Consider the following 72089-nt stretch of genomic DNA (forward strand, 5'->3'; position numbering starts at 1 on the left):
CCAACCTTTTAGCTGTAACAACAACAACAACAATAAATTATTATTTATTTATTGACCCCCCTTTCTGAGGATTACTGTAGTTTTTATTAAAATAATTTGGCTGACAAATCAACTCTTCAACATACAGCTAGGCATCGCCTTCCATTGTCAATTGCGATCGTTATCATGTGTCCTCAATCTGGCAACCTGCCTGAGCATGAATCTGAGAAGGAGGGGGTGGGAGAAACAAATCTCTTTCAAATTTTGACTGCAGCACACATTTTAACTGTTAATATTACTGCACCTTTCAGTTATAATTCTGAGAGGCTGCAGAAGCCCCTGACCCTCCCTTGACATTCTTTGACAAAGCCACCACAGTTAAAGCTGTCCGTTAGCCTCATTGTCGCCATCTCTGTTTGAAACCTGCAATTGCTGTTATTTGCAGAATTATCTTGCAGAGCCACTCCTTTGTTGCCTTGGCCGTGTGTTTTGGGTCATTGTCATGCTGGAATACCCATCCATGACCCTTTTTCAATGCGCTGGCTGGCTTCAATGCCCTGGCCCTGACGGTACATGACCCCGTCCATCATCTCTTTGATGCGGTGTGCTGTCCCCTTAGCAGAAAAACACCCCCAAAGCATCATTTTTCCACCTCCATGTTTGATGGTGGGGATGGTGTTGTTTGGGTCATAGGCAGCATTCCTCATCCTCCAAACACGGCGAGTTGAGTTGATTCCAAAGAGCTTGATTTTGGTCTCATCTGACCACAACACTTTCACCCAGTTCTCCTCTGAATCATTCAGATGCTCATTGGCAAACTTCAGACGGGCCTGTACTAGGGGATGTCTACCAAATTGGCATTGGACTATGTCTACAGTGAAACGCTGTGATGGACGATGACATCGGGGGGCGGGGTTAGGGGTGTGCTCGAAGCGTGAATCCGTATGCAGAAAGGCACGGAAAACAAATAACGCATTCTACGGAGCCACTAATGGGACGTTAGCCGCTAGCTAGCGGTTGCCCCTTACATTACAGCACATGAAAGTTACTTACCACATACACAGAGTAAGGAGAGATGACTGATAGGACAATGGCGAATGATTTACAGATACTGAGCCTCACTGACAAATATCTAATCTTGTAAAATGTGTTGGTAAGTGGGTGATTCTTAGACTATGAGCACTTTTATGTTCTTTGGTCATATTTTTTAAAATGCATATAATTTTAGACAAATTCCTCTTTCTTTGTCAAACTAACAATAAAACCACCTTAAAAACTTTTTACTACCTTTCTATTATGATTTTTTCATACTTTTCAACCTCCTTATAGGTGTCAAAACCACTGTTTTCTCCTTTAAACTTCAACAATGAACTGAATTAAGCACTAGTAAAATAATTAAAATACATTATAGTATTTAATGTGAGACTACTATCAATATTACTTTTTATACAAAATATAGCTGTCGCACAGAATTGAGTTTAATGAGTGTGATGATTTTTTCTAATAAATATCTCTGCTGTTTCTCTATATTCACGTTAATTCATTGTCATTTCCACAACACCCTGTCATTTCCATCACCACAAATTTTTATAAAATATTTAAAAAGTTCTCATCACACATTAAAAATGTATCCACATTTATGAGATCATGCTCTACTTAATATAAAAATTCAAGTTATTTATTTTCTAATAAGCTCTTACCCAAACCAATATTAAATTTCAGAGTGTGACAGGTGTACAGTTTAGCATTTGGTCCTTAGGGCAGTTAATTTATCTCATTGACAAATGTACAATTATTGTACATTGTGGAAAAACTGGTAAAACTAGTTACAAAAATAGACAATTCTTGAGTGGCATAAGTTATTCTATATTTAAATAACAGCTGTATATTGAGATGTGGTGGAAATTACATTTGTTCATTGCAGGTTGGAAAAATGTAAAATATTAACACTTTCTCTTGTAATCTAAGTTTGTCCTCTTACAGACCTTAAAACTAGACAAATTATTTAAACTTATGAGACTGTGTTACGTGACTTTTGAACAAGTTTTTTTTAATTCAACTTCTCAAGGCTAAAAGTGCCCCTAGTTGAAGAATCTCGAAAGTGAAAGTGAAATGAGAGCACGCATTCGAAAGCGGTTTCAATGCCCTGCATATTAGTAGCGGCTCCCTGATGCCCGCAATTTATATACAGTATAATTACCTAACGATTTAATTGCGAGAGATTTATATGTATTTTTTTTTATCCTCCCATTTCGTAGGCTATTTATTCCCTTCAGGGGTTCCGTAGTACACTTAATTTCCTTTCTGAACACAGTATTGGGATGCAGCGGATTGCGGAAGTGGGGGTGAGGCATTGTCTATCGGCACAACCCTAGCCTGTACATGTGCTTTCTTGAGCAGGGTGACCTTGCGGGCGCTGCAGGATTTCAGTCCTTCATGGCGTAGTGTGTTACCAATTGTTTTCTTGGTGACTATGGTCCCAGCTGCCTTGAGATCATTGACAAGATCCCCCCCGTAGTTCTGGGCTGATTCCTCACTGTTCTCATGACCATTGAAACTTCACGAGGTGAGATCTTGCATGGAGCCCCAGTCTGAGGGAGATTGACAGTTATTTTGTGTTTCTTCCATTTGCGAATAATCGCACCAGCTGTTGTCACCCTCTCACCAAGCTGCTTGGCGATGGTCTTGTAGCCCATTCCAGCCTTGTGTAGGTCTACAATCTTGTCCCTGACATCCTTGACAGCTCTTTGGTCTTGACCATGGTGGAGAGTTTGGAATCTGATTGATTGATTGCTTCTGTGGACAGGTGTCTTTTATAAAGGTAACAAGCTGAGATTAGGAGCACTCCCTTTAAGAGAGTGGTCCTAATCTCAGCTCCTCGTACAAAATCAGCAGGGGATGGAATAATTTTTTCCCCCACTGCATGTGTGTACAGAATGCGACTAAGGAGTAAAAGGTGAACTGACAGCCAAATTTAGCTGCAGTGTGTACGTGGCCAATATGTCTTTAGCACTGTGATCTAATGTCCAACGTTGAAGCTTTGCGAGGAACGCCATTAAATTAACATGAAAACCACGTGTTTGACTGTAGTATTTAGATCATTCCTCCTGATCCACCTGGGAGAAAAAAAGGTTTCTCTTTTGGAAAACCAAAACTGTCTGTAAATCTTTTCATGCACTAGAAATACAGTGACTTGAGCTGTTGGCTCATTCTGTGCATGGAGTGAGAGGTCTGTAATGAGAGCAGGGAGAATCCAGCATATCACATCTGTAGCCTCCTTGTTTGACTCCCACCTGGTAGAGTTTCTTCCCTACAAAATTCACCAATGAGCTTAATAAACAACAAACAAAACAAATCTGTGAATAATACATCACTGAACACATGCTAACCTGCAGTTTGATTTGGGGAATTTCAAAAAGCCTCTCCATTTCCTTTAGACTGGTGGTCCTGTTGCTGGAGGTCCGGTAAAAGCAGAAAATGGTTCCAACAGTCCTGGTATATTTCATGAGAAATGGTATACCCTTCTGCCCCTTAATGTAGTCTGACATGGCCAGTTTAAGGCGATGCCACAGTGCACCGTTATCAGGCCAGGGAATGACTCCTGGAGTCTCTTTCCAAATCCATTTTTCTCCCTAAAAAAATTCAGAATGAACCCTATGATTAATCAAACACCGAAATTAAAGTTGAAAGAGAAAGGACAACTCACCAATCATTACTGAGGCTCCATCACTGGCAAAGGAAGCCAGCTTGTTGGTTGGTAGTGCCTTGTCATCTCTGATGCCACTCAGTATGGTGTCTTACAAAACTGCAGCATCCCCAGCAGACACTTCACCCAAATGCAGAACTTTGCTTTTCACTACAGTTCTTCCCACTTTGTCAGATCCCAAAAAACTAATAAAACTACCTATATTCAATCTAAGTTTAATCAGAATCTACAATTATATTTAATTTGAAGTAATTTCACCTCACTACAAAACCCAGTTGTTTGGAGACTGATGTGGTCTCATCAACCAATAATCCCCACACTGAGTATTTGGACAACTCTGTCACTAACTGCTCATCCAAAAGCTCTCCACCCAGATAGCAAAATTCCTGATGCCCAGATCAGGCCCACACCCGACAATTTTCATCTGGGTGGTCCGCTCCTGTTTGTCAAATTTGGGCCACAAGCAAGCCAAAGGAAGGCCGCATGTCAGCCATGAGAATAAATAATATTAACCAAAACTGGTCTAAATCTGGGCCACATTTATTTTAATTCTGGCCCAGATCCAACACCTTGCCCCGGCCCACATACTGTGTAGAATGATGGCATTTGGGTGTATCAATGAATCATATATGGGGACAAAACCTCCCTTTATAAATAACATGAATGCATATGTGCTCACCAAAACCATGGCAAAGTAGGCGGTACCGACTGAGAAGCCATTCTGGGCTCTCACTAAACAGATCAGCGCAGTCTTTGAAAATGTGTTTTCTGCACAGCACATGGTTTGCTGAATCTTCCAGCAAAGCGAGTTCAGCCATGACACTATATAGCTACATTTGAAATGATTTCCCTGCTGTCTTTTATAGCTTTTCACACTAATTATGCAAATGTATAGCTTGAATTATGAAATTATTAATTGAGAATTTGCAATTAAAGGAAAACACGCAGCGCCACTTTCTTTTTGTAGTATCACCATTCTACCACTAGATTCTCTGCGTAAGCATGCTCAGAGTTGTGCTTATATTTACACATATTCCTGTGTATAAGCTGGTAGATCCCACACTTTGTGTGAAACTGTTCTTACCACTCATTATCCACACATCTATGTGTTGATAAATGAGAGCCTTGGAGTAAAATTTGAAATTCAATCCACTGACAGAGAATTTAGTGAAGACAGGCTTCTCCACACATCCAAATGAGTAAGATGACCCAGCCTTGAACTAACTTAGAATACAGAAATATTAGTACTTTAAAGTCATCACTTTTAGATGCCAGGTATTAATGTTAGTGCAGAGGTCTTCAACCCTGCTTCTGGAGACCCACTGTCCAGCAGAGTTTAGCTCTAGTCCTATTCAAACACACTGGAACCAGCTAATCAAGGTATTCATGGTCGCTTAATAGATCACAGGCATGTGTGTTGAAGCAGGTGGGAAATAAACTGGATAGTAGGTCTCTAGGAAGCCAGGTTAAATAAATATATATTGTTACTGCATTCATGACATGGGTCAGACCCAGGTCAGGCCCTCAGTCATTAGAGAGTTCTTCCTATCCGATGTAGGCATTCCCACTGGTGGTACACTTTTTTCTTTTAGTTTATGGTGTCCTGTAAATTGAAACATATACTCATGGATAAAAATAAAACATAGAAATACAATTAAAAGTAGTTTGTAGAAACAGTATATTAGAAAAGTGCCAGTTGGAAATTCTATTAAATCACAAAGGCGCGCGCACACACACTCTCACACACACACACACACACACACACACACACACACACACACACACACACACACACACAACAACAACAACAACAAAATACCCCAATCTAAATGTATAAAAATAAAATATAGTTTTTTGAAGTTAGAAAATTAAATAAAGTTTGGAATTAAGAAACCTGCATCACAATATGAATATGTTCAGCATTACCACTTCACTTCTCTTATGTCACAGTTAATTACAACTAAGAAACTTGTGTGCCATCTAGTGGTAAATTAATGCAATGTCATCACTCTTAGTTAAATGAATTCTTTCTTTAGTCAATAACATTGCGTGAAAAATAAAGTGCATCACAATTTGCTATAAATCAATAGTTTCACTATTATGTGAATAATACACAATTCTGAATATTTAATGAATGAGAAAACACTTAATAATGACAATATAAACATTATAACAGAATGTTTGTGTGTTATCCCTGTCAATTCGAGAGTCGAATGTACTTACTCCTTTGGCCAAATGGGCTCATGTCTCAAGTTTCTCATGCTGAAATACATTTATGCATAGGCTTGTGACCAGAAGGTGGGGTGCAAAGAAAATTGAGCCGGGGGTGCACTTTCCAACCATGAAGATATTCAAATGAGGAAACGTTTCTCATAGCATGTAGAATAGCGTTGTAGATATGGGAGTCAGTCACTGTTGCTTTCCATGGTGCTGATTGTAGAATGGCTGACTTAATGACCTTTGATGTCTTTTTCTTTAAGGAATGCATCAATCTCAGGTGAAGTGAACTGAGGCCCATTGTAACTTACTGTTAATGCGTTCTCCGGTTGCAGTGTCATATCACCAATTTTCCCCAAGGTGCCGGTTTCCAAATTTTTCTTATATTATATTAGGGCATCAATTCTTTTTTTTTTTTTTTTTGTTCTTACAACTCCTTTGTTCTTGCAACTCCTTGATAGTATTCAGAACAGTGGACAGCAGCAAACACAGGCTACAGGACTTAATGCATGTAAACAATAAACAAATTCAGGCTCTGTACGGGATTCAGTAGAAGTAAAAGGCAGGGCCAGATGGGTCAATCAATCCACAGTGGAGTTTTCAGATCCAGCACTGTATTGAACTATGCAGTCAGAAAACAAACAAGCAGCTTACTGTTCTATGCACATGCAACAGTCCCTTTTGTTGTCATCAGTAGTTCATGCTTGATGGTTAGTCTGCAACATAAATCTGCAATCTCATAAGTAGCCTCCACATGTCCTCCACCTTTTGACTGCTGAAAGGCATGCCAGTGTCTCTTTTTCAACAGTGGAGTATTTTTATGGCTGGAGTAAGCGTTATGGATGCCAAACCGACTGTACATTCTTGACCATCAGCATGTATTTTTGAGAAGACGACACCGAATTTGTAATCAGATGCATCAGTAGACATGACTACTGACAGCTTTGAGAACATGTAAACAGCTGTTCTTCTGTTTTCGCCTCTACTGCGTCACTTGTGGACGAGCGTTCACGACAGTACCATGACTCAAGTGTGTGGTGGCACCGATGCTGACCCAGATCCGGCGTGATGACATTGAACACAAGGCACAAGGCATGCCGCATGTGTTCAACGTCATCACGCCTGATCTGGGTCAGCTCCGATGCCGCCACAAGCTTGAGACAATATCAGGAAGATCAGGCCCTTCTTTTTATGCTGCATAACTTCTTGGTCAGGCCTTTGTCATTTCTAGCCTGGACTACTGCAATGCTCTTCTGGCTGGACTTCCATCATGTGCAATCAAACCTCTACAAATTATTCAGAACGCAGCAGCATGACCAGTCTTCAATGAGCCCAAGAAAGACCACTTCACACCTCTCTTTATCTCTGTGCTCTGGTTACCAGTTGCAGCTTGCATCAAATTCAATACATTGATGCTTACACACAGAACACTTTTTTTCAATCACTTTCAAGAATGTTCTCATTCACTCTTCCTTGCTGTGAAAATGATCTTCTTAAGCCCATCCGGAATCCCTGACAACATTCAAGTGAAGGCTGAAAACTATTCTGTGAGCACTTGTCGCATCCTACTGAGAAAAAAAATCCTCTGTGCTTTCACTTTAATTCCTCCCTGTTCTAGTGTGTACCTTTCTAAATCTCTGAAACTTTGCATTATGAGCACTTTTCATGTGTATTTGTTCTTTATGATGAATCACTTGTTGTACTGCTCATTTGCATGTCGCTTTGGATTACATAATTTGCTAAACAAATAAATGTAAATGTAAGTTTTACTTTTCTAACATAAATGTCAGTGTATACCTTAAGACAAAAGCACAACAAAGAGGGTTGAATGACTTTCATAATGTTTTTTTAGTCCGTTCCTGCAATAAATTACTGTGCCTACTTCACCAATATAGTAAAACCAAGGGGTACCTTTAGTGACTTAATAGCGACTGTGCTTTAGTTTTTGATGCCTGGGAAGTTATAGAGGGTTATGTATTTAAATACAAATAATTTTTTTTTACAAATACTGTAGTACAAAAATTATTTTGTATTTTAAATACAAATATCTGAAATACTGCCCATAGGTTCTTTCTGCATCTAGGTCATTAAGCTCTTGAAAAAAATCACAATGATATTTTTTAGAGAAATGATAAACCAATTGGAAAAGTTGAGTATGCTTTTAAAGTGTTTTTTATTTTTTTATTTATTGTGCATCAACCTACTCGGAGAACCAGGGTTATATATGTAACCAAACATTTCCTTTCATTTGTCCACATGCCTCATAGTGCTGTTGCATTTTAACGTTGCTGAAATGTCTGTTAAATCAGGGGTGTATTCCAGAAAGCAGGTTATGTGACATACCCGGGTATGTTTGAGGATAAGTGAGCGGATAACCGCAGCTTTCGGTTCCAAAATCAGAGGTTACTTTCAGGCCATGTAAGTAACCATAGCAACTTGCTCTCTGAAGATAACCTGCTCCGGAGCAGGTTATGTTCCAGGGTTAGTTCACTTCAGCGCTATCAAAGCATGTATGATCTACTGACGAGCCTTCAGTGGGCGTGACAGATAGCGCACGATATTATATATTATAACAATACAGTTATGTATATAGCCTACTAATATATATATATATATATAGGTGTATGCTATTTTAATGATAAAGCACTAATATAAGTAATAAATAAGGTTAGCCTATATATTGCTCTAATATGGTTATTATATTTTATTGGCATATATAACAGTTATCTGTATAAATTATAAAACACTATTATGACAAGGTAATGTTTAATGTATTATATTAGCCTATATATATATATATATATATATATATATATTTATTTATTACATTTTATATTATCATCTCACACATGGATCGGCATTTTCTATAATGTATTTCTATAATAAAAATACATATCTGATATGACTTAATATATAATTAGCATCCAACAAAAAATAAAATTCTTATTCTCAAGGATTAAAGATTAAACGAAAAAAAAAAAAAAAGATTGCAAAACCATCAGTTAGGTGGCGATATGCTCTAAGCATAAGGCCTACATGACCTTTGAACAGAAGAAGAAGAAAGAAGCAGTATGGCGCGCTTATTCTTAGCGTCCGTTTCCATAGTGACTCGTCGATTCGTCGCTCTGTTGAGAATGTCTTGAGTCTTAACCAGGAACAATACTCTGAGTTGAATGAACTTACTCCCGGATGCGATTTTGTTTTTTGTTTTTGCATGAGCCAGAGTGTCTATCCCCATGCAGTCATTGGAAACACACTAAAACATTGTAGAAGATGATCCAAGTGAAGCTTTTAATAATAATAATAATAATAATAATAATAATAATAATAATAATAAACACAAGGCAAAAGGCTAGAAACACCAGCACAAGATAATCCAGAGAACAGGACCCAGCAAAAACATAGAGTAGCAAGGCAATACTTCAGCAACAAAAGCTAAGTAAACATTGAATATACAGGTATAAGGGTTGCTAATCTGGCTGGAGTCCAGAACAGACAGATAATGATCTGGGAAGAGAGCCCTCTGGTGGCTGACATGGGCACTGACACAACTCCCCCTTTAAGGAGCAGATTGCAGATGCTCCAACAAATGTCAAAGAAGTCCAGGAGGGAGGTGGCATGGAGTGGGATCAGGGGGAGGGATGGTGGGCCAGGCCAGTGTAGAGTAGACGGGACTGAAGATCCCCACGGTGGAGCAGACGACCACCAAGGTGGAGCTGATGGAGCTGAGGACCACTTCAGTGGAGCTGAAGGTGCAGGAGACCACAAAGATGGCTCAGACTGGGGTGTAATAGAGAGCACAGAGGTTAACAGCGGCCTCTGCGGCCATAACAGGACAGGCAGAGAGTTCAGGAGTGGGTGCCATCGCCCAGAGAGGAGCTGAAGTGGATGCCATCCCTCAGGAGGTTCTGCAGCAGAAGCTCTGAGTCTGGACTTGGGTGGACTCTGGAGTGGTCTCTTGGACTGGAGTTGCCACTGGAGTGAACTCATAGACTTGAGTGGGCTCTGGAGCAGACTCATGAATGGGAATGAACTCTGTAATGAACTTGTAAACTTGTCTTTGGAAAGCCTGAATATCTTCAAGTGTGCATCGTTCATGATGACCGGAAACACGGGAGTGGCGTCCGTGTCGTGACTGTGTAGTGACATCCATTGTTGGAGAGGAAAGGATACTGCTAGGCTCTGGCTCTAACTATGTAGCAGTATACACTCCTGAAGTGTCGGTCAGGACACAAAGAATGAGGAGACTGGAACTTCTTTCCAAAGTGTATTGAATATTAGTCTAAAAATAACACAAAAACATAACATTAGTATAAAAACAAATGGGTACATATTCACAAAAGAATCAGTTACTTAATCAAGAATACTAACATATTCGTTATCTCTAAATAACAGTCAAAGCTCTAAACATGCAGGAGATGTGCAATTGAAGATGATATAACTATTGGTTTGGTCACATGAAATGACTTTGGTGGTAAAAGATATTACTAAATGCAATTTGCCAAATAACATCAAAGGCGCAATAATACTGGATAATCTGTATACAGCATCAAAAGTTAACATATAACAGATCAATTACAATGTAAACCACTCTGTATTTAGCATAAATTATGTCGCCCATCTTGCTTATCTATCAAGCGATCACACGTGAATCGTTACATGTCCATGCATGCCCATACACATGTACCGGAATTTTAAGTCCCTCCATCTCCCATAGAGGCAAGATGTTCATAAGCTCGACACAGCCATATCACCCTGCAGCCCAAGACTGGTTGCCCATGAAGCCGAGCAGGGCTGAGCCTGGTCAGTACCTGGATGGGAGACCTCCTGGGAAAACTAGGTTGCTGTTGGAAGAGGTGTTAGTGAGGCCAGCAGTGCGTGCTCACCCTGTGGTCTGTGTGGGTCCTAACGCCCCAGTATAGTGATGGGTTATACTGTCAAAAAAAAGCACCGTCTTTTGGATGAGACGTTAAACCGAGGTCTTAACTCTCTTTGGTCATTAAAAAAAATCCCATGACGCTCATTTTAAAGAGTAGGGGTGTAACCCCAGTGTCCTGGCCAAAATTGCCTCCACTGGCCCTTGTCTATCATGGCCTCCTAATAATCCCCATCCACTTGATTGGCTCTATCTCTCTCTCCTCTCCACCTGTAGCTGGTGTGTGGTGAGCGCACTGGCGCCGTTGTGCTGTGGCTGCCGTAGCATCATCCAAGTGGATGCTGCACACCAGTGGTGGTTGAGAAGAGACCCCCCCCCCCCATATGATTGTAAAGCGCTTTAGGTGTACAGCAATACACAATAAAGCACTATATAAATGCTTCTTTCATTCATTCATTCATTCATTGTGCTAAGTTCCAGCCCCACTGCCATATTCCAAAACATTTGAGTCAAGCCTCCTACTCCCAACCCCTGTTGGCGCAGTGCAGCTAATGCCTGAACTCATGCCATCCGCTGCTTCTTTGTAGCTGTGGGAAGAATCCAAATGCCCATGGTGTTAAAGCTGATTAACACTGACTTGATGCTGGATCTGTGATGGCTGAAGTATCCTGTCACGGAAGCACACTGAAAACTTTGTAGAAGATGATCCAAGTACAATTTTTAATAAAAAACAATAATCAACACAAGGCAAAAGACAAGAAATACTGGCACAAGACAATCCAGAGAACAAGACCCAGCAAAAACACAGAGCGGAAAGGCAATACTTCAGCAACAATAGCTAAGTGAACATGGAATATATAGGGGTGGCTAATCACCCAAAGCTGAAAGCAATGAGGTCTGATTGTCTGTGCAAAGAATGATGGGAACTGGAGTCCAGAACAGACAGATAATGATCTGGGCAGAGAGCCCTCTGGTGGCTGACATGAGCACACCAGCAGATGGCTGTGACATAGGCTAAGTGACTTTTGTTAAACTGTGCACAAACTTATTGACAAGGTATCTATCATACCACAACTAAAGCTGCTTCTGTGAGACCAGTGCAACCAATAAGCCCGCAAACAAGCCTACAGGAATGTCTCGTCCTGATCTGAATTGAATCAGACAAAGGCAACATGACTGGACATGAGCAGTAGATAATTACATTTGCTTTGTGCATGAGATTAATTCCATAAGGTCTATGGCCTTGGCAACAAAATAATCTTCTGAAGGACTTCTTTATTCTCAGACATAAGGTGCTTTAGCACCGGAGGAACTTTTCATATAGCTCCTATAACTATTGGCCGAAGTACCCACTTTTGGCATATTTGCACCACAGGAACTGGCAACGATTTTAGTTATACAAATCACTTTTGGGGTACTAAATTAGCTCCTTATTCATAGGGTCTAACCTAGCACAGTAGGAATTACCAGTGACATAAGTTCATGTTGATTGGCCTAACGCATGCCATATGAAACTCCACAAACATGGAAAACCGTGATAGATGGATTGACGCCAAAGTCCAGGCACTTCACCATTCTCCAGTTGTTGATGTTGCTGAATGCGGTCACTGCTGGTCACCTTACTTAACATCATAATTCTTACTAGCGGTGCAAATGCAATGCCAAGCATGTGTCAAATGCAATGACAAGGATGTGTCATTCTTTGTTACCACAGCAATCACTTGGGCAGAATTGCAGAAAGCTGTTTACTCATACCATGTAAAAAGATTGCTATATACCAGTTAAGAGCTCATCCTCTTGGTGGCATTCTGTAAGTCAAAAAATTTAAATCAAATGTTGGCCATGAATCACTGCTCATTGTACACTATACACACCAGTGGAAACTTGACACTGGCACTTAATTGGTTTTGTTGCTATACTTTGCCTCAGTCCTCATAAAGGTATAGTTCACCTTCATTTGCTGGTCCCCACTGACTTCCATAGTTTGGTTAAAGAAAATAAAACACTATTCAAGTCAACGGGGACCAGCATGAAGGTGAACTATCCCTTTAAGTCTGATGTCACGCGTCACCAGTTCCAGGTCCAAGTGCTCAATCATATCTAAAAAAGCAAACAACAGACGTTACTAATATACACTAAAAGTGTGCTGTAGTACTACCAAGAAATTATGACTTGGGTCAAATGTCAAATTTCAGAAACTTCTGTGGCTCAAATTTTTGAATTTGTCAAGAAAAATTCTGAAGAAAGATAAACGTATTTTCATCACCCTGTTTTGAATTTGTTTGTCTGTCTTGTTCTTTGATCTAGTTTCTGTCTCCCCTTTGATTACTTGAGTTAGTTCACATGTGTCTTGTCAATTATTCTCATTTGCTTGTGTACCTAAGTTCCTGTCTGTTCAGTGTGTTTGTTGGGTCTTAAACATCCATACCTCATGTGCCTCTAACCTGCCCTGTCTGGATTATACCTGTGTGGATTATTAAAGCCTTCTCGTTATCTGAATCCTTCGGCACAGTCGTGTGACCGAAGACCCGACCACAAAAATAAAAATATCCATCTTATTTACCTCATATATTTTCCCTTTTTTGCCAGTTTTGTTTGCTTTCATGAATCACTTTGATGATGTCAACCTGCTCTGCTTGGAGTAGGGGAAGAAGCCCTCTAGAAGCACTTGGAAGTATTCCTGGGTCTTGCACATTGGACCACCTTCCCGGCTGACTGCTTATGCAGGTTCCTACGCACTGGCCTTAACACCACCACACGTCAGAGGTGGACAGTAACGAGTATTGTACTTAAGTACACTTTTTGAGTATCTGTACTTTACTCGAGTATTATTTTTTCTGGAAACTTGCGACTTTAACTTCACTACATTTGAAAGACAAATATCGTACTTTTTACTCAACTACATTTATATCAAGGTCCCCAAGTAGAAAGTCGTTATATTTAGCAGTTTTTACAGTATGTGCATTTTCAGATTCACTGAACCCTTTTTTCTGCGAAAATCCGGCCTGCGATCTGCCAGGACCTTCCTGTGTTGCCAAGTGTTACAGTATTTCTAAGCCTGAAGTTTTCCGCCTGGCTTTGAATGGACATTTGGCTGATTTTTTTTTTTTGCGCAAATCTGGCAACCTCGGGATCTTCCCCGCTAAACTAATGTAAACGTCCGCGCTACTGCACAGCTAAAAGCACTCTAAAAGGGCATGTGTTAACTCTTTAAAGCCCTTTGGAAAACTAACCATGTTTTTACTATAGTAACCATAACTATGGTATTTGCAGTAAAATCACAGTATCCACAAATTTACTATTATCTCACTATAGTAACCATATGCTATTTGTAGTAAAACTTCAGTAACCACAAATTTACCATAGTTTCATTATATTAACTATAGTTTGATTTTTGTAGTTAAACTATGGCAATACAAATGGTAGGCTAATATATCTGTCAAAAATTGCTGCCCTCACTTTTCTAATATATATATATATATATATATATATATATATATATATATATATATATATATATATAAACTTTGGCCTACTGGTAAATTGCTGCTAAAAACTGGTCAGGAAGTATACGAATCTGAACATTATTTTATTGTCAAAACACTGCACATAAATGCTTTTTTTCTTTTTCTGTGCAAACAAATGATCAAAAAGTACGTTAAATGAAAACTTTGGAATCTAAACTGGGAATCAATAAGAATTAAAATCAATAAGCAGAATCAGAATCGGAATGGATAAAATTCAAACAATACCCAACACTAGCCACATGTTGTGAAGTTCACTGATTTCTGAGTATTTTATGAACACTGATCAGTTGATGGCAAAATTCAAAAAGATGGTTATTTGGTGCAAGCTTCACACCCGTGGCCATACTGAGAGAGTACGATCCAGTTTTCTGAAGAGACTAAAGGTTTGTTTTCTTTTCAATGTTTGCTTTGTTTGCCTAAAATGAACCATATCATAGACTTCAATATCTCTTTGAAAAAGAACTTTGTAACTTTTAAAAAAGTATTAAAATGAGTTCAATGTAGTTAACACTCCTGGTGTTAAATACAAAAATAAAGATGATTATCTTCATTCAGTTGTTCCATTTCTATAGGTTTGGTAACATAAAAGCTCTTAATTCCAAAGATAATACAAGCTAATCAGTGTATTCAGTAGGTTGCATTAGTGGCATAAGGTATTGTAAGTATACAACAATGTGACAATAAAAAAAATGCATTTAATTTTTACTTTTGATACTTAAGTACTTTTAAAAACATGTACTTCCGTACTTTTACTTAAGTAAAAATTTGTCTTTACAACTTTCACTTGTAGTGGAGTAGTATTTGACCAGTGGTATCTGTACTTTCACTCAAGTAAGGAAGTTGTGTACTTTGTCCGCCTCTGCCACACGTGCACAGTTGTCTGGGGAGGGCCTTCGAGGGAGTTTTGCGGACTACGTGGAGTGGGTGCTGGTTTCATGCGGTTCATCCCTGACTGTCGGACCAGCGGAAGATGACATCCAGAGCCCAGCCAACCATCAACCACCTCAGACGGGTTTGGTTCTGCCAGATCAGTTTGGGTGAATGCAAACAACTTATTGATCTTGAGCCCAACATCCAGCAAGGCAGGAAAACATTCAGTCTACCTGAGGGAAGACGTCTTTCACTATTGTAAGTTAATGCTGTTTAATAGAGAGAAAGAAAAAAAAAATCATTTAAAAAAATGTACTTCTAGCGTATTCTTAAACTTGGACCTCATTATTGAAGTTGGCCAAATTCAAGCAGCAGAAACAGCCCACACTCTCTAAGTTTTCTTTAATTGAAAAATATGCATTTTCATTCATTCATAGGCCATGGTTACAATACAATCTTAGTTAAAAAAATGTAAGTGCCATCATAGATGTTCAGTTGATATGCTTTCAAATTTCATGCCATTTGTATGTAATTTCACAGTATTTTCACCTCCTGAATTAGCCTTCTACACTACTTGTGCACTCACAATTCTATTATGGTACAATTTACTCAGGCCGATTACATTTTTTGTATGACAATAAAATTCGTTTTTGAATAATTGTACATGAATAGGTTAAGCAAAACTAATGTGATTATTTCTGGGAACTTTTTAACTGCAGGCAGACATACATTATGGTACTGTACAAATATTTTGAGTGTCCCTTATGTCTTTAAAAAAAAATTACAATTGTCCCTTATTTTCCATTTCTTAAAGGGGTCCTATTATGCTTTTTTACAAAGTCTTGATTTTGTTTTGGGGGTGTACTAGAACATGCTCTCATGCTTGGTGGTTCGAAAATCACATTATTTTCCACATAATTTACATTATTACAATACCTTTCTCCCCAGCCTGACACAAACGACTCGATTAGTTCCGGGTTTGATCAAGGCCCGCCTTCCGAAAAACGAAATGTGTTAGCTGCCCCGCCCCTTGCCAAAACAGCAAGTTCGTCAATACTGCATATCAATTCAGACCCGGAGAATATTGAACAAGAGGATCGCGCAGAACCTTTGCACGCACGGATATTGCAAGACATATTAAAGTGGTAAGTTTATTGTTGTTGTTGTTTTTTCGGCTAAATCAAGTTTTAGACAGGATGTCAACAACAGCTTAAAAATAACTGCATTTACTATGTACAGATAAGTGCAACGGTAATATGTATTATGTTTATTGTACTTTAATTCTAACATTATAACATGAATTGCAGTGAAACTGTTATACAGCTGAATTTATTTATACCATAGTCCCACAGATTTGTGGCCGCATATATATGCAAATTAATTATCTGCCAGCGGGAGGCGCTGTAGGAGCGGGAGAGCTCGAAGTTTCCTCGGTAACGCTGTACACAAAACAGAGCTCTGCTCACAAATGCTGCTTTACCAGACATTATATGCAAGATGAAATGAAAATGACATCCAAAATTTTCTGAAAACAGTTGGTTTCCATCAGAAATACAGTGATATAAAAACACCCGCACTGGGTTTCGATTTTGAAACGTGCAGAGCTCAACCAAGCGTTCTCCCGCCAACCATTCGAATCTCCATAGGCGGGCTTTACAATTTGTGATGTCACAAATACAGGAAAATAACTTTGTAGTCCAAACGAGCCGTTCCTTGTAGTTCTTGAAAAGGGATTTTTTTTAAAAACGACATATCTCCCTTTGGAGTGGACTTTGAGATTTGTAACTCTGTAGATCGTTTTATGCCCAAACATGCACACTACACACTGACTAAAATTAAAAAAGTGAAAAAGCATAATAGGACCCCTTTAAGTTAAGATTTTTACATCAAAATTAAATCTACAGAAAAATACAATGAATTATAAAGCTGTGGAGAACAGTGCACTATTGCAGACTTATATACTGAGGTTTTAATGAATTATTTTAATATAGTCAGGCATGAACTAAAGTGGGCCGGTCATCGGAAAATGAGTCCCACTCCGGCCCTGGTTGGGGTCCTCCCTCCCTCCCTTCCTCGCTCCAGCTCCACCTTGGTCCTCTGTTGCTCCGACTCCACCGCACCTTCCGGATTTCTGCCTTTGCCTTGGTCGCCAAAGCCATCTGCTCCGCCTTGGCCTTCTGGATCCTCCCCGTTTCCCTAGCTCTGCGGCTCTCCGTCTCCTCCCTGGGCTTCTTTCCCACCTGCTCCGCCTCTGTCAGTCAGCCCCCTGGTGTTGTCAGCCTTTTCTCCACCATGGCTCCTCCCTCCATCGGCTCCACCGTGGGTTGTCTTCCTGGGTGGGCTCTGGAGCATCTCCCATCTCCTCCTGCTCCAGGCTCTTCCTTGGTTCCTTCCTCCATCTGTTCCACCCTGGCTCCTCCCTCTGTCTCCTGACCCTTTTCTTCTCTGTGGCACGAGGTCACGCCTTCCGGGAGGGGGCGATCTGTCATATCATCACCCTGTTTTGACTTTGTTTGCCTGTCTTGTTTTTTGTCCTAGTTTCTGTCTCCCCTTTGATTACTTTAGTTCACCTGTGTCTTGTCAGTTGTCCTCATTTGTCTGTGTACTTAAGTTCCTGTCTGTTCAGTGTGTGTTTGTCGGGTCTTAAACATCCACACCTTGTGTGCCTCTAACCTGCCTTGTCTGGATTATACCTGCGTGGATTATTAAAGCCTTCTCGTTATCCGAATCTTCGTCTTCGACATCTTCATTTTTAAGTCCCTGTATGGTTCAGTTCCAGAGGTATTGAAATCTCAGTATGGCATCAGGAGTAGGCTACATTGTACATAGTTTCAGTGGTCAAATATGGGTCACTTTGCAAAAAGATGGTACTTATTTTCTTTTAAAGAGGAATGTCTGAAGAACAAATAATGTTTAAACTAGAAATGTATCTTGTTTCCTTCTATCAAAACAACTACATTGAATATACCTGTCTGAGTGCCATAAATATTATTTTTCCAAAGTTTGTGTGCCAGTAACTTAAGAGGTTTTAAAGATATCTTTTGGAAAAGCACTCTCAAGCAATACAAAGTTTCAAACATTGTCTAAAATTTTACAAGCTGTTCTGACTTGTAGGGTAAGATGAGGTCAGATGCCTTCGGGGGATAATTTACTATGATTTCACAGTGTTGCTCTGTGTTACCTGTGTATGAGCATCTTTTGCCTTTGAATACATTTGCAGTTTGTGCAATGACTAAGCCACCAAATGTTTTTATTTATTTCCCTTAATACCACACTGGCTGATGCATCATCAACCTGCACATGAAAAACTTTTAGCTAAATGTTACAATTTCAAAGTAAATGTATATTGTTCTATAGGGGACATCCTCGGTACTACTTGAAACATTGTATTTTAAGATATAGCCTAGTGAAAGCATAGATGAATATTTTTAAATATTTAGCAGGATGCAGTAATGTCATCAGACTTAAGCTCACGGAAGTTTGTCAGGGATTCGGCTGTTTGTGCCTCTATGATACCACGAGGCGCCGCTCAATCACCGATCGCAGGCTCTTGGAGGAGATGTAGACACATAAGAAAGAGTGGAGGTAGGAGGGTGCTGAGCACGTGGCTGTTTAACAAGGGCAATGATGCAGGACGTAATTTTTAAGGGGCACCAGTGCCAGTTCTGGTAAAAAAAAGTAAAAAAATAAAATTAAATAAAATATTGTGCATTTTCCGAGTTCAATAGTTTAATACTTGAACTTAAGTACAAATTATGGACATAAGGACTTCATACTAGGTAGTTCTCTTTCGAAATAGGCTACAATTCATTGTTCATAAATAGCCTATTTCGTTAGGTCCTACTTTTAATGAACCCTCTATGGCGGTCGAGAAACGAGGCATCGAAAAGGGCTCAATTTCCAACGTGTGTTATCCCACATGAAGCGTATCACAAAAAACAAAACAAAAAAAACAACACATAGAGCGATATATAAAATCAAATCTCAACTGTTTGATCGTTTATGTCGTTGCCAAATGTAAACTGACAGGTCGCCTTCTTCTAAACTTCTAAATGGGTGTTATGTAATATTAACAAAACATTATCATTGTGTATGTCTGAAACCTTGAAGCAGTGTGTATATCGTAAAAAGCGCTACACAAATAAACGTGTAGCCTAAATGAAAAATGTATAGGAAAAACTTATCCAGCTTATTAAGGGAAAATGAGTGCATGATGTTTAGCCCTTTGAAGAGGTTTAGTCTAAGAAAATGTGCGTGTAAATGAGCATTCTTCTTTTAAAAGATAAAATTCCCCATTATTGCTAATGAAAAAAAAAAAAAAAAAAAATTGACAATCAATGTCTTAAAAATGTAAAGGTACAGAGCTGTACCTGTTTTGAAACATAAGATAATTTGCTAAATGTTTAGATATATGTTTGGCTAACTTAGGTCATTGGAATAAAAATAATTAAACTCTTTAAAATTATGCATGCAGTGCCTGGCCTCATGAATTAAGAAAAACATTTCTGAATGGGTGGATAATACAACTCTTAGCTTTGCTGCCTGTTTCCTCCTATTATATAGGCTACTTTATTATTATTATTATTATTATTATTATTAAATAGCCTAATTCGCTCTCTTCGTTGCTCTCTTTAAGACATGACATTTGCTAACAAATCGCACCACCTCAGCTTAACTGCACAAAAATTATCTTAGGAAATTACCAGGAAATTTGACAGCCTCTTTGGGTAGCCTATTTACGTGCTTGGAAGACATAAACATACAAAACATTAATATATTGGTACATTATTATACTCCACAACAGAGACACTTTCAAATGTTATTTTAATTGATCTCACTAAGATTTGCTTGTGCTCCATTCCCCTTTTAGTAGGACAGAGGCATGGGCTGAACGTTTCTCGTTTATTTGTCAAAAAATGACGCCACATCACGATGACCTATCAGTTATTGTACTTATTATTCTTAAAACAAGTTTCAGTTAAATAATACATGTAATAGACCCAGCTACACGGAGCTCTACAAATGGTGTTCTTGCATGTATATAACTTTCAACACCTGCTGGCAAAACATTATAATGTATCTGAATATAGAAACAGGTATATATATAAATTGATATACCAACTTTATAATGATAAAGTAATAAGCAGCTAATAATAAATTATTATAAGGTGGAAAATTGTTCAAGTCACGTCTTTTAAAGCTTGGAAGCAAATATAGATCGCCTAAAATGCTCTCTTCGTAGGCTAGTGTGCTTTAATGTAGGCCAAGTAAAATGAACGGAGTTTGAGAAATATTGACAATTGTATGGTGAACTGATGCGCGTAAAACAGTTCGTCTGCTTCCAGTTGCTTTTCCTTTGCTTGCCCCACGAGGTAGGTTTGGGGTGCGTTTATGGATGGAGCCTCAGCAAATCGTAATCGTAGGCTACAATTTTATACAAATCAGAATGTGTACGAAATTGCACACTCGTAAAATAGCTAGGCCTACGTTTTCTAGTGAGATCAGGTTAATCACATTAACGGGTAAAACATCAGCTCTCCGGTGCGGCGCCAGCTTTTCGAAAAATCAAAGTTAAGAAATATTTATTATCGATTACGAAACTTTTTTTTTTTTCTTCATATGAAATAGGCTTCAAATGTAGTAGTGGTGTGGCTAGTGAAATAGTGAGTACGTTGCAGAGTGTGCATGGATTCCGCAACAGGTCACATAATAGGGTGAACAGCTGACTCCGAGGCGTGCTGGCAGATGGTTGGTAAGCCGGGTGGTGGTGGTGTGTGTTTGGTGGGGGACTCACATTCATTGTTTAGTTATTTGAGCCCCACGCACAGACAATAACCCCATCCAGTAGCAAGAAAAGATGGAAAAGCTTCTTCTTACAGAGAGGAAATGGTCTAAAAAAGTTCAGAAAAATCTCATTGTTTTGGCCGTCTGCTGCTTTCTACCCGCAGATGTCAGCCGTTCAGACTCATTTAATATTCGTTTTTCTTTGTAATACATGCATTTACTTACATTTTTATTCAAATAAATAATCCAAATAATTCAGAAGAATTCCTAACCCCAGCAAATAAAAGAAATAATAGCCTAATTGTTTTAAAACCCTACAGCTATTTATAAGATTACAGCCTATATGTAATTGTTGTAAATCCATTACAACAATTACATTTTTTACTCTAATTTATAATTTCGTTTTCACAGATGTGTCCTGTTAGTAATTTGGCAAGTGATGTGCTTTAAATAGGCTAGTCCAACGAACAGACATTTAATGAAAATTAAACTGAAATAGCCTACGTCAAATAAATAAATAAATAAATAAAATAAACCTTATTCATTTGCTAAGCGATGTCATTTGAATATTCCAACAAACAGTCAGGTTACTGCAAGAACGTCAAAAAGGGGGACTTTTCATTATTCCAAATACGGATTCGCCCCTCCTCTTTTTCTAGCTCTGGCAGATAGTATGGGTCCCAGTAGACTCTCTCAGCATCATCACGTTCTCATGGTTTTAAACGGGTACAATAAGCATCCTCGGCAGTTACAGGGTAATCGGCAGAGCACATAGCATCTTCAGAGCACCTTGTGGATGTTTTAATTCCTATCCGGAGTGGCTTTATTTGTAGCAGTATATCTGCAGACTTTGTGAAAGTGAATGTTGCTCCCGTAGAACAGGTGAGCGAGCGGACTACGCATATACAGTTTGAATGGGTCTCGAAGAAGGGCAAATCTACGCCAAGAAAGCAAGTTTCCAAAAAATTTACAAAGAGAAGCACGGAGTATTTCGGACTATTTCAGAGAATCCCGGTAATCTAAAAATTGGGAAAATCATTAAAACTACTGAGTGATACGCAGAATTTCCAGAATATTTCGACTTTGTTATAGGCTAGTGCTTTTGCACAAGAAGTTGCGTTGTCAGTCCAATTTTGTTTTAAATGTTTGGGAGTCAAGATCACCCGACAAGAAACATCAGTGGGTTGAAAGTGGGAACTTTTGAAGAAGAAATGGATCCTGTTCGTTCTTGGGTGCGGAATGTCGGCGTTATTGATGCAAACATAGCGGCACAGAGGTAGGCTGTTCTGCACTGATGTAGGCTATAGCCTACGCTACACTAAATTATTTTAATTAGTTGAAGTCTTTACATGTAAAAACACCACCTAAAGACTGAAAATATGTTTTTTTTTTAAATAAATTGTCCAGTCGAACACAACAGAAATGTTAAAGTAGCCTATTTATTTACCATCCAAAAGATCATAACGTAAATTAGAATTGAAATAAGTATCAAAATATTTATCTACCAAATGTAAATTGCGCGTTTATTGTTATTTAAAAAAAAAATACTTATAAGCATTAATACTTCTATTCGTAGAAGAAGTAGTACTTGTGGTAACTTTAAGAGTGTGTTTTATTTTCTATAACATTGCAAAAATATTTAGCAACAGGTCAGGCTCTTCTGTGGCGGTGAACGTAAAATGACACCGGAGATTAGTAGCTTCGGAGCTCAGCCTTCAGTGTTCTTGTCAATAGCTTGAGGTGACAGAGTCACGAGCCGAGTGAAAGAGGCAAACAAGACAATACAAAGAAACCCGTTTTGTGTCATGATGATATTACTTAAAACGCTTGAGCACGTCACTTGAACGGCGATTGTTTGCGTCGTTCTTCTTTCCTTTTCATTTCTTGCTCACTTGAAGTGTAGCATGATTTTCTTTAGGCTATGTGTTATCCAGTATCAAAGGACTTATATAGCCAAGCGAACAGTCTTATTGAGGGGAGTTCAAAATCAAAAAAATTAAAGGTGGACTGTAGTGGTGATAATAACACTACAAATAATCGTTATACGTTTTAATATTAATGAAAACACACAAATCTACTATCTATCAGTTGTTCCTTTTCATTATTATTATTATTCTATAAATGAATCGATTTTAATGGCTCAGAGCTGCATTTCCCCAAAATATACCACCGGTGCCTTTGGAAAACGCAGCCATAGACAGCTGTTAGTTGTTGCATATGAATCTATAGGAGTAATTTCTTAATTAGCTGTCAATTTGTTAGGAATTTTTGAGAATTGGCATGAGTCATCAAATGTTATAGGCTATTATTGGAACAATTACAACAAATCGAGGTGGTTCAAAAATTGCACATTGTGCTTTCTAAAAGTGTGTCCTTATATTGCTGCAAACACAAACCTTTGGTCAGATTTTTTTCTTCTTCAAAGATTTAGCCTTTAATATTTAAAAAATGTGAGAACTTGTAATCGAAACTAATTAAATACAAAAAAGACAATTGCTAAATTATAGGCTATTTCTAATATTTGTATCATGAAATGTGCTCAAAATAAACTTTTTAGGCTTAAATAGTTATTGTCTTCAGCAAGACAAAGTTTTAAAGATTCAGACGCAAGCAAACATTTTTATTAAATCAGTGGAAATATGGCTCCAAATTGACATGTTTTTCATTTTTATCTTGTCAGAGACATGCATTAAGAATTGTATTTAATTTATGTTGAATTTAGTGGATGGTATTATATCATTGTCAGTTATGAATTGTGAGAAATATGAATAAATAAATCATCTGTTTTTATTCTGCAAAACCCTACATCCATAGTGGATTGGCCTTATCCCGTGCTCACTTTGAAAAGCAGCCTCCCTCCAATCTCAGAAAGTCCAACTTCTTCCATTTTGTTCTGGCACTCTATGACCGCAGTGGACAGCCTGTGGAAGTGGAGAGGACAGCGTTTGTTGACTTTGTGGAGCAGGATAAGGTATATTCTATAAAATGATTGACATGATTAAACATTGTTGGATTTCTGATTATGTTTCCTACAGTTTAACATAGATTTAAAGCTTGAGCTTGGTGAGAGAAAACAAAACTTTATGAAACTCACAGAACATAAGGAATATTTGAAATGCAGGAAAATTAGAGAAGCCATTCTTGCGCTCTGACACATCTTTTACAGTCTTGTCTATGTATGCCCATTTTTCCTTATTTTTCATCCCTCCTCTGCGCTGGCCTAACCTAATGCAGGTTCTCAAACTCTAAAAAAGTACATATTACAATTTTTTTATTCACTTTAATACTATTTTCACAAAATGTTTGCAATTTCTTAAGTGTGTTATCAAAATTAAAAAATGACACTTACAGTAATTTGGCAGTCTAAACAGTAAGGCCTCAGTTTACAGTATCACGTCACATACTGTAATATAAAATGCATGTAGTTGCATTTTACATTACAGTACAGTTACCTGCATCCCCGATGGTTAAAGTGAATGAGAAGAGATGCAAATGAAATGTCTGCCAGTAATACCACTTGCTTCTGAGTGGTAAATGCACCAAAGTCATTATAGTATAGTTGTGATTTGTAGACATTACTCAATCATGAACTCCTGTATGCTTGATTAAATGTTAACTTTGCGTAATCAAAATTCTTTGTTCTTTCCATGTTTGTCCTTGCTGTTCTTCTAAGGAGCAGACGGGGGAAAAGACCAATAATGGAACTCACTACAAGCTGCAGCTCCTCTATAGTAATGGTATGCTCAACATTTCTCATCACATGTATACCTTCTTGTCCACATAGATAATCATTCTGTCTTTTGGGACATATAGCATTCAACATTTAGTTTTTGCAGAGCAAAAAGCAGTAATTGTGTGATCATATTATGTGTTAAATGGACATTTAAAATTCTTTTTTTTTTTTTTTTCTTATCAAAGAAAGAACCTATTCTACTCGTTCGTCCTATTTCATCCAATGGCAATGTGGTTCCAAAGTCGTTTCTGTATCAAAACCTGTACGGCATCACCAAGGTTTGTTTGTTGTTTTTGTTCACAGGTGTTCGCACAGAACAAGACCTTTATGCACGTCTTATTGATTCTGTCACTAAACAGGTAAAGCATCATCTTCTTTTTCTGAGGTAAAATCCTTTTAAATGTAAGAAACACTTTCTTAGTTTTGCTCTATAATGTGTTTATGACCTCTTTTTAACTGTTTTTCATGGTTCAGCCTATATCATATGAGGGACAGAACAAGAATCCAGAAATGTGCCGTGTTCTTCTAACTCATGAGGTCATGTGCAGGTGAGACCCCCTAGCATTTGAGCTTTTTTGAACTTGCAGCATATTCAGTTTTCTCTACAACGACCCATACTTTGCATCAGTCTACCTACATTCTTAATAATGAAGGTTCATTATTGGCATTAATAGTTCTATGAAGAACCATGAAGAACATCCTTGGAACCAATGTGCAAAAGGTTCTTTATAGTGGGTAAAGGTTGTTCAGATTATTAAAGTGTTTATCATACTGAGAAAAAAAAAAAAAAAAAAGGCTTTTAGAAACTGTTCACTGAAAGGTTCTTGCTCTTCTATAGCATAAGTAATGCTAACATGATTTGCTATCATAGGACAAGGCCACAACCTCTCATAATTAAGGGAAGGTACACAAATATTGGAAATGTACAGATGTACATTACTCTACAAAATATTGAGTTGCATTGATTTATGACTGACTTCAGACCCTGCAGAAGACATTTGCTCAAAACATCCCCATATGAATCCACTAGAATGTAGTAATAATACATGCTATCTTGTCTTGGGTAACATGTTAATAATAGCAGTAGGGGCTTCTGTGTTTGAATCCCTAGAAGTTTACATAAAAGAAATACATCTTCAGGAAATTTGCTGTATGTTCAACCAACCAAAATTGAGTCAGTTTCACTCTAAAGACACAGTCATGTTAGAGAAATTAGGGAAGTCACTTTTAAACCAAGCAGCTTTCTGTTGGTCAAATTCGTGTGACCAACCACAAACAAAATCTGCATGGGGGAATCTTTTGATTTTACTCAAAATTACCAGTTGTGGTTACCTTTTGAAATGATTGAATTTTTAGACTAAAAATTTTCCCAGCAACGATAAAAGCGAACTGCAAGCCTACAGTGGTGTTTACAGACGATGCTAAATGATAATCATGGACAAAATGATTGATAATACACATTATCTATACAGAATAAGCACAAGTTAATGTCTATAAAGAGTACATGGTAGCTGGGCTAAGAGAAAGAGGAACAGCAAGTGTCACAGGAGACAGAAGAGACGGGGGTGTGCAGTGACCTCAGGCTTGAGGACAGCATTAGGGAGGGCAGAGGGGGAGTCAGAATTGGCTCTGCCCCCATTGTGTAGCCAGCAGATGCCCGAGTGGGCGCTCACAGCTGGTTAATAACAGAGCTGATGGGGAAGGGGGTGCAGAGGGCAGGCGACACAGCTGGGGAGTGACTCTGTGTGACGGGGGGGCTGTGGGGTGGGGGAAAGGAGAAAGCATATAGGCAGATGGCCAGGGGTGGGGGGCACTTTTGTTATGCTGGTGGCGTGGTGCATGAGGTGGTGGGGGGGGGGTGCGTAGGAGGGGGACGTGCCCGTGAACAGACAGGAGGTCCACTGATGGTGTGTGTGTGTTTGTGTGTATGGGTTGTCTGCTCTGTGCAGGGTCGTGTTTGTGTGTGTGTGTGCTTTAGAAGTGGCGATTGAGCTTGATCATTCACAATCAATGTGACAGATTGCTTGACTGTCTTAATTGCAGTGGTCTTATGGAGCAAGTTTTAATCATTCATTATCTTCTCTTTTTCATACAAAGTCGCTGCTGTGAGAAAAAAAGCTGCGGCAATCGTAATGAGACACCATCTGACCCTGTCATCATTGACAGGTAAGTCCGGTTACAAACCTTTTCTTTTTGACTCAAAGAGGAACATGTTTGAATGATTTATATGTGCACACAGTCCACAGTCTATTTTGCTTCTATATTTCGTGTGATTAAAGGGAAGAAAAACCTGAGATATAATCATTTTGAGGGAACTCAGTGGAGTTGTGATTTTGTTCAAAAATTCTCAATAAAGTCTGATATTAGAAAAATAATGGCACATGGTTTAGCACTATAAGACTAGCATACTAAAACTAGGCCCAATAAAGTCTCTTTGGGACAAAACCATATCAGGAATATTTCACTTTTAGATAGTGATTTGGGTTTTGAGAATGAACAAAATCTGTCCTTCTTTATTCTTATCCTCCTTGCTTAGAAAGCGTCAGTTTCTTGCTTATTTTCTCCTTTTCCTATACATAAAACAACTCTTACTGTAAATGCCCCATGTAAACTCTCTTGTGTGTACCGAATCACTCTTTCTCCCACAACCTGGTTACCACAAGCTATCTTTCAAAGATATGGAAAATATAGTTTCCTTTATTTTCAGATCTTGCTTGATATCCTGTTCAAGCTAACATTGTTTATAAAGCGTCTCTGAGGATCTGCGCTGTCTTTCTCAAGTCAAGAATGGAAAAAATGGACTGTTGTCTTAGATTTTCCCAGAATTCCTTAGCACCACAGCTGTTTTTATAGTTTTCTCTCTGGTTCATCTCTCTCTCTCTCTCTCTCTCTGTCCTGTCTGTTCTTTCTATTTTTTTTTTTTTTTTGTAATTCTCCAAACATGGCCAGATTTACCCAGAGTTTCAATAAATAAAAAAAGCGGTTTTAGACAGCTATGTTCGGTATTGACAGATGCTTCTTTTTTTCCCTCTCCCTGTAGCTTATGTATTGCATCATTAGTGCATTATGATACTGTACTTCTCAGTTTTGGCAGCAGTAAACAAACGTATTGTGCACCATTTTTAAAAAATGAATATTGTGGAATATGGACTAATGAAAATAGCTTACATTGGTAGAGTCATACTGTTGATGGATTGGCACCACATCTTTTTCTCTTGGCTGCAAAATAATATTTATTGAGCGATGTTTATATTTAATATCTTAGATTCCAGAAAATAGTGCTTTCAGTGCTAAATTCAATTTTTTTTATCCTTCACTCTCTCATTTTCTTTTCTTTTTTTTTTTTTGCCACCTACAACCTTTTTCGCCTAATATTGATATAATTAATCAGCCTCATCAGGATACCTCCCCAATGCAAGTGGGAATTGTGATCCCAAAGCACCTACACCCCCCTCCTTTTTTAATCTGTGTCCGTTTTGTTTGGACCTGCTGCTCTGTCTGTCTGTCTCTCCACCCCCTTTCTGCCTCCACAACTAATCCAGTTATTAGCAGAAGGGGAGAGAATGGCTCTCAGCTGATCCTGAAGGAGGCTTTTGTCACATTAAGCCCCACATCTCCCTTTGGTTCTTCTTGCTGCCAGAGTTTACAGCCTAGCTTTGTATCATTACCTGTCCATATGTTATATTACATACTAATTTTGGCACATTTGGAACCTTCATTTATGCTATTTGGTTTGTAATTATGTCTTATCATGTGCTTGTGCCTATGCTAGAATTAAATTGATTTAAAGACCAACTTAGTCAATCCAACAGTCCATGACTGATCAATACCACCAGTGTGCTTTGGCCGCATACTTTGATCCTGTAGATGAAAGCTGCTATTTTTAAAATGTCTCATGCAAATTGGCAATAAGGATGATACTGAACATTTTGGTTGGTATGTTGGTATACTGACTAAATCAATCAGGAACCAAACCATCACAATCATTTGTAAAAAAAAAATAAAAAAAATATATTGTAAAAGAAAGTAGAAGAAAGTAGTCATTCAGTTAAGTAAGTGTGAGTAAAAATGTCAATTTATTTTCAGTTGTTTTAATGTTAAGAAAACATGCCTAAATTGGATTAGGAAAAGTTTGTCAAAGTAGAAGCACTAATTAGAAAGATAATAAATGTTTCTGAAAGCTCCGGTATATCCAGCCTTTGTGGTAAATGTACAGCTGTATGGCTAACAGCTTGAGGTTTAGCAAGTCAGTACCACACAGGTTCAATAAATGGATGTGTATGACCAGTGGGGGTTGAAACAGAGCTGTTGAAAAGAAAGAGAGGGTTGAAAGGGGATCAATCCCATGGTGGGTTTTGTGGAAACAAACTTAAATAATCAATATGGTATAATCTTGTCAATAGAATAATTAAGGCTGATGGATTGGTATGCTTATTTGTCTGCTTGTTTTCTTTTGTCATAACTGTTTCCAAAAGTTGTTCTGATGATTGCTGAAAAGAAGTAATAAAAGCTAATAATTTAGTAATCTGCAATATCTCCACAGAATTTGGATGTAGTTATAAATACCAGTCTTCTATATTAATGCTGACTACTAATGTGTATACTGTACTAACATTACCTTTGAATGAATGAAATCCCGATTTCACAGTTTATCAATTTAAAAAAATTAAAAGCCAGATAGTAACAATAATAAAAACAAAAACCACTAAATTTAAGAGCCACAGTAGCGGTAAAAGGATGTTGACTTGAAAACAACCATTAACACATTTGGGGCTGTTGTTTCAAAGACTGGTCTGACATAACATTTCATTCGCATGCCTAGTTCTCTCTGCAATGAATACTCTGATTTGGGGGGAAAAAAATTCACAGTAATAGGAATGGTACCATCTGTTCCCTCTTGCTTTGCTAATCAAACCCAGGGGAGTGCAAAACTACAGGATCAATAGAAAGACAATTAACTGATCCTGAAGAGAAATTTTAGTTCGGCAGCAGAACCAACACCCAACAAATGGTAGCTACTATAGAACAAGTCAAGGGGATGGCAGAATAAAAAATAGCTTTGACACTTGAAATTCACATTACATAAGTCTTTGCTTGACACTTGAAATTTAGCACTGGTTGCATCCATTTCTCTGGATGGTATTTTAAGATTTAACATTTCTAAACTTTGGTTGCATTCCATCTGCTTTAATTCAATAGATTGGGCATGATTTGGAAAAGTGATTTCTGTCACTGCTGTGAGGAACAGTGCTGTCTATGGTGTTAAAATATAATGTCCGTGGCTAATCCATAGCAAATGTGTACACATGCAGACAGGAGTGAGGGGGGAGCGAGAGGGAGGAACTGTGTTGAAGGAGAATGGAAGGAAGAAAATAGTAGGGAGACTGACAGGGCTCACAGCAGGCCTGCTGGGAAGCTGTCAATGGTCCTATCAACCCCGACCTGAGTCCGGACAGAGTCATCACACACACACACACACACACACACACAGACATATGCACACACATGAGACTACATTGTCTGATCTCTGACAAATGCACGTCAATGATGTAAAATAATTCAGGGCATCTGTCCTGATGAATATATCCCAAAACCTGCAGTATACTCAAAAAAAACAAACAAACAAACAAAAAAAAACAGGAATGTATTTCTGCAGAGAAAGTGGGATGTTGAGGCATACAGAATTAGCTTGGAGGATAAGATCTTCTGGATCTCCTCCAGATTGCTGGCAAGCAGACACACACACAAACAAACAGAGGGGCCAGGCTAGCACCAGGGGGCATCATTAACTCATTAGTGAAATTTAAGACAGTCAAGCACTGGTGCCTTCACACACACACACACACACACACACACACACACACACACAGGCTGACATATATATCCCACCCATGACAGCATATGACGCAGAGAGTTAATTTTATCACACAGGCATTTATAGTTGAAATATTTCAAGATGACTGGATGGCAAGGCTGCTAATTAAGCATTTTCTCTAATATCTGTGTGATAAAATATAGTGCATTACAAAAGTATTCAAACCCATTGCGTTTTTATGGCACTTAAAGTGTCTTTTTTTTTCTTTTTTGAAGGCTGCATGCTTCTTTTTTGTTCTCTAAACTCACATCAAGCTGTTCTGTTTGAGACGTTCAGTAAAGTGAGTGCTGGCATCTTCCATTCAATCCCCCCCCCCCCACACACACAAATACACACAAACAGACTCCCAATTTGGAAACAGATGTTGTTTGTCAGATCCTATCATTACTGGCTAATTAAGCAGACATCTTTTCCTTCTTTTCTCCTATCTGCCACTCTTGTATTCATGCAGATTGCCCTGCCTTTGTTTCCCCACAAAGATGAAGGCTTGTGCAGAAATGTAATTTTTAATTTTCTGCATTAGATAAATAAATCAGCGCTTACACAGACATACTCGGCCTGTCAACAAATATTTTTAGGACCATACTGGAAATTCAGGAATTTATTTATTTGTTTGTTTCATTGTTTGTAAGGGTAAAGCTCTGAAAGTATCATCTGTTTCAGTCAGTGTGTGTGTATATACATGTATGTATGTATGTTTGTATGTATGTATAAGTGTGTGTGTGTGTGTGTGTATATATATCATTTGTGAATCAAATTCAGTGATCAGCTTTTTTTTTTTTTTTTTGAGTATCTTTCTTCATGTGTTTTTGTATTCACTGCCATTTCTTTGCCCCACTGATGGTCATAAAATATGGAAGATGAGCCAAATAGTCATGTGACTGCTTTATAATATAGGGAGGAGAATCAGAAATGAAAATGCTTAAGGAAAGCTCTAGTTAACTAGTATTTCTTGAGGCACTTTTTATAGTGCTGAGTGAGTCATAGGTGGTCAGTGAAACAGTTTTCACAGCTTAGGACCATAATGACTAAAAAGCAAAGAACACTTATGTTGTTAAATTAATATAAAATAGTTAAGATTCTGTGCAGTTTCTAAGTCACTAAGCAAATGAGCATATTTGTGACGTGAGCATGTAAACTCTTTTGTATAAAAGTTCAGATTTCCTTGCATCAAATGAAACATAAAACTGTGAAAACATGCATTATCAGGATTTGCACACCTTGCGGAGTCCATGCCAACTCAGGTGCACGATAACGAATATGAAATTGAAATTATTAAATTTGAAATAATGCAAAATAGAAGCTCTCACAAGTTCTGACAGAATTTTTAAAGCAGATGATGAAAACATAATCTTTTTCAGAAAAAGCAAGAGTCCAGAGACAACGTATTGGTTGGTTGCTTTTATTTTTCTTAGTTGTGGAAGCATGTGTGAAAGGTCCTGGTGTGGTATGTGGTGATGGAGGTATTGATTTTTAGAGACTCTATGTGTGCCCTGTTAGTGGGGTCAGAGGTTGGGAACGTGCCCTGTTAACCCCTCGACCAGTCTGGCCCCAAAGTCTGCCAAGGGATTCTGGGAGCCCAGAGTATTTATGACCAGCCCTAGCTAACCTCTGCTACCCAAAACCCCTCAGAGGCTCCCCCACAATCCTCACCTACAACACACAATTCAACACCAGATTTTACCCCCCATTTTGTTGTTTGATTGTTTTTTTAGATACAGAAAGGGAATGTGTGTATATACAAAATGTCAAAATCAGTACATGATGGCTGTAAGTAGTTCTGATACTTCATCATGGTTTGTGTCTTCATGGTTACATTCTAAATGTTGCTTTAGGTTGAATATAATGTTGTTGTGATATAAATCTGAATTTTTGTGCAGACGAGTGGCTTTTCTCACACACATGTGGAATACAGTAGTTGATGTATTGCTGCTCAAACTTTTCAGCATGTCAGTGTTTGATGCTGCACATCTGGTTTCCTAATTTTCCTTCCCCCTCTCCCTCTATGTCATGACACTGTTTTGTTTTTCTAAGACAGAATGGGAGGGAGGTAAGATGGACGGGGAAAATACTGATGAGTGATGGTTCTGAATATCAACAGTCTCTTTCTCAGCCTTTCTGTGGTCAACAATCTGTCCATTAATGGATATTACTTGCTATTCAAGTGTTAAATATATCGGATATACTCAGTTTTCTTCTAAAGTGTGACCAACTTCTAGCCGTCGAGATAACATTTCTTAGAGTTAATCCACAAAGAAATGGCAAAATGATTCATGAATCAAAATGATCTAAATGTAATGATTGGAAATATCTACTCATTCTTTAATATGTATTACTTTTTTCTATATAATTACAGTAATAGTAACTGGCATGAAAACTATGCCATATTTTATTTGGGTTGTTTGGAATCATTGAGTTTTTTATACATATATGTTTTTGAAAGACATCTCTTATGCTCACCAAGCCGACATTTATTTTATATTTAAAAAAAACAACAATATATATATATATATATATAGTAAAATATTATTACAATTTAATAGGACTGCTTTCTATTTTATTATATTTTACAATATAATTTGTCTGTAAAGGCAAAGCTGAATTTACTCCAGTCTTCAGTGTCACATGATCTTTCAGAAATCATTCTTATTATTATTATGAATATTATCATGAATAAAAAAGAAATTAATACCATTATTTAGCAAGGATGCATTTAAATTGATCAAAAGTGGCAGTAGAGATCTTTACAAAAGTTACCTGAAATTTTTTTGTCCAGTTTGCCCAGAGTTTAGTGTATTGTAGTTTATTGTATTTCATTTTTGGTTATGTACTATATAGATACTCATAATCAAATGTTTGTTTGTGTGTTTATTTATAGAACACATTTACACAATCTATATATGTCAATGAATGAGTTTTCTTTTTTCTTAATAAAACTTTAAAAAACTTTTTATGAATATATCAAAATATATATGTAAACAATGTATATATAATCATCCCAGTTCTGAATAATTATCATTGGCCCGCTATGAAGACTTTACTCCAAGAAATCTAGATATCACAACAGTGCAAAACTTGCATTGTTGTTATTAAATTTTCCTTATGAAAAAACAGAGATAGAGGGTGTTGTGCTGAAGTTGCAAGGTTTTCCAGGAGTCCTAATTAATTATGCAAGATGGGTCTAATTATGATGCAGTGAATGGATACATGGCAGAAGGTGCAAGGCAGTGAGGCTTAGAGATTTGCATGCTAAGTGAGTGGGGGAGTGACTAATGCATGTTAATGTGTTCGTTTCGATGTGCTTTCATTTGCCTGCTTGCAGCTGTGCTCTATGATTTCATTAAGGGCTAAAAAGTTTATCATGTAGTTAAAGTGAAAAGAATGGTACGTGGAGCATGGGTCAGGCATGAAACAGCACATAAAACCATGACAAGTGTGTTGTAAGATGCGAGTAAGAGGGTTGCCAGACAGTGGTTCGGATGCAATGTTTATGGAGTAACTTCTCACAAACTGCTGAACTGATTTGCACAAAATTTTGCAAGCATGCCTGATCGATCTTAGATATTATTGAAACAATAAACAATTGCAACAACAACAACAATAAAAATAATAACAATAACATGTTTTTTTGTTGTTGTTGTGGCTCAGTTTATTCATCCTGATTTTGGGATGGACTGGTCCTGTGGTTTCTGTCTAGGAAATTATTTTAAAGTTAATTATGAAAACTATTATTCTTCTGTCAATTCTTCAAAACTAAAAATTAGTTTTGCTTTAGGACTTAGAATTTACTTTGGAGAGTTGACATGCTGTACAAAATATGTGTCATAGAAAACTAAACAAAAATGTCTTTAAAATAAAACATTGAAATGTAATAACATTACATTTCATACACTCTTAAAAATAAAGGTGCTTCACGATGCCATAGAAGAACCTTTTTTGTCTAAATGGTTCCATAAAGAACCTTTAACATCTGAAGAACCTTTCTGTTTCACAAAAGGTTCTTTGTGGCGAAAGAAGATTCTTCAGATTACAAAAAGGTAAAAAGAGATGGTTCTTTAAAGAACCTTTAACTGAACGGTTCTTTGTGGAACCAAAAATGGTATGGCATCGTTGTGAAGAACCTTTTAAGCACCTTTATTTTTAAGAGAGTAGGACCAACAATATCCAAAATTAGTGTTTGGTTTCTAAATGTCATTTGAATGTGTATGTGTCCTTGGCAGTCAGTAATTTAGCACACAAAACACATACCCATGTTTATAGTGTGTTTTCTTGCATAGTTTTTTTTTTTTTATTGGTGAGGGCATGTCACACAAGTTCATGCTGGCATTTGCATGTTTTGGTGACAGATCAGGTTCAAAGTATGTTCATAGTATATCCAAATATATAGGAAGTATTTTCTCCTCCCTTTTAAAAGTAGATACACCTATTGATTTTTGTTTGTTTGTTTGTTTGTGAAAACTAGAATCAGGCATTGTTGCTATGCAGTTCACTTCTGAGATTTGAAGTCTTTCCCTCTCCATCTACATTTACAGCCAGAAACCTTGGAGTTGCGATAGATGACATGCTGAAAACAACAACACTTTACCCTTTAAGACTTGCACACTATTTGTTTTCTAACTGCTTTTTAACTGCTTGCTTTCTTTAAGAAAGCCTCTAACACTATAGCTTTCCTTATTCTTTTCTATTTTATCTGTTTGTTTTCTTTATATTTAGTATATATTTAACAAAAAAAAAAAATGTATATATATATATATATATATATATATATATATCTGTGCTATGCTTAAGTCACTTTAGATAAAAATGTCTGCTAAATGACTAAATGTAAATGTAATACTCATCTTCTTGCTTTAATAAAACATATGTAGTTGACTTTTTTTTTTGTGTGTGTGTGTGTGTGTGTGTGTGTTTCCCACAGATTTTTCTTGAAGTTTTTCCTAAAGTGCAATCAAAATTGTCTGAAGACAGCAGGGAACCCCCGAGACATGAGGAGATTTCAGGTATTGATCATTTATTTGTAAATAAATGCTGTATGCAAAATGCAGAAATGTTATGTTGTCTCTAAGGCAGAACCCATTCACACAGACTTTAATCCCTTTTGCTGACTTTATTCTTTTCTTTACACTCAAAAAAAAAAAGAAGATCTTAATCAAAATCTTTATTTCCAGTAAAAAATATCCAAACATCTTTAAAACGAGTTATACACATTGCTAGTAAATTTACTTTAGACATTCCGATTTGTCAGAGAATGTACCTTTTTGTTTTAAAAAACAAGTTTAGAAAACAAGCAAGCAAATCCCCAAAAAAACATACTTATATTCAATATGCATTCTTTGAAAAATCTTAATAGTTTTAATATTGTATGCAATTTTGCTTCTCGGATACATTTATCTTGTTTAAATTTTTCCCACTGGAAAACAACACAAATATACTAAATAACATTAAGTATAGGTGCAGTGGTAGCTTTTCTAATCATTTCTTATAACATATACAGCAGTTCTTCTGGGGCCAATTTGAATAAAAAGAGAGTGTGATAGAGATTTATATAAAGCGTCTGAATACAAAATCTCATAAGAGACAGAGAGTGATCAGAGAAAAAGCAGAGAAGTATTAGAAGCAAGGATCATCAGGAAATCAGCCAAGGTGCTTCGGGAAGTTGTCAGGATTTGAGTGATGGCCTCCAGATGGGGAAGGTCAGGCTCTGTGACCCAGGAAGTGCTCACTGGGGACCCTCCTGTTTTACTTCCTCCCACTTGTCTTTCACTACTGGAGCCACTATCTGACATTTCATCCATCACTCTTCATTTCCCTGCTGTCCTTCCTTGTTCATTTTTGTGCATTTATTTCATTTTTTTAGTGTGACATTTCTTTTCTTATTTGCAGCATACTGCATTTTCTGCATCCCTCATATCTGTTCCTCTTATGTGTTTACATGCTGTTTTTTCATCTTTAGCTCTGCAATGTGAGCATTTATGTTCTCATTGTTTTTATATTAACTTTTGTTTCACTTTGAAACAACACCCAATTGAAACCACATTGGTATATGGTTTGAAACCCAATTATTATTTTCTTTAATGAGTGTAGATTTTTTTTATTTTTTTTTTAGGATGGACATATACTGGGATTTTAGCTGTCATATGAGCTCGTGAATTTTTTATTTTATTTATTTATTTTTACAATTGGGATAAATCATGTTATATTCATTGATGCTTATTTGGCCGAGACTTGCTTTGTGCAAGAAGAATGGCAAAACCGACCATATACCAATAATTTTAAACATGTTGAAAAAAAAATGGTATGATTGTCGGCCTCAAATTCATCCAGTGTATAGGCTCGACCCTATTTCTATATCATACACGGCCTAATGACTCAGTCTACACTAGGCTACAGAGATCTGTTGTCCTTAGATAAAGAAAAGAAACAGAGTAGGGATAAATCAGGTGGAAAGATGGGAAAAAATAGTGAGCGTGTAAATGAGAAAAAATGAAAAAGCCAGAGAAGGATGAGAACAAACAATTTCAATAATACTTGGGGGTATTCTATAATTATTACAATTTTATCTTCATCAATCTGATTTTATCTATATCAATCAAACTCTTTGGCTCCTATTCGTGTAATGCTCTTGATGGCAAATGATTCAAAAAGATCTATAAAAATTGCTAGGATATCATTGATCATATTTTGAGATAACAAATCATTTTTTTTAATGGCGTGACATCTAAAGGTTTTACTGTACTACACGAATCTCCTTTAAATTATTTGTGTTATTAATATGTCTTTCTTTGCATTCCAATAGGTGGTTTTGACGACTACAGTCAGTGTGGATGGTCCTGTACTAGCCATTTCTGATAATATGTTTGTGCACAATAACTCTAAACATGGACGTCGCTCTCGTAGAACGGATTCAAATGAGACAGTGGAGACTAGCATGGAATATGGTGAGATTCAGAAATGACATTAAAAAAGCTCAATTTAATTGAGTTTTGCAGTTATGTACAAGGAGAGGACGGTTTTAACCATGAAGTTGTAATGGCAGCTCTAAATGATCTGAAAGAGTAGTAGAACTTCAAGTAGAACTTACTGAGGGATGTTTCTTTGACCTTGAGTAATAATTTTTTTCATCTTTAATGTTTGCATCATTTTCATTTTTGTCATTTCTCTACTACAGCTACTCCCTGTATCAAAGCCATCAGCCCTAGTGAAGGTTGGACTACAGGTGGGGCTATGGTAATTGTGATTGGGGAAAACTTCTTTGACGGTCTGCAGGTGGTGTTCGGGAGCATGCTCGTGTGGAGTGAGGTATGCATTTGTAGACTATCGAAGCAAGCTTTAACTTGCAATAAGGAAAGCTTTTGTAATATTTTGAAAATTGCCTCAAGGATTGAGCACCAACATTCTGTAACAATTAACTTTAAGAGTTTTTTTTTTCTTTTTTTTGTCATTGTTCATGCAGTTAATTACTCCTCATGCTATCCGAGTTCAAACTCCTCCTCGACACATACCAGGGGTTGTAGAAGTTACGCTATCTTACAAATCTAAGCAGTTCTGTAAAGGAGCTCCAGGGCGCTTTATTTATACAGGTAAATACACACCCAGACATCCGCACCCATTCAGAATCACAAATTTAATGATAAAGTGTGTTATGTTAAAGGGGTCCTATTATGCTTGTTCACTTTTTGAATTGTAGTCAGTGTGTTGGGTGTATGTTTGTGCATAAAAAGTTCTACAAAGTTACAAATCTCAAAGTCCACTTAAAAAAATCCCTTTTCAAGAACTACAATGAATGGCTCGTTTGGACTACAGCGTTGTTTTCCAGTGTTTGTGATATCACAACACATACAGTATATATTAGAATATCAATAATTAGAATATTATTAAAATAAATCCCGCCTACGGAAATTCAAATGATTGGGGGGTGGGGAGGGGCGAGGTCGTGGTGCGGCTGTTTTTATATCACTGTATTTCTGAAGGAAACTGACTCTCTTCAGAAAATGTTGGATGTCATTTTCATTTCATCTTGCTCATAATGTCTGATAAAGCAGCATTTGTGAGCAGAGCGCTGATTTGTGTACAGCGTTACCGGGGAAACCTCGATTCCAACAGCGCCTCCTGCTGGCAGAGAATGAATTTGCATATGCCGCCACAAATAGTGTAAATCTTTGGGACTATGGCATAAATAAATTCAACTGTATAACAGTTTCACTGCAATTCATATAATGTCAGAATTAAAGAACAATAAACATAATACATATTACCATTGCCAGAGGCGTCATGCCCATTCAAAGTTAGGGGGCAAGTGCCCCCTCAGCTTTTTGAGCCAAGTGGATTTTGAATGCAGCTTCCAAAAGACAAAAAAATACATTCAGTGCGTCATATCATCAGCTGCTAAATTCAAATCTGTGTTCCCTGGCTGGCGCTGAGCCAGAGATTGACGAGTTTTTACAGCACTGCGCATTATAACCAATCACACACGATGCTGCTGAGTTTATGAATGCAATGACTAATCAGAGGCATTCAGATGAGTCATCGCTAAAATGCGATGTTTCTTCACTTGCTCGCTGACTGAATAACTCTTTCTGGCGAATTCTCTTGTCAGAAACAAAAGTGCAGATTTGTGTACGAATCTGTAAGTAATATTCATTTCACATTGTAAACAGCTTCAGTGACTTTAATGGGAGATTTTGAGAGTGCTTGAACTCTAGACTGTCAGTGAAAATATTCTTTGATAATGTAAATGTTCTTTGCTCTCTTTCTGTACAATGAAAGTGTTATGATTTGTAGCCTAACTTACAATGTTTTTATTCACATTAACTTTCAATGTTAAATTCACATTAAAAATAAAGTCAGTCTTATTAAAATATGTTATGACATGACATCCATATCTGTTACAGATATAACCTGTAAACAGACAGGTTTTTATGCATAGTTAATATATTACATTATTAGGCTACTTTTTACTATAGATCAACTAACATAATCTATAAAGGTGAGAATCGAGATATTTCATGATATAGTGAATGCATTTGGGAATGTTTTGAATAAAAAGGAAAAAATAAATATAACATAGGCTAAGTCTATTGTGGCTGCTGTGTGTCACATGACGACCCCCCCACCCCACACCCATACCCCCTCAAAAATAATGAGTGCATGACGCCCCTGGTCCGTTGCACTTATCTGTACATAGTAAATGCAGTTATTTCTAAGCGGTTGTTGATATGGCAATATTGACGCCAGACGGAACTTGCTACTTTGGCAAGGGGCGGGGCAGTACTGAAACACCGTCTAAGCTTTTCGACCAATCACAACGCACTGGGACAGCTAACCAATCACAACACATTTCATTTTTCGGAAGGCGGGCCTTCATCAAACCCGGAACTAATCGAGCCGTTTGTGCCAGGCTGGGGAGGGAGGTATTGTAATAATGTTAATTATGTGAAAAATAATGCATTTTTCGAACGAACAAGCATGAGAGCATGTTCTAGTACACCCCCAAAACAAAATCAAGACTTTGTAAAAGAGCATAATAGGACCCCTTTAAACTACTTCCTATCCATGTTTAAAATGCAGAGACAAATTATTTGGCTTCCCTAAAAGTGAAAGCATTGTGTCTTTTTGCCACTTTCAGAACACCTAAACATTGCCATGTTTATTTGAGTGGCCCAACATGTCATCTTATGGCTCATCCAATAGAAGTTTTGGGGGAAACTGCCTGTTTAACTGAACAATGAAAAATGCCTTACCTGCTTCCTTTATAATCTTACTTTGGGATTTATGCAGACAGTGGAATATGTGGAGGGATGTTTTAAAGATGAATGGATTCTCACTTAGTGTGGTTATCTCTAGCGCTGAATGAGCCAACTATTGACTACGGTTTCCAGAGACTTCAAAAGCTGATCCCTCGACATCCTGGTGACCCTGACAAATTGGCAAAGGTTAGTATATACTGCTAACATATGCTGTATAAAGTACGCACAAACTTATTTTTTTACTCAGATTTTCTCTATTTTAGGAAATGTTACTTAAAAGAGCAGCAGACGTTGTTGAATCACTCTATGGAAATACCACCAGCAATCAGGTAACCACTGAATTGCAGTAGATATAATATAAATCGGTATTGGGTAGGATTTGGGATGTAGAATATGGTCATGCAGAATATGTGCTTTATAAGTACTAATAAACAGCCAATATGTTAGTTATAGGCATGGTAATAAGCAACTAGTTAATAGTGAGAATTAGTCCCTATACTAAAGTGTTACCATATATATATATATATATATGAATATATATTTATTCTGTTCCCCTTTGGCATGGACTCCACATGTTTTCTCTGATTATCTCGACATGAATATTATTCAACATAATATAAAAATGTTCCATAGAGCATCATTTGTTCTTCAATGGAAGCAAGGAAATTTGGTCAGTGAAACAAATTTGCTTATTTGCAAGTACAAATTAAGGTCTCCTGTAATGTCTCCATACAACAGAAATTGAATTTTTTAATAATTCAAGTCAAGTCAAGTCACCTTTATTTATATAGCGCTTTTAACAATACAGATTGTGTCAAAGCACTTAACAGTTTCAAATTGGAGGATAGAGTGTCAGTAATGTATAATGACAAGATTAAACACTCAATTTTCAGTTAAAGGCATTTCATTATTGAATTCAGAGATGTCATTGTCTAGCTCAGTTTAGTTTAAATAGTATCTGTGCAATCAAATCGGCGATAATCGCTAGAAAATTAAGTGTCCCCAACTGAGCAAGCCAGAGGCGACAGCGGCAAGGAACCAAAACTCCCTCTGAGACAGAATGGAGAAAAAAACCTTGGGAGAAACCAGGCTCAGTCGGGGGGCCAGTTCTCCTCTGACCAGACGAAACCCACAGTTCAAAAGTTTATATTTCTATTTTAATTTTGTTGCAATTTCTAACAATAATAGTATTATGTAGTTAGGTATTTTATTATATTTGTAGTTATTTTGTTATATTTTTAGTTTTATTGTATTGTAATTCACCCAAAACTCACTCACCCTCAAGCTGTTCTAAACCTGTATGAGTTTGTTTATTATTTTGATTACAAATAAAACTATTTTGAAGAATGTGTGTGACCAAACAGTTGACGGTAGCCATTGACTTCCGTAGTAGTTTTTTTATTTTCTTTATTCTATGTAAGTCAATGGCTACCGTCAACTGCTTGGTTATCAACATTCTTCAAAATATTTTCTTTTGTTTATCAAATTGAGGGTGAGTAAATGATTTGAAAATTTTTATTTTTGAGTAAACTATACCTTTAACATGAGTCATGTCACCCAATAGTTTTTCTATTTGTGTGTTGTGACGATGCAGGACATGTTGCTGAAACGGGCTGCAGACATAGCCGAGGCTCTTTACAGCGTGCCACGACCTCACAGTCAGCTGCAGGCCATGCCAAGTTCCCCTGTCCATGGCAGCGTCATGGGCCTCAGCTCTTATCCCACCCAGCTGGGTGTAAGCATTGGAGAACCTGGGCAAACCAGCAGCCAAGGTAAGGGCCCTAAGACAATTGCCCTACGATTCAGACGTTTTTGTCTTATTCATTGTCACAGATTACCATAGATGTTACAAAATCTCATCTCAACACATGTATTGAATGGTTATGCTTGACCTTTCATATGAATATCAATGTTTGTGAGATTGATTCCTTTTGAACAGTTTTTAGGGTTAAATTATTTATTTTTGTCATTTGATAATAATAGTGGTGGACAACGTGTACAAATCAAGCACTTGAGTAAAAGTACAGATACCACAATGAAGTAATACTGCAGTAAAAATACAACCTTTTCAATTTTAGTACATTAGAACGTTTTTTTTTTTTTGGTGGGGATAGGTGTTGTACAACATTATGTAGTATTTATATAGTCAAGTAAAAATTTTCCAAAATAAAAATACTTTAAAGTAAATGTACAGTAACAGAGTAATAGTTATAATCTATTAACCATATAACCATATGCCAATCCATTAATCAACACCATTGCTGAGTATTTTCTCCTTAAAACTGTAGTTTCCCAAAGGCTGACCCAGAAACACGGTTTGAAACAGCTGTCGGTTTGCTACGTCACAAAATTCAACAACGAATCACGTCAAGGGATAGATTCCTATCACTATAGCATGCAAACATACCAATACCAGCACAAAACCAAAAATAAAATATAGCTGCAAGCAGCAATGACGGGGCCAAGCACTACAGAAGCAAGCATCAGACCAACAGCAGAAATTAGTAATTGAAGCCATTTTAGGATGATTTTAGTCAAAACGGCTGAAAAATCATATATAAAGCTATAGCAATATGATTTATTGGCTTATCACGTTTGACCGATAGGTGGCACTGTTATCAAATCGATGTGGATTGTTCTGTGTGAGGTGACAATGGCACACACAAAGTTTCGTGTCAATAGGCCAAAGCATTGCAGAGATACAGTCTCAAATGTCATTTTGGCATCATGCCTCAAATTCGTTGCTGTGGTATGCGAAAACGGTTTTGTCTATCGACACGAAATCCAGAACTTTTGGTCAGCATGGTCTGAAGATGATATGATTCAAATTTGGTGAAAATCGGACAAACGGTTTAGGAGTTTGAAAAAGTATGTTTTCAACATAAATCAAAATCGCGGAAAGAAAGTTCGGCTTATTATGACATAATTGGTATGTATGTTGTCGGCATGACTCAAGGAATAATTTGAGACCAGTTTTATTACAATAGGCTAATGCAGTCAAAAGTTATTAGCATGTTTGGAAATTTCATTATTAATAATTAATCAGTGGTTTATTACTCTTGACCAATAGGTGGTGCCATTAGCAAACTGACGTGGCGTGGTCAGTGTGAGGTGACAATGTCACATACAAAATTTGGTACGAATATGTCAAAGTTTCGCTGAGATACAGCCTCAGTTTGTTGCAGTTTGGCCTCTTTCCAGCAAATTCTTTGATGCGCTAAATGAAAACCGTTTAATATATCGACACAAAATCCACAACTTTTTGCCAGCATGGTCTGAAGATGATCCGAGTCAAATTTGGTGAAAATCGGACTAATGGTCTGGAGGAGATCGAAAAAGTAGCTTTTCAACATGAATCAAAATGGCGGACAGGAAGTTTAGCCAATTATTGCAAAATTGGTATTGATGTTCTCGGCATGAACCAAGGAATCTATCAACATCAGTTTGATTACAATAGGCTAATGTAAGCAAGTAATGTAAGTTATTAGCATTTTTAGAAATTTCATTATAACTTTTGACCAAAAGGTGGCGCTGTCCCCAAACTTTTTGAGTACCATCAGGGCATGAGGCCGAAGAACCACACTGAGTTTCGTAACGATACGTTAATGCGTACGTAAAATATAGCATTTTACGACAAAATTCAACATGGCCGACGCCCAAAATGGCTGATATGGGAAAATCGGATATGGTTGGACTCGGCATGATGCACCGAATCTAAAGAGACCAGTTGTGAATTTTAGCTGATCCATTCACAAGTTATAAGCAAAAATATGCATTTTTTATATCTCCTGACCACTAGGTGGCACAGTGCCGAAACACTGCAGGTAGCCTCAGGCCAAGCTTGTTATAACACACACCAAGTTTCATCTCAATATGCCAAACCGTTGCGGAGATATAGCCTCAGATCCATTTTTGCGTGCTTTTTGTAGAATTCATTTGTGTATTATTTGAGAACGGTTGGACTAATCGACTTGAATTCCATAAGTTTTTGCCTGCATGGTCTGTAGATGATCTGAGCCAATTTTGGTGAGAATCGGACGAACTGTCTAGGACGAGTTCGACAAAGTAGGTTTTAAGAGCAATTGAATATAGCGAAAAAACTAAACCTAACGATTTTTGATTTTTGGACTTGATTCGACTCGGCTTGAGCCAAGGATTCATAGGAAGACGAATGAATTTTCATTTTCTGGCGAATGGTTGAAAAGTTATTAGCATTTCAAAAATGATACTTTGGACAAGTGGTGGCGCTAGAGAGTTTGAGATAGAGACTCCAAATTTGCTGTGGTTACTATTGACACTATCCTCTATCAGTGTGACAAATTTTACAACTTTCCCGCAAACGGTTCTATGGGCTGCCATTGACTTTCCGGCGGAAGAAGAACAATAATAATAGGAATGCTAACAAAGACAATAGGTGCCTCCGCACCTTCGGTGCTTGGCCCCTAATTAGAGCAAAAAACCCATGAAGCAGAGGTTTAACGGCAATTTTAAGGCAAGAGAAAATTATTTTCACAAGAAAAAACATTTAAATATGTCGTTTTGATTATCAAAGATGAGTTTTAAGGGACAAAATATTTGACTACATGGTTCACCAATATTTATTGAACTTTTTTTTTTGTTATCAACTTTATTTATTTTCACACATAACATAACATTCATTCAAAACAAACAAAACAAAACAACAGACATATAATCCATACTTTAAAAGTCCAGTCAAAAAGGAGAGAGAGGGGGAGGGGGAAAAGAAAAAAAACAAGTCATTCCTTTATATAATCGAGTATGTTAAAGAAAAAACCCTGCCAAGCATCAATAGTAGAAGGCTTGGCCCCATTAATTTGCTCTGTTGTACATTCACAAGTCACTATTTTCAGGAGGCTATGGATCAATGTGTTTTTCCACACATGTGCGGTGTAAACCAGTTCTGTATTATTGTCTTCTTCACAGCCGTAAAACCAGCAAACAACATTCTCTTTTGTATTAAGCTTATACAGAGACCAGAATCATCATTAAGAAGACACAAACTTGGGTTAGCAAAGCAATCAATTTGTAGTAAGGATGATAAAACCAGGTTTACATTTACATTTACATTTAGTCATTTTGCAGACGCTTTTATCCAGAGCAACTTACAATTGGGGAATACATAAAGCGATTCATCTTGAAGAGGCAATCCGACAAACGAAGTGCTTGTAACACCAAGTCTCAGGCATTGTTTAAATAAGTACAAGCTAGCAAGGGAAGGAATAAATAAGGAGAAAGAGGTTTTTTTTTTTTGTGTGTGTCCATAGATTAATGACAACAGCACATTCCCAAAACATATGAAGAAAAGTACCTGATGATGCAGTATTACATATATGGTAGTTAAAATCTGGTTGTAGTTTTATTTTGAATCTTTTGTAAGGAGTTATGTATGCTCTATGAATGACTTTGAAGTGAATAAGTCGATGAACCAAGTTTTTAGATGTTAAGCTGAGGTTAGACCACACTCTCTCCCAGTCAACAGATAAATTAAGGTCAGATAATTCCCTATTCCAAATAGATTTAATAGAAAGAGGTTTTGAAATGCAATCAATAATTTTATTATATATTAAGGAAACAGATGACCGACCAGAAGATGGTGCAATCCAGTCCCGCATAGGATGAGAGGAAATGAGAGATGCCCAAGGATCTCCATACGCTTTGAGAGCAGAACATAATTGAAGAAAGACAAAACATGCGGATGCTGTTACACAAAATTTAGATCTTAATGTCTGAAATGAACAGAGGCCCTGGTTATCATATACTGTATATATGATAACCGCACGTGTTTATGCCTAAAGAAGACCAAGAGGGTTGGACAAATGGACGATTTCCGCATACAAAATTTAAATTATGCCATAAAGGTGTACTGTTACAAAATTTGAGGGGTCCTCCTATCAGACGTTCCTACTTTTTTCCTTGTGCCAGTAAATAAAATTTCTTGGAGTCTATTTGGTTTAACCTCAGCTTCAATCACCCTCCATGAAACTTTCGATTGAGAATCAACCCAATTATAAAGAGCCTTAAGCTGGAACAACCAATAATACAATTCAAAATTTGGTACAGCCAGTCCTCCTGTGCGTATAGGATGTTGTATTGTGGTAAGTTTGATTCTGGGACATTTATCATTCAAGATAAATTGAGAAAGTATAGAGTTAAAGTAACCTGGAGGGGGGAAAGTGGTAGCGTAGAGAAAAGAAAGCTAAACTGAGGTAACAAATTCATCTTAACTGTGGAGATTCTTCCTTGAAGAGAGACTTTAAGATTCTTCCATCTTTGAATGTCATTTTTGACCTTAACTAGAATACTATTAAAATTGTCTCTGGCAATCTTATGGATCTTTTTATATATGGTAATGCCCAAATAGATGAAAGATTCTTTAATAGGGATAAATGAGGAAATAGAAGAATTAACCTTAACATTGTTAATTGGCATTAAAGCAGATTTTCTCCAATTCATTTTGTATCCTGATAAGCTACTAAAATGATCAAATTCCTTAATTATACTAGAGACTGAAACATCAAAGTGGTCTAAATATAGAATAATATCATCAGCGTACAATGAAATATTATGATTATGATCATGAATCTTAATAGATACTTCAGATTTCCCGATGGCTTGTGCTAAGGGTTCAAGAGATAAACAAAACAATAATGGGGAAAGCGGACATCCCTGCCTTGTTTCTCGCTGTAAAGGGAACGGGGGGGGAAATAATATTACCAGTCAAGACTGATGCTGCAGGTGAGTGGTATAATGTTTTAATCATAGAAATTAAATGTTCACCAAAGCCGAAACATTGCAGAACTGCCCACATATAATTCCACTCTAGCCTCGGGCTAGGATGAGAGTCTGCAAAGTCAAGAATATGAAAGAGTCGATGCATATTGTCAGACGCATTGCGCCCCTTGATAAACCGGTTTGGTCCTCCTTGATCAAACTATGAATTACCTTCTCCATACGAGAAGCAAAAACTTTAGCATAGATTTTTAGATCACATGGGATAAGTGATATCGGTCTGTAGCTGGAACAATCTAATGGATCTTTCCCTTTTTTAAGAAGTAATGATGTCAGTTATATTTTTTGATCTCTATGAAATACACCATGTTCAATTTCAAAATTAAATGAATTAAGCATAAGTGTCCCTACCAATTTCCAAATATAATTCAGGGGGGAGACCGTCTAGACCCGGCGATTTGCCCTTTTGAAGGCTTTTTAGAAAGACGTGGAGCTCTTCCAAACTTAATGGGGCCTCCAAAGGTTCTTTATCCACCTGTGAGATCCGAGGCAATTCCAATTTATCTTATGTTTGCTTTCACACAGCAAAGTTTCTAAACGAACCAAAATTGTTAATACAAGTCACGTGCGAGTAAACCGTCCTCTCATTGGTCCACAGAGCTGGAATGACAATAAACAGAAAAAAGATTCATTTGGAAAGAGAGGCAAACAAACTCTCTCTCTCACACCCACATACGTCAGGATGGAACGACAACAGCTTATTGTTTTTTTTTGTTTTTTTGTTTTTTTTTGTAGCTGTCGATATATTTATTAATTTATCATTTTGAGCAGGTAGTCCAGGATTTGTCGGCAAAACATTGTTAAAATACACCTACTACGAAGAGCATTAAGACGGCATTATAAAATGAAAAGGTGCGCTTTGATTTTGAATGAAGACGTGCACACCCACTGCTTTTCACGGAACTTACGTAATTACCCATTATACAGTGTGATATAGCCTGGTTCGTTGGTCCGTTGGATCGGATTGCTTTCTCACTACAACCGAACCGCTCCAGAGTTTGTTTGCAGAGTAGAAGAGAAAGATATACAGAATCCTTGTATAGTACACTTAGTCGTTTCCCACAGTATTTGAGGATCCACATCAGAGGGCATATTAATTTCAAGAAATTCCTTTAAATATTCTCTTAGAGAAGTAATGAAGGTCTGATTATTTAATATTGATAAGTTAAAGTGCCATCTAGGGGATTTGGCTTTAATATCGGAAAGAGAAATATTGCATAACACAGCAAAATGATCATATAATAAAATTGGTAATATAGAGATGGAGGAATTAGGCGAAATTAAAGATGGGCTGAGAAATATGTAGTCTATCCTAGAGAAAATCTTATGTCTATTAGAAAAAAAGTGAAGTCCTTAGATTTAGTATTCTGAATTCTCCAAAGATCGATTAAGTTGAGCTCAGTGATAAATCTATTCAGTAATTTAGAAGATAGATTGCCTGTTGTATCAGATTGAGATTTATCCAAAGCAGGATTTACGTCAGCATTAAAATCAACACCCACCACTAATGGGCAATCAGTATGCTCAAGTAGTGTTTTAGAAATATTTGTAAAACATTCACTGTCTGTCTCATTCGGACGGTAAATAGAGACCAATTCTAACCTATTATTATGTATCTTGCAATGGATAAAAACAAATCTACCCTCCTCATCACTTCCGAGGTGTTCAATTGTTAAATGTAACTTCCTGTTAACAAGGATAAGCATCCCCTTCGTTTTATTAAGAGCACAGGAGAAGGCTGCCAATTTATAATACTTATTCTGGAAACGTGCCACATCAGATTGCTTTAAATGTGTCCCATGTATCAGTGCACAGGAAATCGATTTATGGTGTAAATATTCTAATACATGAGTACGTTTCACAGCAGAATTTAGGCCATTCACATTCAATGATAAAATATTTAGAGTATGCATTGAGTATTCATAATCCATAATCCCAAAACTGTATTCAGTACATGAAGAAAAGCAAAAGCACTCCCATTCTGTAAGTAACATGTAAACGCTGGTGTGTATTCTAGATACCAAACCACCTAGATGAAAAATCCTTTTAGAAATAAGGTAAAATAAATAAAAGTATGAATGTCTGTTGTAAAAAATAAAAGCAACACAGAAACAGGAACAACAAACAACTATAAACAAGAAACAACTCAGACTGCACATTACCGAGAACGTAGGGCTGATTGAGCAACAAAAAATGGTGATGATACATGACCAGTCCACTTCAACGCAAGACATGTCCCCAAAAGGCCCACATAGTCAAAAAATATTGTAATTAAACCTACTCTCCATTAGACCCATCCAAAAAAAGGGTGTTAGTCTTACCAGTAAAGAGAAAGTTGTGCCGGATAAATAGGAACAATATCCCAGGAGGAGAGAGAGAGAGAGAAAGAGAGAGAGAAAAAAGAGATTTAACAAGTGTCCATGTCCACCTTATTATCCTCTACTGGGCAGCTGAAATCGCCTCCATCCCCGTCATTAAGTTCTTCTCACTGGGCCGAAGAGATGGAGATGGTGGCCGTTGTTTTCCCGTTGCTTCGTAGACAGTGAGCTGATAAAATCCTCTTCTTTCTGAGGAGAGTCGAACATCATCTGCTCTCCTTTGTGCCGTAGTTTAATTACCGCCGGATCGGTGAGAAAAGGCTGGAGACCAAGTGCTGTCATCTTCTTCAAGACTGGATTAAAGCTCTTTCTCTTGGTAGTTGTGGCTGGACTAAAGTCGAGAAAAAATAGTAGCATGACATTGTCCTGTATGTATTTCACCGGATATCTGTCATGCCATCTTAGTACACGGAAGATGAGAGTACGTGGCCCATCAGAGATTTTCCTTCCATCATACACGCGATGGGACCGGTCAATCTTGATGTCATGGCCTTTCAGGGAAGGGATCCACTTGGAAAGATTAGCTCTGAGGAAGCCAGTTGAATCGGAGCCCTCCGCCCCCTCCGGCAACCCCACCAGTCTCACGTTATTTCTCCTGCTCCTATCTTCAATGACCGTGATCTTCTCAGTGAGTTGCTCCAGCTGATTTCTTAAGTTTGTGACTGTCCTCCTATCCTCATGTGCAGCTGCTTGAACGGAATCGACCCGGGCACGTGTCTGCTTCGCGGCACTAGCTAATCCCTCAAGCTCCGCTCTTAGCTCTTTAACAGAATTGTTGGTAGCTTCTATGTCCCCATGCAGGTCACGCAATGCTGGGGTCAGTACAGAGTCTACCGCATCTCTTACTGTCGAGGCCACAACCGAATCCAAAGTACTTTGCTGCTCTTTAAGTGCTATCTTGATACCGTTAGCGATAGCACCATCGAGATCCTCTCTGGAGATGGTGGAATCTTTAAATTTTTTCTTTATTGGCGATTGCTCAATCTCTCTTTTCCAATTGTCTTTGACTGTTGAAGTACTCATGATGGGTCAAATACAGAGTGGTTTGAAATTTACTGACAGGATTATACAATATTTGACAGAGTGAGCCGAGCGAAGGACTACGCGTGCATCGCTGTCGAAGGGTCACGTGATCTATTTATTGAACTTTGAGTGAAATTGCCCCCTTTATATAGCTATTTTTCATTGCAACTGACTACACGATTTACATTCTGGTTCTATTTAAGGAAACATGTTTTTATTGTGATGTGTCTGTTCAAATTCTGTAATTTGTCGATGGACTTTGGTGTTCCAAATATTTGTGTGTGTGTGTCCTTCTGAGAAACAGGCATAGACTTTTAACCCAAATTTCTCTTTTCTCTTTTTCTTTTATTGGCACTTCTTCTTTTTATCATTTCATCTTCATGTTGCCCCAAAAGTACATTAACATGCAAATTAGATACAATGTATGGATACATTGTATAGAATGGGAATACCAATTTATGAACATTTTACACATATTACATACAGTAAAATAGTATATCAGACCATTCTGTAAAATTTTTCATACCATAGTTGAGAATCAAAGTTTGGTTAAAAATAGCCTGAAACCTAACAATTGATTGGAGAATGGGGGAAAAAAAATGTTTTTGCCTATACATGTCTTTTTTCTTCTTCTTCTTTAACTTAGTCCTGGTGTCATAGCATAAAATATGATTTTTCCCTCTATTTTTTTCCTCCATTTGTTTCCTTGTACTTTTTTTTAAGAAAATTTATTGGCTTAATATTGCGGTTTCTCTTTTTTTAAGGTTACAACCGAAACCCAAGCAGCTTGTCACCACGGGGCTACCCTTCAGCATCAACCCCGCAACAGTCAGGTTATGGATCCAATGGGGGCATGAGTGCAAGTTACGGAGCAGTGCCCATGAGTAGTCTGGGTGTTTCAGGGTCACCTGGCTTTAACAGTGCCTCACCAAACAGCTCTCCTTATGCTAGTGAGGTTTAGTTCCTTTCAGATCCTTTGCACCTTTTTTTCCTGTCATTTTTAAATATCCTTCTGTTGAAAATAGAGTATGAATTTTGACAGTCAAATAAATATTTTGTCTTTTTTTTTCAGTCATGCCATCTAGCCCCACTGTACCTGGCTCCAGTTCTTCATCCTCCCTTTTGCCCTTCACATCTTTCCCATCCTCGAACAAACAAAAAAGTGCCTTTGCTCCTGTCTTGAGACCACAGGGTTCACCATCACCTGTTTGCCAAACATCAGGAGGCTCCAGCTTTAGAGGTACTACAGATCTTCTTTCTAACTTTACCAAAAATGCTTTTGTTCAAGGTTCTGTAAACCCTTAGTGGCAGGGCAAGAATTTTTTTTCATAAAGTGGTAACACTTTATTTTAGGGTCTCTTAACTAGTTGCTTATAGCATGCATATTACTAATCATAACTTATTAACTTATTTGTTTTAAACTTTCCAAAATGGTCAGGTATTCTTTCCGGATACTGTGCTTATTAAAGGAATAGCTAAACTAAAATTAAATTTACTCACCCTCAGAGTTTGTTTCTTTATAGAACAGATTTTGAGAAATTTAGCATAACATCACTTGCTCATCAGTGGATCATCTGCAGTGAATGGGTGCTGTCAGAATGAGTCTAAACAGCTGATAAAAACATCACAGTAATCCACACAAATCCAGTCCAGAAATGAATTTCTCCATTGATGTTGCTGCTGGCCAAAATTACATCTATAATCCATAAAACTGCTTCCAGTGAAATCCATCCCAACATTAAAATCCACCAATTTCAGAAGCTTTTTCACTGGAGAATGCAATATTATGGATAGAGGCCTTGAATTTTTGTCCGAATTAACATTAAAAACATTAAAAACATCATAATATGCATGATTAATTTGTTTCTTACAAACACAGAGCTTTTCACTTCATAAGACATTTATTGATGGACTGAAGTGATGTGGATTGCTTGTGGATTATTGTGATGTTTTTATCTGCTGTTTGGACTCTCATTCTGAAGGCACCCATTCACTGCAGATGATCCATTGATAAGCAAGTGATGTGGTGTTAAAGTGATGAAAGTTTTGCAAAATCTGTACTAATGAAGAAAACAAAAAAAAAACCCTCATTTACATCTTGGATGGCCTGATGGTCAGTAAATTTTCAGCAAACTTTCATTTTTTGGTTAACTATTTCTTTAAATGTCATATGTAAATGTAACATTTTGTGTGTGTGTGTCGACAGTAACTCATAATTAATTTCTTGCTTTGGCGGTATAGGCATAGTGTAGTGACTGTTATTTGAATTACTATATGTTACTATATGTTACTGTTATTCAGTATAACCTCTTTTTTATGTTTTTATTTCCAGCAATGACAGGCCTTGTGGTTCCCCCAATGTAGAGGATGAGTCTTTTCCAGTCATAAGCTCTACAGTTAGTGGCTAGAACTGGACTGACATCAATGTTGTCTCTTACAAGCCACACTGAATGAAAAAGACACAGTTGTCTAATCATCTGATGAAGACACATCAAGAGTATTAGAAACCACAACGACATCTTCAGAAGATTTTGGGAACCTTCTTAAAACATGTCCACTCTATGCACACCATTTGCCTCTGATTATGAGGAGGTTGCCAAAGGGATGGTGTTACTTAAAGGTTCTTCCAGCCACATAATGCCAAAAGAGGAATAATTTTATTAGAAAACATGAGACTTGGGACTGTTACACATTTCTGGCCATATGTTCTCAGCAGACATATTGGTCAATAGACTTTCACCGCAGTAGATGCCAGTAAAAGGGATGCAAATTGTGTCAAAACTGAGATGCTTGATAGATCTACATCCCTAAACTGAAATTGTGTTTTTGAAAGCATATATCAGGCTTTTCATTTAGAGAAACAGAAAATGTCTATTTAGGTTTAGGTTTATGAACTGATTACCTCATATATTGACTTATTTAATGACAGAAACTATATAAGTTATATTTTTAGGTTAAGTACTAATATAAGGAACCGTAATTGTATTTGCTATTGTTATCTAATTGTATTTGTTTTTCTGTAAACATTTTATATGTTGTCATTTTGTTATTCATATTAAAATAGTGACTGTAGATTTTTACATGCAAAAGAGTTTTATTGTTAAATATACAGGCAATATGTTATTCTTTTCCAACTAAGAACGTGTTTGTTAGAAAGTATATACTTTGTTTGTCAACATTAAGTCAAGAGGACAAGAACATGAAGGACTAAGTAGTTTTAATTATTCTGTTCGAGGAATCAACACTAAAGTAATCACAACCACTCTCAGATTATTTTAGATCGGGCACTCTTCGTAGATTATGCATTTGTAGCAATAGATCAGATCTTGTTATTTAAGAACATGTTTTCATATTAGTAGCACTTTAAAATATTTCTAGGATGCACTAAAACGTTTTTCCTCTTCCACATGGCCATCAATTCCCATCTTTTTATTGCTTTCAGTAAACATTAGAGCTTGTTTTTCAGTTTTTATGCTATTTCAAACAAACCAAAGACAGGGCTGTAGTTAGAGGAATAGTTCACTCCCAAAATGAAAATTTGTTTAAAATTTACTTCCCCTCAGGCCTGATGTAGATGATTTTTTTTTTTCTTCATTGGAACAGATTTTGGGAAATTTAGCACTTCATCACTTGCTCACCAATGGATCATCTGCAGCGATTGGGTGCTGTCAGAATGAGAATCCAAACAGCTGATAAAAATCCACAAGTATTCACAGTAATCCTCAAGTAATCCATACGAAGTGAAATCCATCATTAAAGTGATTTTAAAACCATTACTCGAACCAGGAGAGAAATGTGCACAGATCAAGCACCGTTAACAAGTAAAAACAGCTCTAAACAAATATGTGGGTGGATTTTGGTTTGAGAAGACAAGTGATGTACTTTTTCACTAAAGGAAGAGTTATAATGGTTTATGGAGTGGTATTTTGGACAGAAGTGACGGTTTGGTTAAAATGTCTTGATGAATTTGTTACAAACATGCAATGTTTGCATCATAAGATGTTAACTGATGGACTGGAGCATTGACAAACAGGATCAGTAAATTAAATTCTATTTTGACCAGCAAATTAATGTTATGCATGTAAACAACATCTGTTTATAACACAATGCACAAATCAATGCATGTACTGTATATATGCAGGTATGACTTAATATATTCTACCTAAATGTGTATACAGCACACAGACAAACAGTTTCTCAGTATTGATGAAAATGGTCACCAGATTTGAAATGAAGAATGTATACCTGCAATGATTTTTGTTCATTCTTATTAACAGTAAGTTAGAAGAGGAATTTAAATAAATACAGACCTAATATTCTGCCCTGTCCTCTATGTATAATCTCAATAATTAGCTCTGAGACCAGTACTTTGACATGGCCAACAGCCTACATAAATACTTAATGTAAAATGTGTATGTTTGGATGCAATTAATAAGTTCTGCTGAGATACCTACTGAGCTGCTGATTTTTTTGACAAAAGGAGTTAAATGGGGTTAAAGGTTTGGGCCATGGATTTGGAGGATTTTTATTTATTTATTTTTTTTTAGTTAAAGGCCGTTTGTCACACTTTTGTTGAATCCTTTATTGAGGTACATTATAACTCTTCCAGATTCACACCTCCTCTCTGGGTCCCCTGGGCGTCAATGGCAGATGGAAGACACAGAGTCCCTTGTGTGTTTCTCAAAACAAAACAGAATGTTTCTCTCACACACGTGCATTCAAAACATTTTGGCCACACGTCCACTTTCACATAAATCAGAGCATGTGCCTCTTTGCTTGTTATTGTTAGAATATAGAATCTCACATGCTTCCAAACCACTGTCTCAGAGAACAATCATTTATTATAAAACCGCCACCATTTTGACTTTATTTTTACTTTCAATATTTTATTGAATAACTGGGTCATCACGATTAAATATCATTAGAGAATGGTGTGGATTCTAAAAATATGATATAGGAGCCTGTAGTGAATGTGGGGAAAACAGGAAAAGGAAGTATTGTATCCTTCACAGAAACATACAAACAAGCTAAAAATTAGACAAAGACAGAATACAAAAAAAAAAAAAGAAAACACTGCACAATGTCAAACATCTGAAATATGAGAGATCATGCACTGGGAGAGATGAATTTGGGTGAACTGACATACTGAAGTCTTAATTATGCTGAGACGGTTGCTGGTTGAATAACAAATTAAAGTCATACCAAGTGGCAGCAGATGGATACCACACAATGCCCAGCAATAGAGGGAAAATCCACTGGCTAATTGTCTTGGAGTCTGTTGGGCCATCAATCACCCACAGCTCTAAAGCAGCATTCAGACTATGGCAGTGATGTAAAAGCATGCCTGCAGTCATATAATATCATTACCTATATGTTTAATTCACCATTCACAGATGAGCACTGTGTGAGGGAGACAAAAGAGAAAGTGACTTTTGCTCTCACATTTGGGTGGTTCGGTTCAATAGCCACATTTGAGATGAAATGATAAGAAAAAGGAGGATGAGGTGACTTTATTAAGAAGAAAATGAAATAACTCACAATTCTGCTGTTGTTTTAGGTGGGCACTAAACATCTCTTTATAAGTGCATGATTGGTTTACTATTAATATTATATCTTCTGGACATTCAAGGCTCAGTCTTTAACAGGGAATCTGTCACTTATGTTTTCCATACTTTTTAAAATATATTTTTAATGTATTACTGAAACTGGATACAGTGATTCTTGATGATTTCATCAAGTCAAACATTTCTGCAAAAACAAATTCAAACAAACAAAAACCTGATAAATGCATGTGTGATTAAATATGCAAGGGCATATATGATGATTATTCATTAATTAATAGAGGTTGCGGATGTTCTCTCTCATGCATTAATTACACCCTCATTAGCATATCAATTAGATGAATCAGAGATCATGTAATTAAAACCCAAGTAGGAGCACCTGCTGCCTCTGTTTATGTTTGTGTGTGCATATGTTTGTGTATGTGACAGCATGCCTTTGGTTGAGCATACACTTGTCAATCAATTGCCTCTTTATTTTTTTTTGCCTCTGATGGAATCTTTCATATTTAGATATTTTAGAATATGGTTCTAAACGAACTCATTTCCTTCAATATTTCTGATTTTCTTTTTATAAATATTCTGTTATAACATTCTATAAAGCAGTACAATAAATTAATAAATTCAATTCAATTAAAATAATATGATTTACAAGGTATGCACCACATCTTAACTTGTGTTCTTGAATTCAGCCCACAATATAGAATCAAATCATTTTAGCACATGATCAGCAGTCCTCTTGAATTCTTGCTCAAGCTACTTATCACTTTTGGTATGGGTCCATCTGCAGGCCACAAGATGTTCCAGCAATGCAATTCTGATGATTGTTTGTGACTATCACACTGCAGGTACAGTACATAATAATACATAATGTAAGTGAATTTTCTAATGTAACAACTGTAGCCTGTATTACTGTATCATTTTTAATTCAGTACCAAGTGATTTGAAACATGTAATAAGCTAACTGTTAAAATGTAAAATACTAAAATTCATGTATTACTCAAAGTCACCAGAACACAACAGCATGATCTTCTTTCAATTAATGACTTCTCCACAGCATCTGGTTTTTGCCAGACTGAATACCACGTCATCAACAAAAACATACTTGTCACAGCAGCATTCAGCTCCATCACCTTCTGAAAAAGATAATTTGGTTAGATTTTTTACTAAATTGAAATTGTTAGTCTGTAGAACAGTACCATAAATGGCATTAGTATCACAAATGTACAAAAAATGAACAGTACACCACATAGAGCTGTAGCTTAACAATATTTTACCACTGTAAATGACAAAAAAAAAGTTTGACAATTAGTTTGTTCACTGTTCTATACAGTAATATAGTAATGTCATTTACTATATTAAAAAAATATTATGAATAGTTAGACTTATTTTTTTTTTTTGGTGGAATGATGGATCTGATGCTTTTATCCAAAGCGACTTACAAATGAGGACAATGGAAGCAATCTAAATCAACAAAAGAGCAATGATATGCAAGTATATCTTCATAAAACAATACACTATAAAATATAATATAGTAATATAACATCAATATAATACAAGTAATTTTCTTCAAAACACAAGGAACACAAATCAAGCACAGATGATTTGCATTAACTCCAAGATAGTTGATATTTGCAGGTTACATCCTACTCCGTGTTTACTCCATGCACGTTACGCCATGATTGCAAACTCTGAAATACAGAAGCTTCTGAGGTCTTCTGGGGGGTTGGCATCATTTCTTGTCAGGTGTTCGGTCATCTCAGACCTTCGTAAGGGTTGGATCCAGACTGAAGCTTGTGTAAAGTTGCCTCGGGATGCAAGTCCCGTGGCAGAAACAGAGAAGCAGATAGAGAGTAAATTAGCATAGCTGCTGTTCCAACCAAGCAAAGATGATGTGTTCAACACAAGCAAAAAAAATTAAATGTGCATTTGATCAGATACAGCTGAAATACAAAGTTATGAGATACACTATGTGAATGCTTGGCTAAAAAGATTTAGGAGGGGCTGTGTCTTTAATCTAGATTTAAACAGAGAGTGTGTCTGAACCCTGAACGTTATCAGGAAGGCTATTCCAGAGTTTGGGAGCCAAATGTGAAAAAGCTCTACCTCCTTTAGTGGACTTTGCTATCCTAGGTACTACCAAGAGTCCAGAGTTTTGCGTCCTTATGGAGTGTGATGGATTGTAGCGTGATGGACATCATCTCAGCTGTTATCAGGTGAAGTTTACATTTCGGGTTGAACTTCCTTGGCTCCTGCAGGGTTTGGAAGGTTGAACTTCCTTGGCTTTCCATCCCAGGGCCATGAGTGGGCAGAGCTTTGTAGCAATGGCCACTTCAAGAAGGGGAAGTTTCTTGTACCCTGTTTGCTCAGTGCCATCAATAGAGGTGAAGAACGGTGAAAGCAGAAGTGTGGACATGAGCTGAGTAAGGGGCACGCCACGACTTGGTGAGTTCTTCATGAATTTCTGGAAAGAATGGTGCAGGTCTCTGGCAGGGAGCTAGCTGAGGACGTCCTGGCAGGATCCATTTGTCAAGGTGGCTGCAGGTGGGCTCTTCTGGGGTTTACCAATCTAAGCTGAGCTCTTTAATGGCCTTGATAAGGATGCGGATGAGCTCACAGTCAACACTGGACATGACATCATTGGGTTCTCTGGGTGGAATAAGGAAATGGAAACAAACCAAATTTCACTGAGATTGGACTGCATTTGGGGTTTGCTCAACAAAATTTAAATTCTGTCTTATGGCCATAACAGCACATAATTAATAATTGTACAATACCATTAGTAAACAGTTAATTAGGTTAAAAACGAGAACACAGAAGATTGTTGTTAGTCTTATAATGTTGAATTACAACGCTTCTGATGAGAAATAATCTTAGAAAATTGGCGATCTGATCTAGATCGTGATGCCAGTCTGACATGTACTTCAGCCACACAGTTCTTGCAGATGTAAAAGAAGAATGTTAAAATGTGAAATTACTGTACTGGTGAAGAAGGCAAGGCAAGGCAAGTTTATTTATATAGCACATTTCATACACAGTGGTAATTCAAAGTGCTTTACATAAAGGGAAGTGAAATAGTCATTTAAAAAAAATCACAACAATAAAAACAAGGAATTAAAGAAAAAAATGATCACAATAAAAACAAGTAAATTATATAAAAATTGATTTAAAATGAATTTAAAACAGTTAAGAATAGAAAATTATTATACATAAAATGCAGTGCAATTAGTTCAGACCTAGCACAGTGCTCATTCAACAAATGCACAGCTAAACAGATAAGTTTTGAGTCTGGATTTAAATGTGGCTAATGTTTTAGCACATCTGATCTCTTCTGGAAGCTGGTTCCAACTGCGGGCGGCATAATAGCTAAAAGCGGACTCCCCTTGTTTTGTGTGAACCCTTGGTATTTCTAACTGACTTGATCCTAATGATCTGAGGGGTCTGTTAGGTTTATATTCAGTGAGCATATCTGCAATGTATTTAGGTCTTAGGCCATTGAGTGATTTATAAATGAGTAAAAGTACTTTAAAATCAATCCTAAATGTAACTGGAAGCCAGTGTAAGGACCTGAGGATTGGTGTGATATGCTCAGATTTTCTGGTTCTAGTCAGAATCCTGGCAACAGCTGCAGAATTCTGGATGAGCTGCAGCTGTCTAATGGTCTTCTTTGGAAGGCCGGTGAGGAGACCATTACAATAATCCACCCTGCTGGTGATAAAAGTGTTGATTTTTTCATGCTTTTGCTGGTTACAAAAGCATGAACAAGTTTCTCTAAGTCTTGACTGGAAACAAAACATCTAATTCTTGCAATGTTTTTGAGATGATGATATGCTGATTTAGTTACTGCTTTGACATGACTACTAAAATTAAGGTCTGTCTCCAGAATCCCAGAATCAAAGGTTTTTGACTTGATTTATAGTTGTTTGACCCCTAGAGTCAAGGTATGCATTCACCTTGAGAACTTCATCTTTGTTACCAAATGCAATGACTTTAGTTTTCTCCTTGTTTAACTGAAGAAAGTTCTGGCACATCCAACTATTAATTTCATCAATGCATTGGCAGAGGGAGTCAATGGGGCTATAGTCATTTGGAGATAAGGATAGGTAAATCTGGCTATCATCAGCATAGCTGTGATAGGCAATGTGGTTCTTTCTCATTATTTAACTTAATGGGAGCATATACAGGCTAAACAATAGCAGTGCAAGAATTGAGCCTTGTGGGACTCCGCATGTCATGGACGTCCACTTAGACTTATGCTCTCCTATATTCACATAATAACGTCTCCCTTCTAAGTATGACCTGAACCATCTGAGTACCATCCCAGAAAGCCCGACCCAGTTTTCCAGTCTCTCTAGAAGTATGTTATGATCAACAGTGTCAAACGCAGCACTAAGATCTAATAGTACCAGCATTGATAGTTTGCCAGAATCAGAATTAAAGCGAATATCATTTATTATCTTAATGAGTGCTGTCTCTGTGCTGTAATGTGCTCGGAAACCAGATGGAAAATTGTCCAGGTATCCATTTGAGTTTAAGTAGTTGTTCAGCTGATTAAAAACTACCTTTTCAATAATCTTACCTATGAAAGGAAGATTTGATATTGGCCTATAGTTGCTCAACATTGTGTTATCAAGATTGCGCTTTTTCAGAAGGGGCTTAACAACAGCATTTTTCAGGGAGTTTGGAAAAGTTCCAGGAAGAAGTAAGGCATTCACCACTTCTAAGAGATCTGCTTCTAAATAGTCAAGCACACTTTTGAAAAAAGATGTGGGAAGTGTGTCAAGATAGCATGTTGACAATTTAAGGTGCTGTACTATTTCTTCCCAAATTTTGCTATCAATTGCTTCAAAAACAGACATAGTCACTTCTTTTTGAAATTGCGGTGGAATCTGTGTGACCGCTGCATAACTTGAGGATCTGCCAATCTCCTTTCTGATATTATTGATCTTCTCAGAAAAGGAAGCAAACTCATTGCATTTGCTGTCGGAGAGCATTTCACTGGGAATCTGACTTGGGGGGGTTTGTCAGTCTCTCAACAGTAGGAAAAAGTGTGCGCGTGTTGTTTAAGTTACTGTTTATAAGGTTTCAGAAGAAGGTCTGTCTAGCTGTGACTAGTTCCACATTGAAAGCATTACGGCTGTCTTTATAGATGCTATAGTGAATTTCGAGTTTCGTCTTCCGCTCAGCTTTTCTGCATTGTCTTTTCATACTCTGAACTGCTGTTGATTTTCTCCAAGATGATTTTTGTCTGCCAGTCTTTTTGCTGACCTTTACCGGAGCAATATCATTAGATTAGATTAGATTAGATTCAACTTTATTGTCATTACACAAGTACAGGTACAGGGCAACGAAATGCAGTTTAGGTCTAACCAGAAGTGCAATAGCAGCAAGTGCATGATATACAGTGGTTGAATAAGTGCAGGACAAGGATATGTACTGAATATATGTATAAATATATATAGAAAGATGGTTATTACTATAAACAGAATTTACAGGTGAGTATGTATAGTGAATAAATATACAGATGGCTATTACTATAAACAGAATATACAGGTGATATGTACTATCAATATAATATATATACAGATGGTTATTACTATAGACAAGGTGTAAAGTGCAGTGGAAATGATTGCATATTACAATTAGACGTACGGTGCAAAATGCTAATGTAAACATTGATAATGTAAACAACAGTCGGCAGTGCAAATGAGTATAGTATTCGATGGCAGGTAGTGGAGTCCCTGTGATGCGCTGGGCAGTTTTCACCACCCGCTGCAGTGCCTTGCGCTCCGCAACAGAGCAGCTCCCATACCATACTGTGACACAGTTGGTCAGGATGCTTTCTATTGCGCAGCGATAGAAGTTCACCAGGATAGCCGAGGAGAGCTGATTCTTCCTCAGTGTCCTCAGAAAGAAGAGGCGCTGGTGAGCCTTCTTGACCAGGCTGGAGGTGTTGGTTTTCCACAACATGTCCGCCGAGATGTGGATCCCCAGGAACTTGAAACTGGAGACACGCTCAACAGCCATTCCATTGATGTGGATGGTGTCGTGTGTGCCTCTTGACTCCTTCCTGAAGTCCACGATGAGCTCCTTCGTTTTGGTGGTGTTGAGGAGCAGGTTATTTTCAGTGCACCATGTGGCCAGATGCTGGATCTCCTCCTGTAGGCAGTCTCATCGTTGTTACTGATGAGGCCAATCACCGTGGTGTCGTCTGCAAACTTGACGATGGAATTAGATCCATACACAGGCTTGCAGTCGGAGGTGAAGAGGGAGTAGAGAAACGGGCTTAGCACACAGCCCTGTGGTACACCAGTGTTAAGTGTGATGGATGTGGAGCAGGTGAATCCAGATCGAACATTCTGAGGTCTGTTGGTCAGGAAGTCCAAAATCCAGTTGCACATTGAGGTATTGATGCCCAGGTCTCCAAGTTTGGCTATTAACTTGGTTGGGATGACAGTGTTGAATGCTGAGCTGAAGTCAACAAACAGCATACGTGCATAAGTGTTCTTATTGTCCAGGTGAGTGAGCACAGAGTGCAGTGCCATGGAAACTGCATCCTCTGTGCTCCTATTGCTACGGTAGGCAAACTGGTGTGAGTCCAATGTGGATGGTATAGAGTCTTTTAGGTGTTCCAGGACCAGCCGCTCAAAGCACTTCATGACGATGGGTGTGAGTGCTACAGGGCGGTAGTCATTAGGGCACCTCGGACTAGAGTGTTTTGGCACTGGCACAATGGAAGTGCATTTAAAGCATGTTGGTACGGCTGCTTGGGCAAGAGACAGATTGAAGATGTCTGTAAAAACCCCAGCAAGCTGCTCCGCACATGCCCTGAGAACACGACCAGGGATGTTGTCTGGTCCAGCAGCCTTGTGCACGCTGATCCGGCTCAGTGTCTTGCAGACATCTGTGGAGGAGAGTGTGATTGGTGGGTGATCAGCTGAGGGATTGAGCTTGGTGGCAGTTTCTCTGTTGTCTCTTTCAAAGCGAGCATAAAAGTGATTTAGCTCGTTCAGGAAGTTGACATCAGTGGCTGCGGGGGTGGAGTGGGTGGGTTTGTAATCACTGATGGCCTGAATGCCCTGCCACATGCGTCGAGGGTCAGAGTTGGAAAAGTGTCCCTCTATCTTTAGCTTGTAGCAGTGCTTGGCCTTTTGATGCCCTCTTCAGGTTTGCTCTGGATGTGCTGTAGGCTTGTGCATCTCCTGATCTGAAGGCAGTGTTGCGTGACTTCAACAGGAGTCGCACTTCCTTGTTCATCCAAGGCTTCTGATTTGGATATGTGGTGATCTGTTTCTGGGTTGTAACACTGTCAATGGTGGTATTAAAATGAATTTAAAACAGTTAAGAATAGAAAATTATTATACATAAAATGCAGTGCAATTAGTTCAGACCTAGCACAGTGCTCATTCAACAAATGCACAGCTAAACAGATAAGTTTTGAGTCTGGATTTAAATGTGGCTAATGTTTTAGCACATCTGATCTCTTCTGGAAGCTGGTTCCAACTGCGGGCGGCATAATAGCTAAAAGCGGACTCCTTGTTTTGTGTGAACCCTTGGTATTTCTAACTGACTTGATCCTAATGATCTGAGGGGTCTGTTAGGTTTATATTCAGTGAGCATATCTGCAATGTATTTAGGTCTTAGGCCATTGAGTGATTTATAAATGAGTAAAAGTACTTTAAAATCAATCCTAAATGTAACTGGAAGCCAGTGTAAGGACCTGAGGATTGGTGTGATATGCTCAGATTTTCTGGTTCTAGTCAGAATCCTGGCAACAGCTGCAGAATTCTGGATGAGCTGCAGCTGTCTAATGGTCTTCTTTGGAAGGCCGGTGAGGAGACCATTACAATAATCCACCCTGCTGGTGATAAAAGTGTTGATTTTTTCATGCTTTTTGCTGGTTACAAAAGCATGAACAAGTTTCTCTAAGTCTTGACTGGAAACAAAACATCTAATTCTTGCAATGTTTTTGAGATGATGATATGCTGATTTAGTTACTGCTTTGACATGACTACTAAAATTAAGGTCTGTCTCCAGAATCCCAGAATCAAAGGTTTTTGACTTGATTTATAGTTGTTTGACCCCTAGAGTCAAGGTATGCATTCACCTTGAGAACTTCATCTTTGTTACCAAATGCAATGACTTTAGTTTTCTCCTTGTTTAACTGAAGAAAGTTCTGGCACATCCAACTATTAATTTCATCAATGCATTGGCAGAGGGAGTCAATGGGGCTATAGTCATTTGGAGATAAGGATAGGTAAATCTGGCTATCATCAGCATAGCTGTGATAGGCAATGTGGTTCTTTCTCATTATTTAACTTAATGGGAGCATATACAGGCTAAACAATAGCAGTGCAAGAATTGAGCCTTGTGGGACTCCGCATGTCATGGACGTCCACTTAGACTTATGCTCTCCTATATTCACATAATAACGTCTCCCTTCTAAGTATGACCTGAACCATCTGAGTACCATCCCAGAAAGCCCGGCCCAGTTTTCCAGTCTCTCTAGAAGTATGTTATGATCAACAGTGTCAAACGCAGCACTAAGATCTAATAGTACCAGCATTGATAGTTTGCCAGAATCAGAATTAAAGCGAATATCATTTATTATCTTAATGAGTGCTGTCTCTGTGCTGTAATGCGTTCGGAAACCAGATGGAAAATTGTCCAGGTATCCATTTGAGTTTAAGTAGTTGTTCAGCTGATTAAAAACTACCTTTTCAATAATCTTACCTATGAAAGGAAGATTTGATATTGGCCTATAGTTGCTCAACATTGTGTTATCAAGATTGCGCTTTTTCAGAAGGGGCTTAACAACAGCATTTTTCAGGGAGTTTGGAAAAGTTCCAGGAAGAAGTAAGGCATTCACCACTTCTAAGAGATCTGCTTCTAAATAGTCAAGCACACTTTTGAAAAAGATGTGGGAAGTGTGTCAAGATAGCATGTTGACAATTTAAGGTGCTGTACTATTTCTTCCCAAATTTTGCTATCAATTGCTTCAAAAACAGACATAGTCACTTCTTTTTGAAATTGCGGTGGAATCTGTGTGACCGCTGCATAACTTGAGGATCTGCCAATCTCCTTTCTGATATTATTGATCTTCTCAGAAAAGGAAGCAAACTCATTGCATTTGCTGTCGGAGAGCATTTCACTGGGAATCTGACTTGGGGGGGTTTGTCAGTCTCTCAACAGTAGGAAAAAGTGTGCGCGTGTTGTTTAAGTTACTGTTTATACGGTTTCAGAAGAAGGTCTGTCTAGCTGTGACTAGTTCCACATTGAAAGCATTACGGCTGTCTTTATAGATGCTATAGTGAATTTCGAGTTTCGTCTTCCGCCACATCCGCTCAGCTTTTCTGCATTGTCTTTTCATACTCTGAACTGCTGTTGATTTTCTCCAAGATGATTTTTGTCTGCCAGTCTTTTTGCTGACCTTTACCGGAGCAATATCATTAGATTAGATTAGATTAGATTCAACTTTATTGTCATTACACAAGTACAGGTACAGGGCAACGAAATGCAGTTTAGGTCTAACCAGAAGTGCAATAGCAGCAAGTGCATGATATACAGTGGTTGAATAAGTGCAGGACAAGGATATGTACTGAATATATGTATAAATATATATAGAAAGATGGTTATTACTATAAACAGAATTTACAGGTGAGTATGTATAGTGAATAAATATACAGATGGCTATTACTATAAACAGAATATACAGGTGATATGTACTATCAATATAATATATATACAGATGGTTATTACTATAGACAAGGTGTAAAGTGCAGTGGAAATGATTGCATATTACAATTAGACGTCGGTGCAAAATGCTAATGTAAACATTGATAATGTAAACAACAGTCGGCAGTGCAAATGAGTATAGTATTCGATGGCAGGTAGTGGAGTCCCTGTGATGCGCTGGGCAGTTTTCACCACCCGCTGCAGTGCCTTGCGCTCCGCAACAGAGCAGCTCCCATACCATACTGTGACACAGTTGGTCAGGATGCTTTCTATTGCGCAGCGATAGAAGTTCACCAGGATAGCCGAGGAGAGCTGATTCTTCCTCAGTGTCCTCAGAAAGAAGAGGCGCTGGTGAGCCTTCTTGACCAGGCTGGAGGTGTTGGTTTTCCACAACATGTCCGCCGAGATGTGGATCCCCAGGAACTTGAAACTGGAGACACGCTCAACAGCCATTCCATTGATGTGGATGGTGTCGTGTGTGCCTCTTGACTCCTTCCTGAAGTCCACGATGAGCTCCTTCGTTTTGGTGGTGTTGAGGAGCAGGTTATTTTCAGTGCACCATGTGGCCAGATGCTGGATCTCCTCCTGTAGGCAGTCTCATCGTTGTTACTGATGAGGCCAATCACCGTGGTGTCGTCTGCAAACTTGACGATGGAATTAGATCCATACACAGGCTTGCAGTCGGAGGTGAAGAGGGAGTAGAGAAACGGGCTTAGCACACAGCCCTGTGGTACACCAGTGTTAAGTGTGATGGATGTGGAGCAGGTGAATCCAGATCGAACATTCTGAGGTCTGTTGGTCAGGAAGTCCAAAATCCAGTTGCACATTGAGGTATTGATGCCCAGGTCTCCAAGTTTGGCTATTAACTTGGTTGGGATGACAGTGTTGAATGCTGAGCTGAAGTCAACAAACAGCATACGTGCATAAGTGTTCTTATTGTCCAGGTGAGTGAGCACAGAGTGCAGTGCCATGGAAACTGCATCCTCTGTGCTCCTATTGCTACGGTAGGCAAACTGGTGTGAGTCCAATGTGGATGGTATAGAGTCTTTTAGGTGTTCCAGGACCAGCCGCTCAAAGCACTTCATGACGATGGGTGTGAGTGCTACAGGGCGGTAGTCATTAGGGCACCTCGGACTAGAGTGTTTTGGCACTGGCACAATGGAAGTGCATTTAAAGCATGTTGGTACGGCTGCTTGGGCAAGAGACAGATTGAAGATGTCTGTAAAAACCCCAGCAAGCTGCTCCGCACATGCCCTGAGAACACGACCAGGGATGTTGTCTGGTCCAGCAGCCTTGTGCACGCTGATCCGGCTCAGTGTCTTGCAGACATCTGTGGAGGAGAGTGTGATTGGTGGGTGATCAGCTGAGGGATTGAGCTTGGTGGCAGTTTCTCTGTTGTCTCTTTCAAAGCGAGCATAAAAGTGATTTAGCTCGTTCAGGAAGTTGACATCAGTGGCTGCGGGGGTGGAGTGGGTGGGTTTGTAATCACTGATGGCCTGAATGCCCTGCCACATGCGTCGAGGGTCAGAGTTGGAAAAGTGTCCCTCTATCTTTAGCTTGTAGCAGTGCTTGGCCTTTTGATGCCCTCTTCAGGTTTGCTCTGGATGTGCTGTAGGCTTGTGCATCTCCTGATCTGAAGGCAGTGTTGCGTGACTTCAACAGGAGTCGCACTTCCTTGTTCATCCAAGGCTTCTGATTTGGATATGTGGTGATCTGTTTCTGGGTTGTAACACTGTCAATGGTGGTATTGATATGATCCAATACAGAGGAGGTGTAAGAGTCAATGTCTGTGTGAGCACCACTGGTGGCTTGAGAAGCAAACATACTCCAGTCTGTGTGTAGAAACCTTTCCTGGAGTGTGGAATCTGCCCCCGCAGGCCACACCTTGATGGTCTTCACTGATGGCTTCACACGGTTGATGAGGGGTGCATATTTGGGGGTGAGGAACAAAGAAAGGTGATCTGACTGTCCCAGGTGGGGGAGGGGTGTCGCAACGTAAGCTCCAGCCATGTTTGTGTAAACATGGTCTAAGGTTTTGTTTCCTCTGGTGTGACAGGAAACATGCTGGTGAAACTTGGGTAGCACTGACTTTAAGTTTGAGTGATTAAAGTCACCTGCAACAATGAAAGCCGCTTCCGGGTGATCAGTCTGTTGTTTACTGATGGCTGCATGAAGTTCTTTCATAGCAAGCTTGGCATCAGCATCCGGGGGAATATAGGCTGCAGTTATAATGGTGGAAGTGAACTCCCGCGGTAGATAAAACGGTCTACATTTAACCATGAGAAACTCAAGGTTAGATGAACAATGACTCCCAACAACAGCAGAGTTTGTGCACCAAGCTTTGTTAATGTAAATGCACAATCCACCACCTCTGGTCTTACCGGAGCCATCTAATGTTCTATCCGCCCGGAGTGTGTGGCGTCCCGCTAGCTCAATAGCGGTGTCCGGTATTCCGCTATTTAACCAGGTTTCCGTGAAGATTAGGACGTTACAGTTCGAAAGTTTCTTGCTGTGTGTGATGCTGAGTCGAATCTCCTCCATTTTGTTCACTAGCGACCGTACATTGGCAAGGAAAATGCTGGGTAAAGAGAGCCGGTGTGGTGTTAGCCTTAGCTTAGCTCTTAGTCCTCCGCGCTTCCCCCGCCTTTGTTTACGATCTCGACGCCGCCTGCGAGCACTTCCGCCCGGCCGGGTAGGGTGCATAGCCTCGGGTGTCCTAGCGATCTCAGGAAGGAGTCGAAGATTGTCCATAAAAGTGTCGGAAATTCGCAAACCGATATCCAAAAGCTCACAACGGGTGTACGATGTAAAGGCACAGCTGTTCTGCACGAACAGGCCCGAGATGAGTAAGAAAAATACCGCAAAATCGCAAAATCTGGAGAGACCCAGAGCCTCGCGATGTACTCGCGCCGCCATCTTGGGAAACCCTGATAACATAGCAGGGACCCGACACACATCACTGAGAGTAGCCATCAATAACATTCTTAACTTTTGAGTTAAATGAATCCAGGAGAAGATCAACAGAGTCTGCAGAAATGCTTGGTGTTAAAGATATAGCCTTCATAAATAGCGCACTAATGTTCTCGTTAATGCATCTCTTTCTGACAGAGACAGATCTAGATTCAGTGGTAACAGAGATCAATATATCAAAGAAAATACAGAAGTGATCAGATAGTGCTACATCCTTAATAACAATGGATGAAATGTTTAGACCTCTACTGATGAGTAAATTGTGTGTGGGTCCATGCACATGCTGAATCAGGTTAAAAGTGTTTAAAACAGTTATAATTTCTTTTGTAGTTTTGATTTCTGCATTATCTATGTGAATATTAAAATCCCCTGCAATAGCAAAACAATCAAACTCTGTTTAAATAATTGATAACAGTTCTGTGAATTCTTCAACAAAGGCTGGAGAGTATTTTGGAAGCCTTTAAATAATGATAAACAGAATGCGTGGAGCACCTTTCAGCGCAATACCTAGGTATTCAAAAGACAAGTACTGACCAAACGACACTCGCTTGCATTGATAAACATCTTTAAATAGAGCAGCTACACCTCCACCTCTCCTAACAGTCCTGCAGACACTTGTAAAATTAAAGTTAGGAGGGGCTGTTTCATTGAGGACTGTTGCACTGCAGCTGTCTTCTAGCCATGTTTAATTTAGAAACATAAAATCCAAGTTGTTTGTGGTTATTAAGTCATTGATCAATGATTTATTTTTTTAGTGAGCGAATGTTTAAAAATGCTAACTTGATGGAATTACATTTTGTCTCTACAGCAATCTTAGATTGATGCATAACAGGCCGCAGATTAGATGGGTCAGCCGTACGGCTTGAGAAGGCCTTAGACTTTCTATCATGTGATAAAACAGAGATAGAGAAAGCTACAGGCACACTGGGTTCCCGCTTGTTCTGTAAACATTTGTGTAAGTTGCTGATAACATAGCAGGGACCCGACACACATCACTGAGAGTAGCTATCAGTTGTTTTTCCAGTATTCCAGTCCCAAAAAGGCTTTAGTTTTAGTGTTGTTTGAGCACTGTGCTGATCTGCTGAAGTTAAAGTCTTAGAAAATCTGAGAAAAGTACATAAACAGGGAGCAAAGCGCAGAGCAGAAAGCAAGAGCATCCGAACAGTAGCGAAGCCGGAAGAAAGTGAACTTAGAACAAAATTGAGATCTGATCTAGATATTTATGATGATCCGAAGTCCTTCAACCATAGTACTCTTGCCGGCATCTGGAAACTGATTTCAGTGCTCTCTGACAATCCGCATAATGAACTGTGTTTGTTCTTCAGTCTTTGAGAGGAGTCTGTTGTACTATTGGATAAGCACAATGCCTCTTTCTGACTTGTCATTGATCACTGCCGGGCTCTTGTCCATCTCCTCAGCTGTGATTATATGTTGCATTGTCTGCCCAGGTACCAGGATCTTCAACAATAATGAAGCTGTGAGAGTTCTTTGTGATGAAGTTGCTCAAATCCTTTTTTGCAATACTTAGGTCTACGTGCACTCTCTTCTCTAGCTCCTTGTCCACTTCAGTCTCCATTGCAGCAACCATTGCCTTTTATTCCTCCACTGTGACATCTGGACCAAACAGGGCCAGTGCAACCAATTTCTCACTGAGATACCAGAGGAGGTTCACTGGCTTTTTCAGGGCACCCTTTGCACACTCTGTCATCTGCGGCAGCCATCGACTTCAGGAGGTCCAGCTCATTTTTGGGTGCAGTGACTAGGAGGCGGGAGCCTCGCTGCCCACCCCTCTCAGCTCAGAGCCCTCAGCCCAAGCATGCGCTTGGCCGCAATGGCCGACTTACACAGCCCTGCCACCTGCCTCTCTCAGCTCAAGGGCCCGCAGCCCAAGCATGTGTTTGGCCACACGGGCAGCCACACTCAGCCCCACAGCCCACCCCTTTCGGCTCGGGGCTCACAGCCCAAGCAAGCGTTTGGCCGCTGTGGCCTCCCCACTCAGTCCTACAGCCAACTCCTTCCAGCACAGGGATTGCAGCCCAGGCATACGCTTGGCCGCATGAGCGTATTGTATTGTATTGGCCATCCACCTATTTTCCATCCGACGGGCGACGAGGCCTATCCATCAGTCGCTACGGGTCTTGTCCGCCGGGCCGAACACCGTCCAACTGTCTCTTCTATCCTCACCCCTTTTCCCCTCTGCCTGGCGAGGCTTACCCGTTCGATGTTCTGAGTCTCAATCTCCCATCGGATGCTGCGAGAGCCCTCCCAGTTCCGGGTTTTCTCTTCTCCCTACCCGTCGGCGAGGCTATCTGTCTGATATTGTAGTCTCGATCTCGTGTCAGACGTTGACGCTGGTCTCCCAGTGGGCTCCTATACTTGCCGCCCACAAGTGAGGCTCATCCACTCGATGTCGTGAGTCTTGATCTCCCGTCGGATATCGCGAGAGCCTCCTTGTCGGACGTCCCAAACTCTTTCTCTTTGGGATGCTCCGATCAGGATTTTGGATACCGAGTAGGGTACAACAGGGCTAAAGGCCCACCTTAAGAAAAAATGTGCTATTCACTGTGCCTAAAATGTATAATTGCAGAAAAAAAATGTATACATTGTATTGAACATTAATGGAGCATCAGATTTTGTGTGGAAATAAATCATTCAAGTTGTTTATTTTGTTTAAAAATCTTATAGATGTATGAGGGGGCATGGGGTAAAAGGCCCACGGTGTTAATACAAATACTTCAGCTAAAATAATGTTTTTTTAAATAATGTCTAAGTTAATACTTGTTCAAAACAATCACTTTAGCAAAGTTTGTACTATTTTCTGCTCATTTTGAAAAACAAAAGAATACATTTTTGTTCAATAAATATACTGTCAAAAAATATATTTTAAAATACAGAAACAAAATCATTTTAATAAGTAAAGATTCTGAAAGCATTGAAGGAGATCCAATAATAATAATTGAATATATATTTACAGTAGTAACAACAAATTATATTTTATTATATGATATGATTAATATCATGTTTTTAAATATGATGGTTTCATTCTAAAAATGCTGATTATCTCTAATACGGCCACCCATCATAATATATTATATTTACCATCTGAATCTAACCATGTCATGTCAACAAATGGAAAAGTCAGTCTTCTATTAATTATCAGGTTAATTACTGTGCGCCTTTATCCCCAACAGCAGGGGCGCTTTTTACCCCAAATACATACTTTTACATATTCTTTCGTTATTTAAAAACTGTTGCTTTAATTATCTTAAACAAAACTGAAAATCATAAAGACCACCTTTGTC

At 38.2% G+C, this 72089-nt stretch overlaps 1 protein-coding gene across 2 annotated transcripts; it reads left to right on the plus strand.

Annotated features, from left to right (window-relative positions):
• Positions 1-21951: 21951 nt before the first annotated feature.
• ebf2 (EBF transcription factor 2) lies at positions 21952-53802 on the plus strand. 2 transcript variants are annotated; one of them, XR_009271344.1, is made up of 16 exons: positions 21952-22235; positions 23774-23930; positions 24639-24696; positions 24996-25051; positions 25167-25240; positions 26790-26858; positions 35486-35567; positions 37364-37505; positions 37736-37866; positions 38021-38147; positions 40411-40499; positions 40577-40642; positions 41908-42085; positions 51289-51479; positions 51597-51764; positions 52857-53802. XR_009271344.1 is itself a non-coding variant. In XM_058775968.1 (16 exons), exons 1-16 carry the CDS (start codon positions 22102-22104, stop codon positions 52886-52888), a joined length of 1749 nt encoding a protein of 582 aa, XP_058631951.1. In that variant the 5' UTR covers positions 21952-22101; the 3' UTR covers positions 52889-53802. The 2 variants fall into 2 exon arrangements, 1 of the variants encoding a protein (XP_058631951.1); XM_058775968.1 differs by having other exon boundaries at positions 51289-51474.
• The last annotated feature ends 18287 nt before the right edge of the window (positions 53803-72089 follow it).

The sequence above is a fragment of the Onychostoma macrolepis genome, chromosome 05, assembly GCF_012432095.1.
Source record: "Onychostoma macrolepis isolate SWU-2019 chromosome 05, ASM1243209v1, whole genome shotgun sequence".
Lineage (NCBI taxonomy): Eukaryota > Metazoa > Chordata > Actinopteri > Cypriniformes > Cyprinidae > Onychostoma > Onychostoma macrolepis.

Bases quoted from the DNA above. Each gene is read 5' to 3' on its own strand.
- ebf2 (XM_058775968.1), top strand. From the start codon at position 22,102: ATGTTTGGGAGTCAAGATCACCCGACAAGAAACATCAGTGGGTTGAAA. The intron at 23,931-24,638 runs GTATATTCTATA...TCTAAGGAGCAG, and splicing joins ACTTTGTGGAGCAGGATAAG to ACGGGGGAAAAGACCAATAA. The intron at 42,086-51,288 runs GTAAGGGCCCTA...TCTTTTTTTAAG, and splicing joins TGGGCAAACCAGCAGCCAAG to GTTACAACCGAAACCCAAGC.